Consider the following 72,089-nt stretch of genomic DNA (forward strand, 5'->3'; position numbering starts at 1 on the left):
TTCTGGCCAGGTCTCCAGCAACAATGGTTCCAGTCTAGTTAAGAAGTCCACAGGATGTAGCCGGGTCTCTTGCATTAAAAATTTAATCCCAGACAAGAAGTCCACCGGATCTATCCTGGTCTCTGGCATCAGCAATTCCAGTCCAGTTAAGAAGTTCACCATATCCAGCCTGGTCTCCATGATCAATGGTTCTAGTCCAATTAAGAAGTCCATCGGATCCAGCTGGGTCTCTGGCATCAACGGTTCAAGTCCAGTTAAAAATTCTACCAGTTCCAGCCTGGTCTCCAGCATCAACGGGATCACAAACTAACCTATCTCCTTGCAAATGTCCCTGTTGGCAGGGCGATTTCACTTAAAGGAGACAAGCGGCATTATCACAAAAGCCCATTGCAACAACAAATTATGAAACACGTTACAGAGTGAGAATGACTGTCATTCATATTAGTTCCTGACCCATTGGATCTTACAGACTAAATTGCATAAATACTGTCACAGGCCAGCGAATTCCCAAACCCATATGTCACTGGTTCAAGTCCAATTAACAAGTCCATCAGTTCCAGGCAGTCAACAGCTTTAAAGGATCCAGTCCAGTTAAGAAGTCCCCCAGATAAGGCCTGGTCTCCAGCATCAACGGTTCCAGTCCAGTCTCCAGCGTCAATGGTTCCAGTCCAGTTAATAAGTCCACCGGATCCAGCCTGGTCTTTAGTATCAACGGTTCCAGTCCTATTAAGAAGTCCGCCGGATCCAGCCTATTCTCCAATGTCAACGGTTCCAGTCCAGTTGAGAAGTCAACCGGATCCTGCCTGGTCTCCAGCATCAACGGTTCCAGTCTAATTAAGAAGTCCAGTGGATCCAGCCAGGTCTGTTGCATCAACAGTTCAAGTCCAGTTAAGAAGTCCACCGGATCCAGCCTGATCTCCAGTGTAAGCAATTCCAGTCCAGTTCAAAAGTCCACCGGTTCTGGCCAGGTCTCCAGCAACAATGGTTCAAGTCTAGTTAAGAAGTCCACAGGATGTAGCCGGGTCTCTTGCATTAAAAATTTAATCCCAGACAAGAAGTCCACCGGATCTATCCTGGTCTCTGGCATCAGCAATTCCAGTCCAGTTAAGAAGTTCACCATATCCAGCCTGGTCTCCATGATCAATGGTTCTAGTCCAATTAAGAAGTCCATTGGATCCAGCCGGGTCTCTGGCATCAACGGTTCAAGTCCAGTTAAAAATTCTACCAGTTCCAGCCTGGTCTCCAGCATCAACGGGATCACAAACTAACCTATCTCCTTGCAAATGTCCCTGTTGGCAGGGCGATTTCACTTAAAGGAGACAAGCGGCATTATCACAAAAGCCCATTGCAACAACAAATTATGAAACACGTTACAGAGTGAGAATGACTGTCATTCATATTAGTTCCTGACCCATTGGATCTTACAGACTAAATTGCATAAATACTGTCACAGGCCAGCGCATTCCCGAACCCAGATGTCACTGGTTCAAGTCCAATTAACAAGTCCACCAGTTACAGCCAGTCAACAGCTTTAATGGATCCAGTCCAGTTAAGAAGTCCCCCGGATAAGGCCTGGTCTCCAGCATCAATGGTTCCAGTCCAGTTAAGAAGTTCACCGTATCCAGCCTGGTCTCCATGATCAATGGTTCTAGTCCAGTTAAGAAGTACCCCAGATAAGGTCTGGTCTCCAGCATCAACGGTTCCAGTTCAGTCTCCAGCGTCAATGGTTCCAGTCCAGTTAAGAAGTCCACCGGATCCAGCCTGGTCTTTAGCATCAACAGTTCCAGTCCTGTTAAGAAGTCCACCGAATCCAGCCTACTCTCCAATGTCAACGGTTCCAGTTCAGTTGAGAAGTCCACCGGATCCGGCCTGATCTCCAGCATCAATGGTTCCAGTCTAGTTAAGTCCACTGGATCCAGCTGGGTCTCTTGCATCAACAGTTCAAGTCCAGTTAAGAAGTCCACTGGATCCAGCCTGGTCTACAGCAACAATGGTTCCAATCTAGTTAAGAACCCACTGGATGTAGATGGGTCTCTTGCATTAACGGTTCAATCCCAGCCATGAAGTCCATCGGAACCGGCCTGGTCTCCAGCATCAACGATTTAATTCCAGTCAAGAAGTGTACTGGATCCAGCTGGGTCTCTGGCATCAACGGTTCAAGTCCAGACAAGAAGTCCGCCAGATCCATCCTGGTCTCTGGCATCAGCAGTTCCTGTCCAGTTAGGAAGTTCACCATATCCAGACTGGTCTCCATGATCAATGGTTCCAGTCCAGTTAAGAAGTCCATCGGATCCAGCCAGGTCTCTGGTATCAACAGATCATGTCCAGTTAAAAAGTCTACAAGTTCCAGCCTGGTCTCCAGCATCAACGGGAACACAAATTAACCTATCTTCTTGCAAATGTCCCTGTTGGCAGGGTGATTTCGCTTAAAGGAGACAAAAGCCCATTGTAACAACAAACTATGAAACACTTTACAGAGTGAGAATGACTGTCATTCATATTAGTTCCTGACCCATTGGATCTTACAGACTAAATTTCATAACATACAAGCACTCACACACACATACTGTGTTGCAGAAATATGGCAGAATTAATTTACACTATAAGAAAGGGGACAAACGGGGTAATCACAAGAGCCCATTCCAACAATATCTATATATATATATTGCTGTACCGAGAATATATATCATTCATATGATTCCCTGCCATATTCGAGCTTACAGTCTAACATTCATATCACATGAGCATTCACACACCATCCACAGCAATCATACATATTTAATAAATATCCATGTATACCAGGAATATATTATCACACCTCTACAGTCTAGAACTTGTGTCCAGCCTGAGAGTTATCAGTAATTAATAATAATATGAATTATCTGGCTTGGGTTTAATGTTTAGAGGCGTGATAATATGTTCCTGATATACATGCATATTTATTAATATTACTATTATTCTTTCTTTATATTGTATATCTAATAAATGCAATAAAGTACAGAGAACAGAAATCATCCATAACAGTCCCTGCCCCATAGGAGCTTACAGTCTAAAGACACTAACACCAAAAAACTCTAAGAAAGGCACAAATTCAGTGTTGCATAAATACTGTCACAGGCCAGGGCATTCCCAAACCCAGATGTCACTGGTTCAAGTCCAATTAACAAGTCCACCAGTTCCAAGCAATCAACAGCTTTAATGGATCCAGTCAAGTTAAGAAGTCCCCCATGTAAGGCCTGGTCTCCAGCATCAACAGCTCCAGTCCAGTCTCCAGCGTCAATGGTTTCAGTCCAGTTAAGAAGTTCACTGTATCCAGCCTGGTCTCCATGATCAATGGTTCCAGTCCAGTTAAGAAGTCCCCCAGATAAGGACTGGTCTCCAGCATCAATGGTTTCAGTCCAGTCTCCAGCGTCAATGGTTTCAGTCCAGTTGAGAAGTCCACTGGATCCAGCCTGGTCTCTGGCATCAGCAGTTCCAGTGCAGTTAAAAAGTTCACCGTATCCAGCCTGGTCTCCATGATCATTGGTTCCAGTCCAGTTAAGAAGTCCATCGGATCCAGCTGAGTCTCTGGCATCATCGGTTCATTTACAGTTAAAAAGTCTACAAGTTCCAGTCTGGTCTCCAGCATCAACAGGAACACAAACTAACCTATCTCCTTGCAAATATTCCTGTTGGCTGGGCGATTTCGCTTAAAGGAGACAAGTGGCATTATCACAAAAGCCCATTGTAACAACAAATTATGAAACACTTTACAGAGTGAGACTGACTGTCATTCATATTAGTTCCTGACTCATTGGATCTTACAGACTAAATTTCATAACATACATGCACTCACTCACACACATACTGTGTTTCATAAATATGGCAGAATTCATTTACACTATAACAAAGGGGACAAACAGGGTAATCACAAGAGCCCATTCCAACAATATATAATGCTGTAGTGAGAATATGTCATTCATATTATTCCCTGCCCCATTCAAGCTTACAGTCTAACATTCATATCACATGAGCATTCACACACCATCCATAGCAATCATACATATTTAATAAATATCCATGTATACCAGGAATATATTATCACACCTCTACAGTCTAGAACTTGTGTCTAGCCTGAGATGAGTTATCAGTAATTAATAATAATATGAATTATCTGGCTTGGGTCTACTACTCATGCAGTTCTATCTTCACTATATGCTTTGTAGTAAAGTTGATCTTACAAAAGTCCAGAGATGTAGTTTGCATGGCTGTTGTCCTCACATATTCAATCATGAAGAAGGTCTCCTGAAAAATGTTTAGAGGCGTGATAATATGTTCCTGATATACATGTATATTTATTAATATTACTATTATTCTCTCTTTATATTGTATATCTAATAAATACAATAAAGTACAGAGAACAGAAATCTTCCATAACAGTTCCTGCCCCATAGGAGCTTACAGTCTAAAGTCACTAACACCAAAAAACTCTAAGAAAGACACAAATTCAGTGTTGCATAACTACTGTCGCAGGCCAGCACATTCCCAAACCCAGATGTCACTGGTTCAAGTCCACAGCTTTAACAGATCCAGTCCAGTTAAAAGTCCCCCAGATAAGGCCTGGTATCCAGCGTCAACGGTTCCAGTCCATTCTCCAGCGTCAAGGGTTTCAGTCCAGTTGAGAAGTCCACCGGATCCAGACTGGTCTCCAGCATCAATGATTTCAGTCCACATAAGAAGTCTACTGGATCCAGTCTGGTCTCTGGCATCAACGGTTCAAGTCCAGACAAGAAGTCCACCTGATCCATCCTGGTCTCTGGCATCAGCAGTTCCAGTCCAGTTAGGAAGTTCACCGTATCCAGCCTGGTCTCCATGATCAATGGTTCCAATCCAGTTGAGAAGTCCATCGGATCCAGCCGGGTCTCTGGCATCAACAGTTCAAGTCCAGTTAAAAAGTCTACCAGTTCCAGCCTGGTCTCCAGCATCAACGGGAACGCAAACTAACCTATCTCCTTGCAAATGTCCCTGTTGGCAGGTTGAGTTTGCTTAAAGGAGACAAGTGGCATTATCTCAAAAGCCCATTGCAACAACAAATTATGACACACTTTACAGAGTGAGAATGACTGTCATTCATATTAGTTCCTGACCCATTGGATCGTACAGACTAAATTCATAACATACAAGCACTCACACACACACATACTGTGTTGCATAAATATGGCAGAATGAATTTACTTTATAACAAAGGGAACAAACAGGGTAATCACAAGAGCCCATTCCAACAATATATATAATGTTGTACTGAGAATATATGTCATTCATATTATTCCCTGCCCCATTCGAGCTTACAGTCTAACATTCATATCACATGAGCATTCACACACCGGGCCTGATTCAGAGTTGGGAATAGAGAGAGAGATAGCACTTAACTGTGTACCTGGACAAACCATGTTGCAATGCAAGGGGTGTAAATACGTTTTTTTTTTTTGCATGTAGGGTTAATACTGGCTGCTTTTACATGTAGCCCACAAATACTGCACAACTTTATTATTACTCTACACTTTAGATGTCAGTTTGGACACCTCCCTCCCAAATCTAAATCTCTGCACATTTTAAATCTGCCCCACCTGCAGTGCAGCATGGTTTCACCAAGATGATCAGTTGAGAGAGAGATCTCTCTCTATTCCCAACTCTGAATCAGGCCCACCATCCATAGCAATCATATATATTTAATAAATATCCATGTATACCAGGAATATATTATCATACCTCTACAGTCTAGAACTTGTGTCTAGCCTGAGAGTTATCTGTAATTAATAATAATATTAATTACCTGTCTTGGGTCTACTACTCCTGCAGTTCTATCTTCACTATATGCTTTGTAGTAAAGTTGATCTTACAAAAGTCCAGAGATGTAGTTTGCATGGTTGTTGTCCTCACATATTCAATCATGAAGAAGGTCTCCTGAAAAATGTTTAGAGGCGTGATAATATGTTCCTGATATACATGCATATTTATTAATATTACTATTATTCTTTCTTTATATTGTATATCTAATAAATGCAATAAAGTACAGAGAACACAAATATTCCATAACAGTTCCTGAACCATAGGAGCTTACAGTCTAAAGTCACTAACACTAAAAAACTCTAAGAAAGTCACAAATTCAGTGTTGAATAAGTACTATCACTGGCCAGCGCATTCCCCAACCCATATGTCACTGGTTCAAGTCCAATTAACAAGTACACAGCTTTAATGGATCCAGTCCAGTTAAGAAGTACCCCAGATAAGGCCTGGTCTCCAGCATCAGCGGTTCCAGTCCAGTCTCCAGCATCAATGGTTCCAGTCCAGTAAAGAAGTCCACCGGATCCAGCCTGGTCTTTAGCATCAACGGTTCCAGTCCTGTTAAGTAGTCCACCGGACCCAGCCTATTCTCCACCGTCAACGGTTCCAGTCCAGTTGAGTAGTCCACCAGATCCGGCCTGGTCTCCAGCATCAACGATTCCAGTCCAGTAAGGAAGTCCACTGGATCCAGCCAGGTATCTTGCATCAACATTTCAAGTCCAGTTAAGAAGTCCACCAGATCCAGCCTGGTCTCCAGCGTAAGCTGTTCCAGTGCAGTTAAAAAGTCCACCGGATCTGGTCAGGTATCCAGCAACAGCGGTTCCAGTCTAGTTAAGAAGTCCACTGGATGTAGCCGGGTCTCTTGCATTAACGGTTCAATTCCAGTCAAGAAGTCCACTGGAACCAGCCTGGTATCCAGAATCAACGATTTCAGTTCAGATAAGAAGTCTCCTGGATCCAGCCAGGTCTCTGGCATCAACAGTTCAAGCCCAGACAGGAAGTAGTTTGCATGGCTGTTGTCCTCACATATTCAATCATGAAGAAGGTCTCCTGAAAAATGTTTAGATGCATGATAATATGTTCCTGATATACATGCATATTTATTAATATTACTATTATTCTTTCTTTATACTGTATATCTAATAAATGTAATAAAGTACAGAGAACAGAAATCGTCCATAACAGTCCGTGCCCCATAGGAGTTTACAGTCTAAAGTCACTAACAACTAAAAACTCTAAGAAAGACACAAATTCAGTGTTGGATAAATACTGTCACAGGCCAGCACATTCCCAAACCCAGATGTCACTGGTTCAAGTCCAATTAACAACTCCACCAGTTCCAGGCTGTCAACAGCTTTATCGGGTCCGGTCCAGTTAAGAAGTCCCTCGGATAAGGACTGGTCTCCAGCATCAATGGTCCCAGTCCAGTCTCGAACATCAATGGTTTTAGTCAAATTAAGAAGTCCACTGGATACAGCCTGTTCTCCAGCATCAATGGTTCCCGTCATGTTAAGAAGTCCGCCAGCTCCAGCTTGGTCTCAAATGTCAATGGTTACATTGCAGTTAAGAAGTCCACCGGATCTGGCCTTGTCTCCAGCATCAACGGTTCCAGTGTAGTCAAGAAGTCCACCAGATCCAGGTGGGTCTCTGGCATCAACAGTGAAAGTCCAGTTAAGAAGTTCACTGGATCCAGCCTCATCCCCAGTGTCAATGGTTCCAGTCCAGTTAAGAGGTCCACGGTATCCAGCCAGGTCTCTGCCATTAACGGTTCAAGTCCTGTCAAGAAGTCCACTTGATACAGCTTGGTCTCCAGAAATAACAGATTAAATCCAATTAAGAAGTACACTGGATCCTGCCAGGTCTCTGGCATCAACGGTTCAAGTCCAGTCAAGATGTCTACTTGATCCAGTCTGGTCTCCAAAATCAATGGTTCCAGTCCAGTTAAGAAGTCCACCGGATCCAGCTTGGTCGACAGCACCAATGCTTCCAGTCCAGTTAAGAAGTCCACCGGATCCAGCCTGGTCTCCAGCATCAACAGTTCCAGTCTATTGAAGAAGTCCATGGGATCCAGCCGGGTTTCTGGCATCAACAGCGCAAGTCCATTAAGAAGCCCACTAGAGATAACCTGGTCTCCAGCATTAACGGTTCAAGTCCAGTCAAGATGTCCACCAGATATAGCTTGGTCTCCAGCACCAATGGCTTCAGTCCAGTTAAGAAGTCCACCAGAATCAGCCTGGTCTCCAGCATCAACGGTACCAGTCCAGTTAAGAAGTCTGTCCGATCCATCCGGGTCTCTGGCAGCAGCGGTTCAAGTCCGCATAAAGAGTTTACCAGTTCCAGTCTGGTCTCCAGCATCAATGGGAACACAAACTAACCTATCTCCTTCCAAATGAGGCTTGATAATATGTTCCTGATATACATGCATATTTATTATTATTACTATTATTATTTCTTTATATTGTAAATCTAATAAATGCAATAAAGTACAGAGAACAGAAATAATCCATAACACTCCCTGCCCCATTGGAGCTTACAGTCTAAAGTCACTAACACCAAAAAACTATAAGACACAAATTCAGTGTTGCATAAATACTGTCACATGCCAGTGCATTCCCAGACTCAGTTGTCACTGGTTCAGATCCAATTAACAAGTCCACTAGTTCCAGGCAGTCAACAGGGTCAACAGATCCAGTCCAGTTAAGACTTCCCCCGGATAAGTCCTGGTCTCCAGAGTCAACGGTTCCAGTCCAGTTAAGAAGTCCGCCGGATCCAGGCTATTCTCCAACGTCATTGGCTCCATTCCAGTTGAGAAGTCCACCGGATACGGCCTGGTCTCCAGCATCAACGGTTCCAGTCTAGTTAAGAAGTCCACTGAATCCAGCCGGATCTCTTGCATCAACGGTTCAAGTCCAGTTAAGAAGTCTGGCGTGTCCAGCCTGGTCTCCAGGGTCAGTGGTTCGAGTACAGTTAAAAATTCCACCGGATCCAGCCTGGTCTCCAGCAACAATGGTTCCAGTCTAGCTAAAAAGTCCACCGGATCTAGCTGGGTCTCTTGCATTAATGGTTCAATCCCAGCCATGAAGTCCACCGGAACCAGCCTGGTCTCCAACATCAACTTTTTCGGTCCAGATAAGAAGTCTACTGGATCCAGCCGGGTCTCTGGCATCAATGGTTCAAGTCCAGACAAGAAGTCCACGGATCCATCTAACCATTGACTAACCATTGATCATGGAGACCAGGCTGGATACAGTAGACTTCTTAAATGGACTGGAACAGTTGATGTCAGAGACCAGGCTTGATCCGGTTGACTTCTTTTCTGGAATTAAACCGTTGATGCCAGAGACCCAGCTGGATCCAGTGGACTTCTTATCTGGACTGAAATCATTGATGCTAGAGAGCAGGGTGGTTACATTGGACTTCTTGACTGGGATTTAACTGTTAATGCAAGAGACCCGGCTGGATCCGGTGGACTTCTCAACTAGACCGGAACAGGTGATGCTGGACACCAGGCTGGATCTGGTGGACTATTTAACTGGACTGGAACCACTGACACTGGAGACCAGGCTGGATCCGATGGACTTCTTAACTGGACTTAACTCATTGATGCCAGGGACCTGGCTGGATACGGTGGAGTTCATAACTAGACTGCAACTGTTGATGCTGGAGACCAGGCCTTATCCGGTGGACTTCTTAACTGGATTGGAACTGTTGAAGCTGTTGACTGCCTGGAACTGGTGGACTTGTTAATTGGACTTGAACCTGTGACATCTGGGTCTGGGACTGCGCAGGCCTGTTACAATGAATGTGTGTCTTTATTTGAGTTTTTTGTTGTTAGTGACTTGAGACTGTAAGCTCCTATGGGGCAGGGACTGTTCTGGATGATTTCTGTTCTCTGGGCCTGATTCAGAGCCGGACGCTATTTGGTTGGTTTTTGCTACCACAATTTTGCCAGCAGTTCTGGCTATAAAATAACCCAGTGACGTGGTCAATGACGCTGCTGTATTAATTATGCACACCCTTAAAACGCCTGTTTTGACCTTTAAGCACGCCTGCGTTCGGATCTCCACTCCCCTTTTTCAAGCACCTTCCCCTGTTACCACCCACATATGCCTTATTCTGTCACTCAAAATAGCAGGCATTCGCTATTTTGCGAGCACACGATTTTCGGCCGCACTGACTGGTTCGCGCATGCGTATTGCGATCCGTACGCATGCGCAGTTGGGCAAACATCGCTCGGAGCGAACGAGCAGCCACTTACGAGCAGCTCTGAATCAGGCCCTCTGTACTTTATTGCATATATTAGTTATACAATATAAAGAAAGAATAATAGTAATAATAATAGTAATAATAATAAATATGCATCTCACATTGTCCCATTATTGGAAAACAATTTCTCTTCATCAGCCGGTGTAAAGAGACTTTTTCCTCATAATTAAGTACTCAGAGCTTAACACCAGTAGTTGGACACATATACTGGTAGTAGTATTCAAACCACTGGGACTTTTTCTTTGATTCAACATAAGAGGATTATCTTGATCATATTTGATTAATAGCTAAAGTGGAGATTATCTTACAACCGAGATATGTTTTATACATTTTTTATGTATTCATTTCAATTATTCAGCTTAATTATATGGCTTTTTTATAGTGTTATTTGTTTATATATGTATGTCTAATTATTAAATGAATATACTAATGATTCTCACTAGCGTTCCCTAAGTGCTTTATTTGTGCTTATACTGTATGTAGTGCCTTAGGAATAGGGCTGGTAAAAGCAAGCACTGATAATTATGATGGCTGTGACTGCAAATGTGCATATAGTGGTTGTACTGCACATATATGGCTACATCTCTGCATATGTATACCTCCCTCTGTGCAGCACCCGTTCACCACTGCTATTCTCTGTGTAGAGCGGCAGTGAATGGCCTTACCTCCCAGCTACACTTTCATCGGGACAATTTAGTCTGGATTGCGACAGCAAGACAGCACCATGACACAGAGGCATCAGCACGGTTGAGAGGTATGTATATGGGTGTATATACTCATTTTGTTTCATGCACGCAATGCAGGAGCAATTTAGGCCAAAAAGTTTTCAACTGTGTTTCAACCTCTTTAAGTTTAACATGATTTAGTGTATTTGTATTAGTTTAACCTATCATAATATGTTGTATAAATAGTGATTTTTTTTCTATTTGTATCTGCTTTGTGATAAAAGTATAATGATTCAGCTTTCTCATTAATTAGCACTCTGAGTCAGTCTTTCTAATCTATGGGGGTGATGCAGTAGTGGACGGAATTGCAAAGCTGCAGGCAAGAAGCTCTGCAATTCCATCCTTGCAAATATGCAAATGTAGCAAGAGGTATCTGACACCCTCTGCTGCATATGTAACCCCAGCACTGCGACCAAGGTCCCATGCTGTCCTCCTTATCTATATCACTTATCACTTCAAAAACCAAGTAAATAATGTATGTACTAATTTGAAAAGTTGGACAGTAAGGTATATTTTGCAATATCTCAGGTACTACATCATTTATGAGTAGCAAATAGTAACCATAATACTTTCATGGTGGAGCACAACTGTTCCTATTTGCACAACATCACCAATGTTTACGGATTTGCACCCTCACACAAAGCAGACAATAAAAACGTACAAATATGATAGAATTCTTTCTCCAATCACTGACCTGTCCCCTTTATCAATATATTTTTCTCATCATAAAAATACTATTGTTATTTACCATAAGTGTTATTGTAAATTTCTAAATCATATGTATCAAATATATGAACTTTGTGTATTGGAAACCATAGGTATAAGTAGGTGCCAAAATATTCTGTGGGTAAAAGGTGCATGGCCACGTGGCACAGGGGCATGACCAGTGCTTCCGATATGCTTGACCACCTCCTTTCATTGCCGCCTGCACCCGATGAATGGAATTTGCCTGCTCATCAGCCCAGAAGATTGCTTCAAGGTAGTCCAGATTGGTTTGATCGGACAGAGCCTTTAATCAGCCGTGTTCTGTCTTTTTCAGTACAGTTGGGAGGTCTGACAATTTCATATGAAGCCTTGATATAGGGGAGGAACATGGCAAAGCTGTTACACCTTCGCGAGACCCCCATACTTCTCTTTGGATGCTTTACTGTGCATCAGTGTCCCAACTGCCCATGATCTTCTATGTGTGTGTGGGGTCCACTCATTTACAGTAACGTCCATTATTTGCAATGCTGCAATTTTCGTTTTCGGTATTGCCATCTCCAGATGGTGACAGCACCATATATTAAAAGAAAACAATACTCTATTGTAATTAAGCATTTTTTTCATACCAAAATACTTGCAATATATCCGTATTTTTTTGTTGCACAGATCCACCAATAATTTGTCAGTGAAGACTACTTTTATTTCTGCTAGACAGTGTCACTCAGCTGCTCCAGCAATACTTCTTGCTAAATTGCTGTGATAACGTTTTTTTTATAACTGTGGTAAAAATTGACATAGAAAGCTTTGCTATTGCTATAAAAATAATAAGTTGGGGCCTTAATCCAACTGGTTCAGTAGCTTTAAAATAGGACTTATTACTTATTGCTAATTAAACTACTACAACGTCCTGCTGTGGGTGACTTTAACTTTCCAAATATTATTTTATACAACTATGCTAGAACAGCATCTTACATATTATATGTGCCAGGCTCCATGTTTCTAAAATTGAATAAACCGAGAAAAAAGCTAGATAAAACCAATCTTCTATTTATTCATAAAAAGTTTATTCCCCTGCAGCAGTTCTCATGAGAAGGGGAAACATTTTCAAACTCCACAAGGAACTAGAAAATACATAGGGTAAGTACATGGTGGTGAATAAAAGTGCAATTAGACCGTAATCAACCTGATAATAATTGACATTGTATTTAGATATACATATGTAAAAAATAATATAAATAATATAAAAATAAGAATCACACATAATTAAACCCATGTACATGTGTCAATCTAACCATGCTGTATTAAATTAACCAAATAAACAAGTTTTTAATAAAAAGCTCCAGTAGCAATAAAAGATGACTGGAATTAGTCCAAAATGTCTCTTATTTGAACTGCAGAACTATCTAATTGGACTTATCCCTGCTGGTGGGGTGATTTCTCACTAAGGGGCCTATTTATTATCTCTAAGTTTCTACAAAGGTAGATTAAAATAACTTTTTTCACCTACTTTTGTAGTAACTAAGTATTGTGGCCACTCATTAAAAATGTAATGCAGGAGGGAATCGGTATGTTATCCACCTGATGTCCCTAACCCTCTCCCCCCCTGGGATGGGTATGAAAGTGGCGTAACTATAAATTTTGCTCCCCCATGCCAAAAAAGTTCAAGGCGCCCCCGCCCAAAAAACAAACACACCCAAAGACGACGTTTAAGGTGTGCGGTTTCATGTTCACAATACAGTTATGTGCCTTACACATTATGACACACTAAGTAATACCACTTATAACACATTATGCCCACCGGAATGCCCCAATAACACATTATGCCACACCATAATACCCCTTACAACACATTATGCCACACAGCAATGCACTGTACACATGCCACACAGTGATACCCTTATAACAAATTATGCCATGCCGTAATGCCTCTATTTCACATTATGCCACATAACACATTATGCCACACAGTAATGCCCCTTATACATTATTCCCCTTATAACACATAATGCCACACAGTAATGCCCCTAATAGCACATTGTGCACACAGTAATGCCCATTACAGTTTATGCCACACAATAATGCCCATTACATCCCACCCTGACAGATCTACTTCATCAACCCTCCTCTCCGCTCCTGCCAGACTGTCACCTCAGCTCAATACAGCTTGCACAGCTTTTATGTCCATGTAGAACCAGATTATTGGGAACATAGTTTATAACCTATTAAATTAGTGCCCCTTATATAGTGCCCCCTGTAGTTGTGCCCCATATGCAATGCCCCCTGTAATAGTGCCCCTTATGCAATACCCCCTGTAGTAGTACCCATTATCCAGGGCCCCCCTGTAGTTGTGCCCATAGGCAGTGCCCCCTGTAGCTGTGCCCCTGTAGTTGTGCCCCTTAAAGTATTGCCCCTGTAGATGTGCTCCTCTAAGTAGTGCTCCTTGTAATTCTGCTCCTTCAAGTAGTGCCCCCTGTAATTGTGCCCCTTCAAGTAGTGCCCCTGTAATTGCTCCCCTTCAAGTAGTGCCCCTGTAGCTGTGCCCCTTCAAGTAGTGTTCCTGTAGTTGTGCCCCTCAAGTAGTGCCCCCTGTAGCTGTGTCCCTTAAAGTATTGCCCCTTGTAGTTATGCCCCTTAGAATAGTGCCCCTTCAAGAAGTGCCTCGGTAGTTGTGCCCCTTCAAGTAGTGCCCACTGTCCCCTGAAGTTGTGCCCCATCAAGTAGTGCCCCATCAAGTAGTGCCCACTGCCTCCTGTAGTTGTGCCCCTTCAATTAGCCGCAGCTGTCATCCGGCTTTCTCTCCCAAATACCGCGCTGCAGACGCGGACGCTCAGGTTCCTCACTGCACGGGTGACGTCATGACGTCACCCGCGCAATGCATTACTGGAAACGCTGGCCTCTGAAGTGATCAGAGGCTTCCTTAGCCACCAATCACTTCAGAGGCCAGCACTCACAGTTGCAGTGGTGTAACCACTGCCCCCGGCGCCTCCAAGCTACCCGGCGCCTCCAAGCCACCGCGGGGGTTGCAGGGGCAGTAGTTACGCCACTGGCCGGCGGTTCGATTCCCGTCAGCGGCAGCCCGACAAGAGCAGAGTTAGAAGCAGCAGAAGCACGATAGCACTGGAAATCCCGATCGTGGATAGGTAAGTATGTACTAACCTAACCTCCCTAACCCTCCTTAGGGGTGCCTAACCCTAACTTCCCCCCTCTAAGTGCCTAACCCTAACCACCCCCTTCTCCGCTGCCTAAACCTAAGTTCCCCCCGGGGGTGCCTAACCCTAACCCTCCCTCCCCCTAGCCTAACCCTAACCCTCCCGGGGGAGTGCCTAACCCTAAGTCCCCCCCAGGAGCCCTAAACCTAACCCTCCCCCCCCCGCGGCTTTCCGCTCACGGCACCCGGCATCACTACGATCGAGACGCCCGGCATTTCACCCTTGCCGGGATATGACAGTCAAGAAGCCAGCTGCCGGTATTTAGGCAGTCGGCTTCCCGATTGCTTCACCCCCCAAATCTCCCTTAGGGGTGCCTAACCCTAACCTCCCCTCCTAGTGGATGACCCTAACCTCCCCCAGGGGTGCCTAAACCTAACCCCCCCTCCCTGCACCCTAGACCTATCCCTCCCGGGGGGTGCCTAACCCTAAACTTCCCCTAGGGTTGCCTAAACCTAAACCCCCCTCCCTGCACCCTAAACCTATCCCTCTCGGGGGGAGTGCCTAACCCTAACCTTCCCCGGGGGGTGCCTGACTCTAACACCTCCTTCCCCTAGCCTAACACTAAAGGTGCGTACACACTAGGCGATCAGGAAAGACAGTACGATTATGACATCGGAATCATACCGTCGTTCCTGATCCCCTGTAGTGTCTGCACTGAACGATCAGTCGTTCAGTGCAGGCACTGTCCATCATTCCTGAACATGTCAATCTGTCGTTATCGTCAGATGGTGCTGCATGTTCAGGCGATGGACAATGTCGGAAACGACCAGCGGGAGTGCGCATCGCTGGTCGTTTCCGACATACAAGTGCACGATTACTGAGCGATTGCACGATTACGATGTCGTAATCGTGCAGTTGCTCAGTAATATCGCCCAATGTGTACCCACCATAACTCCCCACGGGAGATCCTAAACCTAACCCTCCCCTCAGCGGCTATCCGAAATCCCGACACCCGGCATACTGATCGTAGGTAAGCCGGGCATCGGGATTTCGGCGTGGGGCTAATGATAGGCTTCGGTATTTAGACGCCTATCATTAGTCCCATGCTGGGATTTCACTGACGGGAAGCTGGCGGTCGGCATTTCGACCACCGACTTCCTGTCTACATACCTGCAGGAGATATCACAGATATCTCCTGCTTACCTTTTAGTCCCGATCTGTCCCCCTGCCCCTATACAACAGAATGGGAAACTAAACTCATCAATCTCTGAAAATACTACATTATCTGAACTTGACAGCAGAAAACTACGTGAAAACAGCGTTGGTTTTCGGGCCTCATCTCCTTCCTATGGGAAGGAAAACCAGTGCACAAAATTGGATCCTTTTGCATGCTAACCCCCTCCTTCTGATCCCTCCGCAGAATGGCAGCTATTTTCATACGTATGTGTGAACTTAGGGCCTGATTCAGACCCGGTTGCAAGAGCTGAGCGCTCGCAACCGTGTCGATGGGGGCCCTGAGCACATGCGCACAATGGAGCCGGCTCCGTCGTGCGCATGCGCGAGACCCGGATAGCGACAGGCAATCCGTCGCTCCGGGTCTTGCACCAAGGGGGGCTTTCGGCTCTGTTTGAGCCGAAAGCTCTCTGGGGCTTGCGGCCACGAGACCCTACCACAAGGATCTCGTCGCAAGCCAGATGGTCGCGATGGTCTTGACCATCACGACCATCATCCTGGCCGCTCGCATTAGCTGTGGGTGGCAAACCACAGCAATGCGAGCGGCCAGGAGGCCGCTCCATAAAAAAAAAAAAAGACGCCCTGATTCAGAGCGAGCGCTCTGTCAGAGCGTAGGGCTCTGAATCGGCCTTAGATCATGCATGCGCAGTGCTCAGAACAGCAATGCAAAGCTTCACTGCTACTAAAGCAGAAGTGTTAGAGATCGTGGGGACAGCTGATTTTCTCTGTAAAGCGCTGCGAAATATGTGTGCGCTATATAAATAACTGGTAGTAATAATAATAATAATAATAATAATTTTCACTTCAGCTGTCTCCACACTAGAACAATGTAGAAATGCTCCAGTAATTTAGTATCCACTGCTGCAACTCGCAGCGAGTTAGATATTTAATTACCATTGCCGTTCTACTTGCAGTAATGAATAGACCTCTAAGACAGCTGGATTTGGCACGGTGAACTTGCACTATAGCAAATGAGTCAAATGGCATAATCACAAAAGTCACATTTCCCTTCCACAACCCCCAGGAGTTTTGAAAAATTGGCAGGATTCTTGGTAGAGATGTGCGCCGACCCTCGTGTTTTGGTTTTGGATCTCCCCTGGTTTTGGATCTGAATCTGGTTTTAGATTTTTTTCCTTGGTGTTTTGGTTTTGGATCTGGATATTTTCTTAAAAAATCATAAAAATAGCTAAAATCACATAAAATGGGCCTGTTTTTGTTCCTACAGTATAAGTAACCTCAATAACATTTATTTCCAATCAATTTTGACCACATCACAATATTACTTGCTTAATCTAGTTAAGGCCAAATGGTTGCATCCAGCTAGCTGGCTGACTAAGCTAAGTGACAGAGTGGACGGCACTAACATGCGGCAGTTCAGTTTCTAATTTCCAACACGGATACAGTGTGTTATACAGTGTGGATTGGATACACCAATAGTGTACTTACTGTGACAGCAGTGTCGGCAGAGCGGGGTTGCTGAAGGTGTCCTCAGTACATGGAATGGCAGTGCTGCGGTACTGGCAGTGTCATCAGTGAAGGGTACCGGTGATGTAGGAGTGCGGGGGTGCAGCGATGTCTTTAGTGCAGGTTTGCTGGCTGTGTCGGCAGTGCGAGGGTGCAGCGGCGTGTTAGTGCAGGTTTGCTGGCTCTGTCGGCTGTGCAGGGGTGCCAGCGGCGTGTTAGTGCAGGTTTGCTGGCTCTGTCGGCTGTGCAGGGGTGCCAGCGGTGTCTTTAGTGCAGGTTTGCTGGCTGTGTCGGCAGTGCGGGGGTGCAGCGGCGTGTTAGTGCAGGTTTGCTGGCTGTGTCGGCAGTGCAGGGGTGCCAGCGGTGTCTTTAGTGCAGGTTTGCTGGCTGTGTCGGCAGTGCAGGGGTGCCAGCGGTGTCTTTAGAGCAGGTTTGCTGGCTGTGTCGGCAGTGCAGGGGTGCCAGCGGTGTCTTTAGTGCTGGTTTGCTGGCTGTGTCGGCAGTGCAGGGTTGCCTGCGGTGTCCACAATGCAGGTTTGCTGACTGTGTCGGCAGTGCTGGAGTGTTCTCAATGCAGGGTGCAGGCGGTGTCGGCAGAGCGGGGGTGCCAGCGATGTTCTCAGTGCAGGTTTGCTGTGTCGGCAGTGCAGGGATGCTGGTGGTGTCCTCACTGTGGGAGTGTCGGCTGTGGTGGGGTCGCTGACGGTGTCCTCAGTACGTTGGGCAGCAGTGCAGGAGTGTCGGCAGCGGTGGTGTCGGCAGTGAGGGATGCTGCCAGTGGGGGTGCCGGCGGTGTCCGCAGCAGGGGGTGCCGGCGGTGTCAGGCAGCGGGGGATGGCGGGCGCCATCTCTTTTCCCTCCCTTGTAGTGTTTTCAATGGGCTTAACGCTGATTGGCTGAGAGCCGTGACAAACAAAACAAAAGAGGGTCACGAGGTTTTGCCTCGCGTCAGGGATCCGGGGCAGGCAGGGAGATCCGAGCTCACAAAAGTAACTGAAGATGACATCACAATAGTCCAGAGATTTAGTTTGCTTGGCTGTTGACTGCAATTATGTACAGTAGAAGGCCTACCTGAAAACCGTTAAATAAAGGTGTGAAGCATGTTCCTGCTATACATGCATATTTATTATTATTGTTATAAATCCGTTATTTCACCAATTTGTTTGAAATACAGTTTTTGTCTATTTTCCGGTGTTTGGGCGTAAATGGACAATTGTCATTTGCTCCCATACATTACCAGATATTCATTCCAACCAGCCTGATTGCCAGTGCCGGAACTTGTGAGTGGTGGGCTCAGGTGCAGAAATTTGCTTTGGGCCCCCCTCCTCTGCCATAATCCAAGTATAAAGTGCAGTGGGTGACAGGGAGCGGTAGAGGGTGACAGGGAGAGGCAAGAGATAGATAAGAGAGGCAAGAAGGTGACAAGGAGAGGGTGACAGGGAGAGATAACAGACAGTGGGTGACAGGGAGAGGGAAGAGGCAGTGGATGACAGGGAAGGGGGTGAGAGGTGACAGGGAGAAGCAGTGGGTGACAGAGAGGGTGACAGGGACAGTTGACAAGCAATGGGTGACAGCCAGAGGGAAGAGGCAGTGGGTGATAGGGAGAAGCAATGGGTGACAGAGGGAGAGGGGGTGACAGGGACAGCTGACAAGCAATGGGTGAAAGGGAGAGGGGATAGGCAGTGGGTGAGAAGGAGTGTGTGATAGGGAGAGGTGACAGGCAGTAGTGACAGGGAAAAGCAGTGGGTGATAGGGAGAGGTGACAGGCAGCAGTGGAGAGGGAGGAACAGTGGGTGACAGAGAGAGGGTGATAGGGAGAGGTGACAGGCAGTGGGTGACAGGGAGAGGGGAAAGGAAGTGGGTGACAGGGAGAGGGTGATTAGCAGTGGGTGACATGGAGATGCAGTGGGTGCCCGACACATTACACTACACTGTAGTGTCCCACACATTATGCCACACTATAGTGCCAACATATTATGCCACCTCTAGTGCCCACACATTATGCTACACTTTATTCCTCACACATTATGTCACCTGTAGTCCCCACACATTATGCCACATTATGCCACATTGTAGTGCCCACACATTATGCCACACTGTAGTGCCAACATATTATGCCACATATAGTGCCCACACATTATGCTACACCTTAGTGTGTCCCCAGACACTATATGCCTCACTGTAGTGCCCACACATTTTGCCACACTGTAGTCCCCACACATTATACCACTGCAGTGCCCACACATTATGCCACCTGTAGTGCCCACACATTATGCCACCTGTAGTGCCCACACATTATGCCACCTCTAGTGGCAACACATATTCTTATAGTGTGTACTTAGCTTTAGATATTAGGAAGAGTAATCTTGAACTATAACAAAGGAGACAAACAGCCTAATGACAAATGCCCATTCCAATACTAATATATGCAATGCTGTCCAGAGAATATAGGTCACTCATATTAACACATGCCCAAGTTTCTAACATACAGACGCTCACCTATAGCATGTGCATGAATATCTCATTGTACCTATTCATGTTGGCAGGTTGATTTCACACTATAACAAAGGATACAAACGGAGTAATCATAAAATCCATTCCAACACCAACTTACATAGAGCTATACAGACAATATTTGCACTATTGGACATTACAGTCTAAATTTCCTAACAAACAAGCATTCGCTTACACACTTGGGGGTAAATTTACTAGACCGCAGTTTATCAAGGCAGAATAAGCAGTTTTGATAAACCGTGGCTTAAGATGACCACACACTAGACCAACTTTCATCCAACCATCCAACTAGTTGATTGGTTGGAATGAAAATCTGGTAAGGTATGAAGCAAATGACAATCAGCAATTTACTCCAAAATGCCAGAAAATGGACAAAAACTGTTGTTTGAACAAATTGTTTTGATCAAACATTAACAAACTTGTCTGAACGACCATTTTCGCTTTAGGAGCAAATTGCTGATCATCAGTTACTCCCATACATTATCAGATTTTCACTCCAACCAATCAACTAGTTCACTGGTTGGACAGATAATCTTTAGATGTGTGGCCAGCTTTAGAAAACCTACCCCACAGTATTGCATAAATATCTCTTTGCATGTGTCTATGACGCCAGGGTGATTTTGCACTAAGACAGCTGATTTGTTGCCTAAAATTATCTAAAAGACAAGCGCTCACACAAACACTGAAAGGTACAGGGTCGGTGCTTCCATTAGGCAACTTTAGGCAGTTGCCTAAGGGCGCCAGGACCTGAGGAGCGGTCCGCTGAGGCTGCATTGGAGAGCGGGCACTGTCTTGCTTCTCCCGAGCGCCTCTCCTGCCAGCTGAGAGACCCCATGAAACCTGCCTACCCCAGCGGCAGGCATCCATCTACACCCGAAGGCAAACCCCCCTCTGACACACCAAGTGCAGAGTGAGACACTGCTGCTGCTGGGTCCAGTGCCGGTAACGTCAGTGCGTCATCGGCCGGCCCACTCTGCCACTCCAATTCCAGTCTGCTCGGGATCGGGACCAGTCACAGTGTCTCCCCACTGGCTGCTTCCTCCCGCCCTCCGAGTATAACTTTTGTTGCAGAGATCTGGTGGACCAAGTCCCTACTGCGGGCGACTGAGCCTCCTCTCCCCCAAGGTAATTTGCTGCTGTTCTGCTTCCGCACTCTGCCAGGGATTCCAGGCTAACAGGTCTGCGAGCCAATTAGAGTTTGCTGCCCTGTCAGCCTGGGAGCCCTGGCAGAGTGCCAGGGCTCACTTTCCTACTACCTAGTGTTCCCGCGAGGCTGTTTTAGCGGGGCGCTGCACCCCCTGCCCTCCTTCTGGAGGGCAAAAAGAACCCTGCCCTCACCACACAGCACACCGCTAAGACAGCCTACGGATGCCGTCTTCACCCGTGGGTCGCAGTGTCCCGTGGGTGGGGAAATGTGCGGTGACCCGGTCACCGCCGGTGAATAGCCGCTGGGCGCATGCGCCCGGCATCTATTGTACCTGTCAACAGAACTTGGGGGCTGCCGGGCACGCCCCCAAGAGTGACAGAAAGGTGAGGCGTCTTATAGACATGCCCCCTTTTCAATGGCCATGCCCCCTTTTCGGGTGCTCTCTAGCTCTGGCACCTTGCCTGCCGCCGGTGCTAGAGTGAACACTAACTACCTACCTTATTATTTACATGTATACTCTCTACTTACCTATGACCTGCCTATATATTACCAACCTGCTATTAACCTTACTACCAATTGTATTGCCCACCTTCCGACTACTTACCTTACTACTTACTGCTCTACTGCCCACTTACCTACTATCAACTACACAGGAGAGACTGGATTGCTGCGCATGTAGCGGTCTGTGAGCTACAATTGGCTAGTGGACAGTGCCAGATTCAAAATGACTGTGGCACTGTGCCGCTGCCTCTCCATGGATGCCTGCTGGGTCTGGCACCAAATACACACCTTCTGTTGCTTAGACATGAGAGGGAGGTCAGCGGCCATTGCTTGATGTGGAGGTGAGAGGATGCTAGTGGAAAATGGGGAAGTAAGAGGCTGCAGGTAAGTGGAGCTTTACTGTGGGGCATAATGTTATAAGGGGCAATACTGTGTGGCATAATGTGTAAGGGGCACTAATTCTGCGTGGCATAATTTGTAGAGGGCATTATTGTGTGGCATCACTTGTAAAGAGCATTACTGTTTGGCATAAAGTGTTAAAAGGGGCATTACTGTGGCATAATGTGTTATAAGGGGCACTACTACTACATTTCATAATGTGTTATAAGGGGCACTACTATTGTGTGGCATAATGTGCATTAGGGGTATTACGGTGTGGTACACTACACTGATGAAAAGGGGGCGCATCTTAAGGACACACCCCTTCGGAGTGACCACGTCCCCTTTTCCGGCGCATAAGTACGACCTTATATATTCCAAGCCCCCATTTCAAAATTCTCACTACGACCACTGTATGTATATATGTATGTATGTGGGAGGGCAGCAGGCAGAAATTTTGCCTAGGGTGTCTAGAAGCCTTGCACAAGCCCTGGAAAGGTATGTTTACTAAGTTGCGGTTAATTAAGGCCTTGATCATTGGCAGCATTGATAAACCAGGGTTCATAAAATCTACTACATAGTGGGCATGACACATAGTTGTACGCTATAAGCATCGCTGCCTTTGCGAACTCAAAATGACCGCAGAAACTGTTTAGCCAGGGCCAAACTTGGCCTCGGCTTACGTACAGCAGGAAAATCCACCACCCTTTTTGTAAAACGGTCAGCGTCACCGCCCCGCCCCCAAAAGACCACAGCATATCAATGATGCTGTAGCTTAGGGGGCACTGAGAGCGATTTTGCAAGACCTGTTCTACAAATGCACAGTCTCACCACCAACAGACCAACAGACTTGTACACAAATCATTTGGTTTGCATACAAGTCTGTATCACACCCTGTGTTGCATAATTATCTCATTGCACCTGTACCTGTTATCAGGATGATTTGTCACTATGACAGCAGGATTTTGACAGGGTGTTTTTGCACTACTGCAAAGGAGACAAATGGCGTATTCAGAAAAGCCACATCTTACCTCCTCAATCCCCTGGAGTTTGGGAAAAGACCCAGGATTCTTGGTTGATAAAGTCATGTAGATGGAATTGCAGACAAACATGAATTGTGCATACGATTATTACACTTCTTTTCAGACACATCTGTTGCTTCAGGGATAGGGCTCTACACTGATAATAATGTTTGCTGTGCCTCCAAGTGTGCATATAGTGGTTGTACTGCACATATATGGCTACATCTCTGCAGTGGTGGAACTCCCGGAGACAATGGAGTCATTTGCCGCCGGGCGTCAGCCCTGAAGGTGGCACCTGGCTCCATTGTCCCCGGGAGCTGCATGGAGAAGGAGCGCCGCTGATCGGCGCTCCACCTCCATTGGCGTAACTTCGGAGGGTGCAAGGGGTGCGGTCGCACCCCCTGCACCCTCCATTTCCCAGGCGCCCGCTGAGTGTGTTACCAGCGGGCGCCCGGCTCCTATTCAAACCCCCGGCGGCAGCCGGAGGACGGAGCTCCCTCCGTCTTCCGGGTCCCGCAGTGTACTATGGGAGTGACGTCATAACGTCACTCCCATAGTGCCGAGGAGCGGACGCCGGGGACGGAGCTCAGGAGTGAGCTCCGTCTTCCGGGTCCCGCAGTGCACTATGGGAGTGACGTAATAACGTCACTCCCATAGTGCCGAGGAGCGGACGCCGCGGATGGACGGCAGCAGCACTGGAGCGGGGATATAGGTAAGTGTTTTTTTTTTGTGTGTGTGTGTGTGCGCGGTGGGGGCCATCACTACTGGGGGCAACTACAGGGGCTCACTACTGGGGGCAACTACAGGGTGCTCACTACTGGGGGTAACTACAGGGGCCTCACTACTGGGGGTAACTACAGGGGCCTACTATTGGGGCAACTACAGGGGCTCACTACTGGGGGCAATTACAGGGTGCTCACTACTGGGGGCAACTACAGGGGCCTCACTACTGGGGGTAACTACAGGGGCCTCACTACTGGGGGCAACTACAGGGTGCTCACTAGTGGGGCAACTACAGGGGGCTCACTACTGGGGGCAACTACAGGGGTCTCACTACTGGGGGCAACTACTTCGGGCTCACTACTGGGGGCAACTACAGGGGGCTCACTACTGGGGGCAACTACAAGGGGCTCACTACTGGGGGAAATTACCGGGGGCTCACTACTGGATGTACTGCATAGGGGGACCATTACTGGAGAGCACTACATAGGCGGACCACTACTGGGGGCATTATATAAAAGGAACTGCATAAGGGGGACGGCGGCAGCTGGGGCTGGCATAGGTGCTGGGGGGTGGTACATTTTAGTTTTGGGGGAGGGCACCAACATTTATCTTGCCTCCGGGCACCTGGGATGAAGTTACGCCACTGCATCTCTGCATATGTATACCTCTCTCTGTGCAGCACCCGTTCACCACTGTTATTCTCTGTGTAGAGGGGAAGCAATCGGGAAGCCGACTGCCTATATACCGGCAGCCGGCTTCCCGACTGTCTTATCCCAGCATGGGTGAAATGCCGGGCGTCTAGATGTAGACGCCCACATTTCCCCGACGCCGGGTGACCGGCGCCCGGCATCACGATCGTAGTGATGCCGGGCACCGCGAGCGGACAGCCGCGGGGGGAGGGTTAGGTTTAGGGCTCCCGGGTGGGACTTAGGGTTAGGCACCCCCCCGGGAGGGTTAGGGTTAGGCTAGGGGGAGGGAGGGTTAGGCACCCCCGGGGGGACTTAGGGTTAGGCACCCCCCCGGGGGACTTAGGTTTAGGTAGCGGGGAAGGGGGTGGTTAGGGTTAGGCACTTAGAGGGGGATTAGGGTTAGGCACTTGGGGGGGAAGTTAGGGTTAGGCACCCCTAAGGAGGGTTAGGGTTAGGGGGGTTAGGTTAGTGGATACTTACCTATCCACGATCGGGATTTCCAGCGCTGTCGGGCTTATGATGCATCGCACTCTGCTCCTGTCGGGCTGCCGCTGACGGGAATCGAACCGCCGGCCATTCCGTGTAGAGCGGCAGTGAATGGACTTACCTCCCAGCTGCACTTTGATTGGGACAGTTCAGTCCAGATTGTGACAGCAAGACAGCACCCTGACATAGAGCAGGGGTGGCCAGCTCGTGGCTCTTTTGTTTCCAAGATGCATCTCCCCCCACTGGAACTGGGAACGCTGGATCTAGTTAGATCCAGTCAGAGGCAGCGGGAGACAGAGCAGTCAGGTAAGTACTGGGCTGGGGGCACTGCTTAAGGGACACTACTTTAGGGGGTGCTGCTTAAGGGGCACAAATACAAGGGGCACTGCATAAGGGCCAAAATTTAAAGGGGCACAAATACAGGGGGCACTGCATAAGGGACACAAATAGGTCATGCTCCTGCAAATGTCATACCAAAGGCGTGCGCACAAAAATGGGGCACTTCCTGTTGTCTCTTTAGCTAAGCTACAGGTATTTTTGGGGTCTTTGCCTCTGACTGGTTGGTCACCCCTGACATAGAGGATGTCTGGTTGAAATCGGTACGGTTTGGAGGTATGTATATGAGTGAATATATGCATTTTGTTTCTTGCATGCAATGCAGGAACAATTTAGGCTGAAATGTGTTCAACTCTGCTTCAACCAATTTACGTTTAACATGTTTTGGTGTTTTTGCATTAAATCAATCTATCCTAATATGCTGTATTAATAGTCATTTTGCCTCTATTTGTATCTGCTTTGTGATAAAAGTATAATTATTGTGTTTTCACATTAATTAGCAAGCATGCAGAGTCAGTCTTCCTTATCTATATCACTTTCCACTTCAACAACCAAGTATTTGATGCATGAACTGCTAAAAAATTGGACAGTAATGTATATTATTAGCAATCTCAGGTACTACATTATTTATGAGGGACATATAATAACCATAATACTTTCATGGTGGAGCACAACTGTTCCTATTTGCACCACATCACCTATTTTTAGGGATTTGCACCCTCACGCAAAGCAGACAGTAAAAACTTACAAACATTATAGAATTCTTCCTCCAATCACTGACCTGTCCTCTTTATCAATATCTTTTTCTCATCATGAAAATATTGTTGCCGTTTACAGTAAGTGTTATTGTAAATTCCTAATTCCTGTATTAAATATATGAACTTTGTGTATTGTAAACCATAGGTATACGTAGGTCCCACATTAATCTGTGGGTAAAGGGGGCATGGCCAGGAGGCACAGGGGCATGACCAGTGCTTCCACCATGCTTGACCACCCCTATCCCCCGCCCTTTCACTGTCACCTGCCTTCGGTGAATGGAACTTGCCTCTCCAATGCCCAGACAGTTGGGAGGTCTGAAAATTCCATATCAAGCCTTGATTTAGGGGAGGAACATGGCAAAACTGTTACACCTTCCCGTTACCCCCGTACTTCTCTTTTGGGTGTTTTGCTGCGAATCACCGTCCCCCTGCCTATGATCTTCTGTGTGGCAAAACTGTTACACCTTCTAGTTCTTCTACTTCTGAATCATCCATGGTCATCCCTAACTTGAAACGTGTTCTGCGCTGTATGCACTGTTCATGTAGAACACACAAGAGCCAAAGGTTTCAAGAGTACTTAGGAGCACTGGAGGTGCGGGGCACTGTATACCATACAGGGGGCACTGTGCAGCATATAGGGTATGTTGGAGGGTCGGTGGACGGTACAGTCTGGTGTCATGGTGGGTGGAGGGGAGCAGTCTGGTGTAATGATGTGGTGGGGGTGCAGTCTGGCGTGATAGGTGGGGGAGGGTAGTCTGGTGTAATGATTGTGGTGGGGGGAGCAATCTGGAGTAATAATGGGGTAGTGTGATGCCCAGTCTGGTGTAACAATGGGGGGAACAATCTGGTGCCCTGACCACAAGTTTCTTGCACATTTTTGCTTGCTCCTGAGCAGTGGCGGGCTGGGCCGGGGGGCAGGGTGCCATGTGCCCCCCGGGCCGCAGCATCATGCAGGCCGCGGGCTGGTGCAGTCTGTGTCACTGTGACACAGACTGCACCGCGTGTGTAGCGCTGACCGGACCGGACAAGGGGGGACTACTACTACTACTGGGGGCACTACAAGTGGAGGGGACTACTACTAGGGGCACTGCATAGGGGGGAGGGGACTACTGCTAGGGGCACTACATAGGGGGAGGGGAATACCACTGGGGGCACTTCGAGGGACCACTGCTGGGGGCTCTATATAAAGGGCAATACTGGGGGTACTGCATAGGGGGGAGACTGCAACTGGGGCCACTATTTAATGGACATTGCATAAGGGTTACCACTATTGGGGGCACTGCATGGGGAGTGGACTGCTACTGAGGGCACTGCATAGGGGGTACCACTATTGGGGGCACTATATAAGGGGCTTACTACTGGGGGCACAAAGGGCACTGAACAGGGGGGACCACTACTGGGGGCACAAGGGGCACTGCATAGGGGGGGATCACTACTGGGGGCACTACTGGAGGCCTGCATAAGGGTGTTATCTCCTGTGGCACACGGGGGCACTGCATATGGGCACTACGACAGGGGGCTGCCCCTAATCTTTATTTTTACCTTACATTAATCCCATATGGACCCGCCTCCTCCCTGAAACACTTGAGGGGGGGCGGCGCCGTAGCACGCACGTTCTTCGGGCACCCTGGCTACACGCTACTCCTCTGCCAGGGCCACCTGCATGCATTTGCCCCCCAGGCTAAAAGTTGCCAGCCAGCCCCTGCTCCTGAGGGTGCGAGCCAGGGGTGGATTGGGACGGAAGACCAGCCCGGGAAATTTATGGAAGCAGCCCTAATAAGGGTGGGGTCTGTCTAGGGGGGCGGGATCCCTTCTCATAGGGCCTGATTCTGAGATGGTCACAATTGCAGTTGTCCTTGTGTCTTTTTCTGCAGTTGCATATGTGACTTTAAGCTAATTACACTACAATGTCTAGTGTAAACTACCGTGGCTAAACTCCAAAAATATTTGCTTTTTGGAGTTTAGTACTGTACATAGGGGTCAGATCGTATTCCCAATTGATAATGATGGGGATTGCGATCTGCTGCGCTACTTAGCACTTTGCTGGAGATTTCTGTGAAATATCCTGCATTGTGCTTTTAGTACATAGGAGCAATACATACAATTATACAGAAACTGATGTTTCTGTATAATTATATATATCAAACAGCTAGATATATAGGGCCTTAAGTCTTTAGACGCCACCATCAGTCGCACCAGTGGAACTTTCACCAGCCCTGTGCTAGATGCAGATCATCCATCTAGGTATGGCCTCCAATGTGAGCAATTCAGCGTCTCTATAGCCAACCACCTAGGAACACCCAACACATTTCTAATACACTTCTTGGGGCATGATTCTAAATCTGTACTGCAACTCAGACACATGCGCAGATGTAAAACAATGCACAGAAAAATAAAATAAAACACTTTGGCCCTCACAGGAAACAAAATACACACATTGAGACCTGACAGAAATTAATAAAACACAATGGCCCCTACAGGGGAAAAAAACACACTGACCCCAGACAGGTTTAAAAATAAATAAATAAATTGTCCCCCACAGGAAAAAAATACATTGGTCCTTCCAGGAAAAAAAATAAAAACACACATCAGGTGCAAGCTTGGAGTAGTAGTAGTGTGGGGTAGTAGTAGCAGTAGTAGTTCAGAACAGGGGACAGGGTGGAAGTAATAAAGGAAAGCAGGGGTCAGGATGGGAGTAGTAGTGTGGTGTAAGGGGTAGGATGGGAGTAGTAGTGTGGTGTAAGGTGCAGGATGGGAGTAGTAATGTGGTGTAGGGGGTAGGATGGGAGTAGTAGTGTGGGGTAGGATGGGAGTTGTAGTGCAGTGTAGGGGATAGGATGGGAGTAAGGTGTGGTGTAAGGTGCAGGATGGGAGTAGTAATGTGGTGTAGGGGGTAGGATGGGAGTAGTAGTGTGGTGTAGGATGGGAGTTGTAGTGCAGTGTAGGGGATAGGATGGGAGTAAGGTGTGGTGTAAGGTGCAGGATGGGAGTAGTAATGTGGTGTAGGGGGTAGGATGGGAGTAGTAGTGTGGTGTAAGGGGTAGGATGGGAGTAGTAGTGTGGTGTAAGGGGCAGGATGGGAGTAGTAGTGTGGTGTAAGAGGCAGGATGGGAGTAGTAGTGTGGTGTAGGATGGGAGTTGTAGTGCAGTGTAGGGGATAGGATGGGAGTAAGGTGTGGTGTAAGGTGCAGGATGGGAGTAGTAATGTGGTGTAGGGGGTAGGATGGGAGTAGTAGTGTGGTGTAAGAGGCAGGATGGGAGTAGTAGTGTGGTGTAGGATGGGAGTTGTAGTGCAGTGTAGGGGATAGGATGGGAGTAAGGTGTGGTTTAAGGTGCAGGATGGGAGTAGTAATGTGGTGTAGGGGGTAGGATGGGAGTAGTAGTGTGGTGTAAGGGGTAGGATGGGAGTAGTAGTGTGGTGTAAGGGGCAGGATGGGAGTAGTAGTGTGGTGTAAGAGGCAGGATGGGAGTAGTAGTGTGGTGTAGGATGGGAGTTGTAGTGCAGTGTAGGGGATAGGATGGGAGTAAGGTGTGGTGTAAGGTGCAGGATGGGAGTAGTAATGTGGTGTAGGGGGTAGGATGGGAGTAGTAGTGTGGTGTAGGATGGGAGTTGTAGTGCAGTGTAGGGGATAGGATGGGAGTAAGGTGTGGTGTAAGGTGCAGGATGGGAGTAGTAATGTGGTGTAGGGGGTAGGATGGGAGTAGTAGTGTGGTGTAGGATGGGAGTTGTAGTGCAGTGTAGGGGATAGGATGGGAGTAAGGTGTGGTGTAAGGTGCAGGATGGGAGTAGTAATGTGGTGTAGGGGGTAGGATGGGAGTAGTAGTGTGGTGTAAGGGGTAGGATGGGAGTAGTAGTGTGGTGTAAGGGGCAGGATGGGAGTAGTAGTGTGGTGTAAGAGGCAGGATGGGAGTAGTAGTGTGGTGTAGGATGGGAGTTGTAGTGCAGTGTAGGGGATAGGATGGGAGTAAGGTGTGGTGTAAGGTGCAGGATGGGAGTAGTAATGTGGTGTAGGGGGTAGGATGGGAGTAGTAGTGTGGTGTAAGAGGCAGGATGGGAGTAGTAGTGTGGTGTAGGATGGGAGTTGTAGTGCAGTGTAGGGGATAGGATGGGAGTAAGGTGTGGTTTAAGGTGCAGGATGGGAGTAGTAATGTGGTGTAGGGGGTAGGATGGGAGTAGTAGTGTGGTGTAAGGGGTAGGATGGGAGTAGTAGTGTGGTGTAAGGGGCAGGATGGGAGTAGTAGTGTGGTGTAAGAGGCAGGATGGGAGTAGTAGTGTGGTGTAGGATGGGAGTTGTAGTGCAGTGTAGGGGATAGGATGGGAGTAAGGTGTGGTGTAAGGTGCAGGATGGGAGTAGTAATGTGGTGTAGGGGGTAGGATGGGAGTAGTAGTGTGGTGTAGGATGGGAGTTGTAGTGCAGTGTAGGGGATAGGATGGGAGTAAGGTGCAGGATGGGAGTAGTAATGTGGTGTAGGGGGTAGGATGGGAGTAGTAGTGTGGTGTAGGATGGGAGTTGTAGTGCAGTGTAGGGGGCAGGATGGGAGTAGTGGTGTGGTGGGAATAAGCGGGCAGGATAGGAGTGGATCACCTCAGCTCACCACATCTCATGGGTCCCGGCCACTGTCCATTTCTCTGCACTCCACTGAAAGCAGCCTCACATCCAGAGTAAGCCCCTGCCATCTGTGTCCCAGCTGCACAGCTTCACACAGCCCGCCTCACTGGCTCATTACCCGCAGCAGCCAGGCCTGGCTCCAACCATCCCACAGAGAAAAGGGAGCTGACGGCGGGCGGTGCAGGCTAAGGGAGGGACGGAACACCGCACATTCATCTTGGAGCCCGGAGCTTCCAGTTTGTGTTCCATAGCGGAACACAAATCATGAAGCGCGGGACCAATCAGGCAGTGTCAGCCCTGCCAGGCTGTTGGCCAGCCCACCAAAGGGGTTTATGGGGCCGGCCCAGCGGGAACTCTCCCGCTGTCCCGACAGCCCAGGCCGCCCCTGGTGCGAGCAGAAATGGCAGCGGCTATCACACTCAGACAGAGCAACAGTTGAATTGCTCTGTTTGGTGCCTTAAAAAAATAGCTGCCGGCTGAACAACTGAATCGCGCCCAGAGAGTGGATTTCAGTAGGCATTCCTTGGAGGTAAGGGGGGGAGGGCTAGCCAGACCTGGGGCATGTCGTTGACGGCAGCTGCGTCTAAGGATGCAGTAGCGCTGACGCAAGATACCATGTACAGCCGGAGATATTGCACCTATCTTAGGGCTGGCACAAGCTTTGATGTTACGTCTGAATATACATCGGGAAGGATTAGCAGAAGTAGCTGTCACTTTCTAGTTGAAGACGTGGATGAAAGTCTATTAGTGAGGGGAGTTTCCATTCATTCAAAGCATTTTTACATTCTGTGTATTATACCATTGTCCTGCTTATGTTGTCACTGCTATGAGTGCTGTCATGTGAGTAATAAATAGTATTTGCAGTATGTAATGGCCAGTGATATGCTGAAGGTGGCTGTAACCTATGCCGTCACTTGGTATAGAAGCCATAAAGCATCCTTACTTTGTTTATATTAAATTAGATTGTATCTCCTTTGGGACAGGGGACTATTTTTATTGTTGTATATTTATGTGAGGTAGTTGTTCTTCTGTTTATAGTGTAAACCGCTGCTTACATGCGTAATATATGTTAAATATTTATACCTAATTTATTAATTCCTTTTTGTCTTTAGCCTCCAGTTAAATATATACTTGCACCTATTTTAATGTCCTCTGAATTAGCTTTCTATCACTTAAAATATTTTTCATATATGCAAATTGCCGCCAACCGACGCAATTTAAGTAGCCTAAATACTTTTATTACGGCCATTAATACACGGCCAATTATACACTTCTAAATTATTTTGGGGTACAGACGCAATTTCCTGCTTGTCCTGACTTTTTCGCTTGTTTTTTTTTTGGAGAAATTGTCTGTTTTCACACCTAATTGAATTCGAACGCAAGTGTACATCCGACAGCATTGTTGTTCATGCTCATGTGTTCCACCACTAGTATATGGTGGTGCAGGATGTTACAGCAGGGGTTGGCAAGCCTGTTTTGGTTAGCAGTGCACCCTGAGGTACCTCCCCCTGGGACCAGCCACATGTGTTTGTGGCTGTCACAGGTGTTGGCAGAAACGGATCTCTTAGATCTGTTTCTCCATTAACTACTGGACTCTGAAAGGGCACTTGTAACGCTACTCCAATTGGCCAGTTGTCTCCTGTGGGAAGCCGGACCCAACTGACCTATGTACAATGTCCCGGCGTACATTGCTGCGGGGACTCCTGGGAGGAAGAGAGGCAGATAGAATAGTCTGCCTCCAACACAGAACACCAAGGAAAGAAGGTAAGTATGGGAGGGAGGTCTCATGCAATTACTGGAGGGAAGGGGGGGTATTCTAGTTTAATGGTGAGGGGGTGCCAATTTTTGTTTAATTGGTCGGCATATCTTATTGGTGGGTGTCATTTATTTAATAGTGGGTATAAGTCTTAAAATAGTTTGGCAATGGTGTTGGCTGTTAATTTAAGGTAGGGTGAATGGGACATTGTATTTATTTCTGGATGCATTGAGGCCAATTAAGAGGGTCTGAATATGGGGAGGAGGAGTACTTAAATCCCTAATGCCTCTATTTATTAAGTAGGTTTCTGTATTAACTTTGATTACACATTATTTAATGTCAGGGCTTTTTAGGGGGGGGATAGGTCTGTTTTTTTTTTAAATGTGAACCCTACGACTTGCTGCAGGTAGAGAGACCTAATTCTTAAATGTCAGTGCTATTGAATGTCAGTGGAGGTAGAGCTGGAGTAGTGTGTGTGTGTACGTACGTACATACATGCGTGTATATACATATACACAGGGCCGGCCCTAGCCCAAATTTTTTGGTAAGCGAGTAGGTTTTTTGGCGCCCCCCTATGCAGGGCCCGCAGTAGTGGTCCCCCCTGTGCAGTGCGCCTTGTGCCCCCATTAGTAAGCTTATGTAGTGCCCCCAGTAGTAGTCCCCCTATGCAGTGCCCCCACTAGTAGTCCCCCCCATGCAGTGCCCCCAGTAGTGGTCCCCCCTTGTAGTGCCCCTAGTAGTAACCCCCCCTCTTGTAGTGCCCCTAGTAGTCCCCCCTTGTAGTAGTCCCCCCATTGTTGTTGCCCCAGTGGAGGTTCCCCCCATGTAGTGCCCCCAGTAGTAGTCCCCCCAGTAGTAATATTCCCTTCAAGTGCCCCCAGTAGTAGCCCCCCTTCAAGTGCCCCCAGTAGTAGCCACCCTTCTAGTGCCCCCAGTAGTAGCCCCACTTCTAGTGCCCCCAGTATTAGCCCCCCTTCAAGTGCCCCCAGTAGTAGTCCCCCTTCTAGTGCCCCCAATAGTAATCCCCCCTTCAAGTGCCCCTAGTAGTAATCCTCCCTTCAAGTGCCCCTAGTAGTAATCCTCCCTTCTAGTGCCACCAGTAGTAATCCCCCCTTCAAGTGCCCCCAGTAGTAATCCTCCCTTCTAGTCCCCCCATTAGTAATCCCCCCTTCAAGTGCCCCCAGTAGTAATCCCCCCTTCAAATGCCCCAGTAGTAATCCCCCCTTGTAGCCCCCCCAGTAGAGACACACGTAATAAAAAATAAGTAAACCACTTACCTGCTCCTGCTCCCGCCGCCGCTATCAGCTACTCATGACCATTCTCCAGGGCCACTTTGCATCATGGGAGAGACTTCATGACATCATAAAGTCTCTCCCATTACCCACTGCGGGAGCCGGAAGATGGCTCCCGCAGTGGGAGCAGCAGCAGCTGATGAGAGTCTGACAGACTCTCATCAGCTGCTGAAACAAACACACAGCTCCCGGCACTGGCAGCTGTGTGTTTGGCACTGTGTAGCGCTGACCGAACTCCGCGCGGTGGATGTTTGTTTAACGTTAAAACAAAATTTAATGCACACAAATAATAAACACAAAGTGAATTGTCACAATCAATTCACACATTGAAAACACACACAAAAATCCAAACAACACCAAAAAGCCCAAAATAACAACAACAATCAAGAACTGTTTGAAGAAGTAGCATGCCAACATGAATCCACAAATGAAGCGAAGAAATCATTGTTCCAGAAGTTATATCCAATGTGTCCACATGATGTCATTTTTTGGGATTAGATAGTATGCATCGTTTTTGAAGGCGATTTTTTTGGAATAAAAGAAAAAACAAACAAAAAAAAAATTAAAATTGGACATTAAAATATTACATGTCTACATTGTGTCAATTAAATTAAATTTTGGAAATAATTACCTAAAAAATCTGGCCACAATGTCATCGCGTATGGCCCCCCCACATACTGAACTCTGACCAACCTCGGGGGGGCCGTCCTCAGGCAAGGCATCCTCTGGCTGCATTGGGACACCACTCTTTATGGCGATGTTGTGAAATATCCCACACAGGACCACAATTTTCGAAACCATATCCGGCAAATACATGAGGACGCCACCAGAGCAGTGGAGGCATCTGAATCGGCCTTTTAAAAGGCCAATACAGCACTCCACCACCTGCCTGGTGGCTGTAAGTGCGGAATTATACTGACTTTGTGGCCCTGGTGTGGGAACCAAATAAGGAGTGAGCAGCCAGGGCGTGCAAGGGTATCCACTGTCTCCTGTGAAAATATAAAATATTACATCAGGACCATTGGGTACCAAGCTTTGCATTGTTTTCAACAGAAGGTGTCAACTTACCCAGAAGCCACGCATCACCAGCTTGTAGGTTGTTTAATTTGTGCCAAAGCCCTGATTGCCGGATGATGAAGGAATCATGTGCACTGCCTGGGAATTTGGCATTCAGGGACAGGATCTGGAGTGAGGCATCACATACCACCATTACATTCAGTGAATGAAAGTGCTTTCGGATCCGACATATTGCCTCCAGACTTGCTGGAGGCTGAAGTGGTATGTGAGTACCACCCACAACCCCTATGATGTGTGGGAAGGCAGCAATTTGATAAAAATTAGCCTTCACCACACTAACAGAACCCATATCCAATGGCATTTTAATAAAATGATGGAGGTGTTAAAAAAGTGCATCCATCACTGCCCTCAGGATCCTTGAAAAGGAGGATTGGGAAATTCCTGCCACTATTCCCACGGTGGTTTGAAAGGATCCTGAGGCACAAAAATGTAACACCGACATTAATTGCGTAATTGGTGGTATTGCTGTAGGACTGTCAATTTGACGTTCAAGATCACTCTCTATTAATGAGAGAGTGTCTATGATGATTTGTGGAGGAAGACGGTATCGCCTTAACACCTCATCATCTGGCATTCCAAAAAGGGTGACACGTGTTCTATATATCTGGGGCCTTGCACGCCTACGAGGCCTACGCCTGGGACGAAGTTGAGGTTGGTCGGGTTCTGGAACCATGGCCAATATAATACGACCAACATCAACCTGAAATGGTAAGCCAGGTAGTTATTGTTTTAGACAAATATGTAAAGAAAAATATACTTTTTTCAAAGAAATCCAAAGATGCTTACAGGCCTGGGACGTGTCATGTGCTGAACAACCTACATTTCAAAAGTAGAAAATATATTTAAGATTAATTTATTAAACTATGATTGTAAACAAATTTCTTGGGGGACAAATAGAGAATGGAGGACACATTAGTTCTGATAATATTACGCAACATTTAGTGGTAAGACATGATTTTACACTGAACAATTCAAAACACATTAGTTGGCTAAATAGTATGCTACTGTTACCGTTAAATCAAGACACATTAGTTCGGAAAATAGTACGCTACTTTTACAGTTAAATCAAGACACATTAGTTCGAAAAATAGTACGCTACTTTTACAGTTAAATCAAGACACATTAGTTCGAAAAATAGTACGCTACTTTTACAGTTAAATCAAGACACATTAGTTCGCAAAATAGTACGCTACTTTTACAGTTAAATCAAAACACATTAGTTCGCAAAATAGTACGCTACTTTTACCGTTAAATCAAGACACATTAGTTCGCAAAATAGTACGCTACTTTTACCGTTAAATCAAGACACATTAGTTCGCAAAATAGTACGCTACTTTTACCGTTAAATAAGGACACATTAGTTCGCACAATAGTACGCTGCTTTTAGAGTTAAAACCACTCAAACATTAGTTCGCAAAATATTACGCGACATTTAGTGGGAAGACATGATTGTTCCACGAAAATAAACAACAGTACTTTGCGCAACATATGCTAAGACCAACACATCGAATTTGTAAATTCATGAAACCAAAAACACTTACCAAAAACAGACAAATATCCCAACGTTCAAAAACGTCACTGGGGCAATGCCTAAATAACTGTAAAAAAACCAAAAAACACTATTTACTATTATTTTTTACGGTGGTTTTTTAAAATACTTCCTCAAAAAAAGCCAAAAACAAAGCCAAACAATAAAAAAAAAGCGAACGGAAAAGAAAGAAGTAAGAGAAAAAACAAAAAGATCACACCAAAAAAGTCCTCCTTCTAATCCACAATCAGCCAACAATCCACTCCAACGCAAAACCTCCAACAATCATAACATGCCACCTTGACTCGAGCCACACCAAGCCATAAATAGTCTTTATTTTCCCGCTCAAATTAAGGACGGAGAATAGGAGCGCACAATCAATGATGCGGCCGAATAATGCTGACGCAGGTATAAAAACGTCACAGGAATCCCAAATCGGTCTGCTGTAGTTGAGTCAAAAATGACTACAGAGCAGCAAGGTACTGGCCAAGAGGCGCAAGGTAAGTATTTTTTTTTGTGTTGGAAAATGATTGATTAACAATATTTTTGAATACATTTTACATTATAATTTTTTATTTCATTTTAAAAAAAGGTGTTGAGGATGACCTGGAAGAGGCTGCTGGGCCTAGTAGGCAAAGTAAACAAGCCCCCCAAAAAAGGAAGCCACAATTCACAAGGAAGGAGATGGAGGTTTTGGTCCAAATGTGCAATGACACCCTGCCCCAGGCAGCAAGGAATATGGGTGCAAGCCAGAAGTGGAAAATGTGGGATGACATAGCCAGTGCTGTCAATGGGGTGAGTGAGTTGGAACGTTCAACCCGGGAGGTCAAACGCCGGTACGTACAAACTACATTTGACTAAAAAGTGTTTACAGGTCAAAATACTGGAGTAATAATGCCAAATTTTTATACAACAGATGGAGCGACTTCAAATATCGCCTGAAACAAAAACTTGCAGATAGGGCTAGGCATGCAAGGGGGACAGGTGGGGGGTCCCACCCCTGTGTCACTTGAGCTCACTGATTAGGAGGAGCTGGCACAGGGGTGTGTGCAGGATGAGGAGGTGTTTGGCGTGTCGAACATGGATACCGACATGCCAGACTTTGTGGCTCCTCATGTTGACCCAGGTAAATGTTGTATTGTTAACAACTCTGAAATGTTTTTGGGAAAATATCTAGATTCTAATTTGACTCTTTTCTCTTTTTTATCACAGAGACACAGGCGGATGAGTCTGCTCCAGAGGTGAGCGTTGGCCGCAGAATTTCTTCTGGATCTGCAGGGGAGGAAGCAGTAGATCCGGCTGGGGACCCTGTGGAAGACAGTCCAGGGCCTTCCCCCTCGCAGGCAGTGGCCCTCCTCAGTGATCTCAATATTAAAACGGATCAACAGACCGAGATTCTGCTGAGGCTGGACGCCAGTCTGCTACGGGTGGCGGACGCCCTGGAGGCAAATTCTGTGGCCAACGTGTGAATTGCTAATGCCCTGGAGCAGCTTGTTCGCCACCACATGTTGGAGCCGGCCTCCCTTCCTGCCGGAACACCAGGACCCTCCACCTCCGGCACAACAACAACCATCCCTCCAAATGTGCCTAGCCCTATGCCTAGTCCAGAGGCCCCAACATCTGCCTCTGGACAGGCCAGGCGAAAGACCTCCCGGACCCGTTCCGGCTCACTCCCAACCCCGCCCAAACGCCCTAAAAGGCGATGACAGCACTGGCTAATTTCCCCACAATCCATTTCTGTGTTCGCCCCATATTTCTTAATGGCCAAAACCTCCCTCTCCTTTCTTGTGAATTGTTTTTAAAATTTTAATTTGTTTGTGTCTGAAATGCCACGTATTTTATGTGTGTGGCCAAACAAGCAATTTATGTTTATTTACGTGTTTTTCATTTTTTGTCTGAAAAAAAGTTAGAATAAAAATCAGTTTAAAATCTGCTCAATTCTATTGTTTATTTCTTAAAAAACTGGTTAAAAGGTAATCCATCCAACAAAATGACAAACAATACAACGGAAAGAGAAACATTTTTGAATTTGCAACAAATCAAGGGTTAAAAAAATAAAAAAAAATTTAAAAACTGATTAAAAAAAATGGTTTCTTTGGCCATAAAATATTCACACAAAAATAAAACATGCGTACAATATTGTTTAACTACAAAAAAAACACTTACAAATATTTCAAAATACACCCAAAAAAAACCAACATGTCTGCTAATTGATTGTATTAGGCCGAAATTAGCAGCTGAGTAGTTCACCTGCGTTCGGATTTTAGCTACTAAAAAAAGGCTATTAGCGAAACACCTTACAAGCAGATTAACAATTAAAAGATGATTGTTTCTGTGGCCTCAATTGATAAATCGACAATCCATCGATGAGCCCAGGGAAGGACGAAGAGACCATCGTCATTGCGGTAGACTATACCAGACCACAAGCTGAGCGAGCAGTCTAACTGAAAATTGGATCAGACAGTGACGTATGACTTTTTCCGTTCACATTGGCCGCTCGCATCAGATAATTTATGTACGCCCAAAAAACGCCTCGACACGCCAGCGTTTTTCCATCTCCACCCCCGTCACCGCCCCAAAACGGACAGTTCTGTCAATCACATTTGACATGTCACTTCCTGTTCGCTGTTTGACGACCGACTGAAAAAATTATCGCAATCAGCCGTACGCACATGCGCACTGTTACACCGACGCATGCGTGGTTGTACAACATCGGATGACTACGAGCGACCGTCCGCTTACGAGCGGCTCTGAATGAGGGCCTGTATTCATACAAAATGGATGCCGCTCTTTACATTGACAAACTGTTTCTCCCGTATAGGCCTGGCCAACCTCTGGCTTCTCCAGCTGTTGTGAAACTACAAGTCCCAGCATACCCTCCCACCGGTTAGCAGGTAAAGTAACTTTCACAATAGCTAGAGAGCCACAGGATGGCCAGATAGACGCCCAGCGCTCGTATAGTGTCACAGGACCTGGCATGACTCACGGGGCTTTTTGGCATGACTGCAGCAATGATATGTAAGGACACATCTGTCTTTAGGCAAGTTATGTGGTAACTAGGTTACTATGGGTTTGTGAAATGATTTCAATGCACTCCTTTCTATGCATTATGCCCAGCATCAGTGGCGTCACTATGGGGGTGCGGGCCGCACCCGGGTATCATCCGCCGAGGAGTGACACCAAGGTGCAGACTGCCCCCTTAGTGACAGGAGCCGGGTGCTGCACTGTAGAATTATGTGCAGCACTCGGCTCCTGACACAGTGGGGGAGCCTGCACTTCAGCCCGCACCTCTGGCACCCCCGGTGTGTCAAAAACAGGTCTCGGACTGTGATGCCACGCCCCTCCCATGAGGCCACACCCCCTTCTCCCCGCGTGCGGCGGAGAACTACTAATCCAGCCATCACTACTCCCCGCACCGGGTGTCAGATGAGGTAGGGACGCCACTGCCCAGCATCAATATTCTATTTTAGTAACACTTTTTCACACCATGCTAATATTTCTCTTTTACTGATGCAAAATAACAACCAAAATATTCCATGTGAAATGTGTGACCAGGAAAGAGGTAGTGCTGCAAAATGGGAAGACAGAATTGACCTGAGCAATATAAGAGGCCACCGGTATATGGCACCAGCACAGTGATTCTCAGATGTACAGAGTATCCCAGAAAGGAGTTACTAACTTAGCCACATACAGGTAATGGACAAAATAATGGTAAAGCTTGCAGGGATGTATCTATAATGGGTGCAGTGTACACAGTGCACACAGGCCTCTGGGACAAGGGGGGCCCACACCACACATCCTGTACACCAGAACAAGGTCCAAAAGGGCAGAGGCTATATTTCTGAAGAAGTCACTGAAATAAGTCTCATGCGCAGGAGATAGTAAGAGTTATTGCTATTTTCTGTGCATATGTCCGCACCATTTTTACGAGAGTAGGGGTCCCAAACAAAACCTTGCACCGTCAGTTGTCAATATGCCACTTAACACTTGAGTAAAATTAGTACACCAAGCATAAGTGAAGCATAGGCTTTCACACAGGTGAGTGTCATGCATTAAGCAAATAACATCCTGCCAGGGTCATATAAAAAATGTTGGACTGCCAGACGTACTTATAAATGAGGCTAACATACAGTATGGTAATATCTACCACCTTCCAGGATAAACTTATAGAACTATCTATGATCTTCACCTATAGGATCCCCTTCTCAGAAAGTGCTATATGCCCAAATGTATTCAGTTTCCCCCAGGAATGTTGTGCAGTAGTATAGGTTTATATAAAAGACTAATATATCAGATTAGAGACTAGATTACTAGAAGATTGCCTTCTAAGCAATCAAGCAATACAAAAAGAGATACACTCAAAAATCAATGCAGATGGCTAACGAAATCAATGGGATCACATAGTCAGAGCGAGATGCTAGAATGGGATAACCAAAGCAAGCAAGTGTCACTACAGTAGCTACACAAGGAACAAACAGAAGTCAGGGCTGGCAGCAGGCAAGAAAAGCCAAAACCAGCAATGCTAAACTACAAGCAGACTGCAAGCGAGCTTTCGTTATAGAGGCAATGCTGCACACAGACTTTTTTAAAAAACAGTGACCAATCCCAGGAGCAGATGAATCAGTATTTACAGAAATGTATCTAAATATCAGAGAGGATAATGTCAAGGCAACCAGTGTAAACAGTAGAAATGGAATTAGAAGCATTAGAACACCTTAATCTACCAGTGTTTCAATCCTGACCATAAGTATTTGGAAAGAAGAGTGATCATTGGGGCACGTTTGATGGGAGCTTCAGTAACCAAGAAAGCTGAACTTCTATTATTTCATGAGCTTTGTCAGAACTATAGCCATCACAAGGATGCAATGGCTATAGGGTACGGAGATGCCGGATGGCCAGCAATGCCCCTTCAGCTCTACTGAGAATGTGTAAAGAAGCTCTATTTGGGCTTCCAGATTCAGAACTGAAAGCCTAAATCCAGCTTCACTGGGCATGCCCAGGCCCCCACAACGGATCTGAAGAGCAGAGCTGGGGTCTATGGAGGAGATGCATAACCATCACTGAGCCCCATCCACAATTTCCTATTATACCCATGTTTATAAACAGCGGTGTCTAAGGTGCAACTGCAGAGCAATTGATTATAATTTTCATATTGTGGCACAAGCAGATCAAAAAAGATATACAAAAACTCCAGCACTGTGATCATAGTTGTGTAACAGCATACACTATTTATCGTACCTAGCAATGATGTTTGCAGTTCAGATGAGTCCTCCAATAGTAAAAGTTTTTTAATGTATTGTGAATTAATACTTAATGGTATTTGAGTGATCACCTTTATTCCATGTTCCAGCATTTGCTGTCCAGATGGGAGGTGTGTTTTTCAGGACAACAACCAACAGCATGTAAGGTTTCACAATGGTGATGACACTAATGTTACTCATATGTCATGGCCTTCTCAGTCATCAGGTCTGAACCAAATCCTGCATTTATGGGACACTATTTTCCTCCCACATCATCTATCACACGTCAGTTGAGTGACTTTCTTGCTGAAGAATAATGCTGTATCAACCCACTCTGGTAAACTCAATGCCATAGTACATACAGACTAGGGGTGAGCGGGTTCAGATTTCTGAAATCCGAACCCCCCCGAGCCCCCCCGATCCGAGGCCGATCCGAGTCAGGCTCGACTTTTCCCGCCTGACTCGGATCTGAAATCGAGGCAAAACGTCATCATCCCGCCTTCCGGATCTCGCGGGTTTTGGATCCTATATAAGGTACCCGCGTCGGTGCCATTTTCACACTCGGCTGTGGACAGTGAAGAGGGAGGGTGGGAGTTAGGGCTGGCTGGGCTGTGTAGTGTAGTGTAGTGCAGAGTAGTGTTGTGCTGCGCTGTGCTGCTGTTGTCCATAGGGGCTGTGTCCACTACTTCAAAGTCCATAGGGGCTGGCTGGACTGTGTTGTGCAGTCAGTTGTCCATAGGGGCTGTGTCCACTCCAAAGTCCTCTGCAGTGTCCCAGTCCTAAAGGGGTGCTGTAGTGTTGTCCAGGGGGTGCTCTGTCCGTCAGGGGTGCTCCTCCCAAGTGCTAAAAAAAAATAATAAAAAAAAATATGTTTGTGAATTGTGTGCGCAGTAGCCGCACGAGCATCAACAAAGTAGTGCCAAGCGTGCGCCTGTGTCATAAGTAAAGGGCCAGTTGCCTTGACCGTTAAAGGGTGCTGTAACCCCCAAAGTATACTCCAAACCAAATAAAACTATTTTTTTTCTGTGTTTGTGAATTGTGTGCGCAGTAGCCGCAAGTGCATCAACAAAGTAGTGCCAAGCATGCGCCTGTGTCATAAGTAAAGGGCCGGCTGGCTTGACCGTTAAAGGGTGCTGTAACCCCCAAAGTACACTCCAAACCAAATAAAAAAATATTTTCTGTGTTTGTGAATTGTGTGCGCAGTAGCCGCACGTGCATCAACAAAGTAGTGCCAAGCGTGCGCCTGTGTCATAAGTAAAGGGCCAGCTGGCTTGACCGTTAAAGGGTGCTGTAACCCCCAAAGTACACTCCAAACCAAATAAAAAAATATTTTCTGTGTTTGTGAATTGTGTGCGCAGTAGCCGCACGTGCATCAACAAAGTAGTGCCAAGCGTGCGCCTGTGTCATAAGTAAAGGGCCGGCTGGCTTGACCGTTAAAGGGTGCTGTAACCCCCAAAGTACACTCCAAACCAAATAAAAAAATATTTTCTGTGTTTGTGAATTCTGTGCGCAGTAGCCGCACGTGCATCAACAAAGTAGTGCCAAGCGTGCGCCTGTGTCATAAGTAAAGGGCCGGCTGGCTTGACCGTTAAAGGGTGCTGTACCCCCCAAAGTACACTCCAAACCAAATAAAAAAATATTTTCTGTGTTTGTGAATTGTGTGCGCAGTAGCCGCACGTGCATCAACAAAGTAGTGCCAAGCGTGCGCCTGTGTCATAAGTAAAGGGCCGGCTGGCTTGACCGTTAAAGGGTGCTGTAACCCCCAAAGTACACTCCAAACCAAATAAAAAAATATTTTCTGTGTTTGTGAATTGTGTGCGCAGTAGTCACACGTGCATCAACAAAGGAGCAGCGCCAAGCGTGCGCCTGTGTCCCATAAGTAAAGAGCCGACTGGCTCATTTCTTAAGGGTGGTGTAACCTACAAAGTGCACTACTCTCCAGCAAAAATAAAAAAATATTTTCTGTGTTTGTGTGCGCCTTAGCCGCACGTATATATCAAATCGATATAACATAAATGGAGGACCAAACTTTCTCCGATAAAAATAAAATAGAGAAAGATCAAGAACCACTTCCTCCTAGTGCTGAAGCTGCTGCCACTAGTCATGACATAGACGATAACATGCCATCAACTTCGTCTGCCAAGGCCGATGCCCAATGTCATAGTAGAGGGCACATACAATCCCAAATGGCAAAGTTCAGGAAAATGACCTTGAAAAAAACATTTAAATCAGCTGAAGAGAAACGTAAACTTGCCAATATGCCATTTACGACACGGAGTGGCAAGGAATGGCTAAGGTCTTTCCTATGTTCATGACTAGTGGTTCAGCTTCACATGACGATGTAAGCCCTCCTCCCACTAAAAAAATCAAAAGAGTTAAGCTGGCAAAAGCACAGCGAAGAACTGTGCGTTCTAAGAAGATATCACAAATCCCCAAGGAGAGTCCAAGTGTGGTGGTGGTTGCGATGCCTGACCTTCCCAGCACTGGACGGGAAGAGGTGGCTCTTTCCACCATTTGCACGCCCCCTGCTAGTGCTGAAAGGAGCACCCACAGTCCACTTGCTGATATGCAAATTGAAGATGTCACTGTTGAAGTGCAACAGAATGAGGATACTGGTGTAGCTGTCGCTGAGGAGGAAGTTGGCGAGGAGGATTCTGATGGTGATGTGGTTTGTTTAAATCAGGCTCCGGGGGAGACAGTTGTTGTCCGTGGGATGAAAAAGCCCATCACGGTCATGCCTGGGCAGAAGACCAAACATTCCACCTCTTTGGTCTGGCAATATTTCTATCCAAATCCGGACAACAACTGTCTTGCCATATGTACCATATGTAAAGGTGAAATAAGTAGGGGTAGGGACGTTAACCACCTAGGAACATCCTCCCTTATACGGCACCTGCAGCGCGTTCATAAAAAGTTACTGTCAAGTTCAGAAACTTTGACTAAGTCCGTAAGCAGGCCAGGGACACCTAAATCCCATTGTCCTGTTGTACCCAAGCGCCTGCAAACCACACCGTCAACTCCCTCCTCCTCAATTTCCTCCTTAGTCAGGATCGGAAGTAGTCCTGCAGGCCATGTCACTGGCATGACTGACTCTCCTATCCTGGATTCCTCCGGAGGATCCTGCATTGCTACGCCTCCTGCTGCCGCTGCTGCTGTTGCTGCTACTGGGAGTCGTTCATCATCCCAGAGAGGAAGTAGGAACACCACTACTTTTACTAAACAATTGACCCTCCAACAGTCCTTAGCAAGGAGGATGAAGTACGACAGCAGTCATCCTGAAGCAAAACGTATAACTGAGGTCTTGACTGCTATGTTGGTGTTAGACGTGCGTCCGGTATCCGCCATTAGTGCAGTGGGATTTAGACAATTGATGGAGGTAGTGTGTCCCCGGTTCCAAATCCCGTCTAGATTCCACTTCACTAGGCAGGCGATACCGAGACTGTACAGAAACGTCAGAAAAAGTGTCCTCAGTGTCCTGAAAAATGCAGTTGTACCCAATGTCCACTTAACCACGGACATGTGGACAAGTGGAACAGGGCAGACTAAGGACTATATGACTGTGACAGCCCACTGGGTAGATGTATCACCTTATGCAGCAACAGCAGCAGCGTCACCAGTAGCAGCATCTCAGAAACGCCAGCTCGTTCCAAGGCAGGCTACGCTGTGTATCACCGGTTTCAGTAAGAGGCACACAGCCGACAACCTCTTAGAGAAACTGAGGGAAATCATCAACCAGTGGTTTACCCCACTTAGACTCTCCTGGGGATTTGTGATATCTGACAACGCCACCAATATTGTGCGGGCATTACATCTGGGCAAATTCCAGCACGTCCCATGTTTTGCTCACACAATAAACTTGGTGGTGCAGAATTTTCTGAAAAGCGACAGGAGCGTGCAGGAGACGCTTTGGGTGGCCCGAAAAATTTCTGGCCACTTTCGCCATTCAGCGACTGCGTGCCGAAGACTGGAGCACCAGCAAACACTCTTGAACCTGCCCCGCCATCACCTGAAGCAAGAGGTTGTGACGCGGTGGAACTCAACCCTCTACATGCTTCAGAGGATGGAGGAGCAGCAAAAGGCCATACAAGCCTATACATACACCTATGACATAGGCAAAGGAGGGGGAATGCACCTGACTCAAGCGCAGTGGAGAATGATTTCCGTGTTGTGCAAGGTTCTACAGCCCTTCGAACTTGCCACACGTGAAGTCAGTTCAGACACTGCCAGCTTGAGTCAGGTCATTCCCCTCATCAGGCTTTTGCAGAAGCAGCTGGAGAAAGTGAAGGAGGAGCTAAGACGGAGCGATTCCGCTCGGCATGTGGGACTTGTGGATGAAGCCCTTCATTCGCTTTGCCAGTATTCCAGGGTGGTCAATCTGTTGAAATCAGACCACTACATTTTGGCCACCGTGCTCGATCCTAGGTTTAAAGCCTATGTGGTGTCTCTTTTTCCGGCCGACACAAGCCTGCAGAGGTGCAAAGACCTGCTGGTGAACACACTGTCAGCTGAAGCGGAACGTGATACGTCAACAGCTCCTTCTTCATTTTCTCCCGCAACTGGGGCTGCCAGGAAAAAACTTAGCTATCCTAAGCAACCCGCTGGCGGTGATGCAGGGCAGGCAGGACCAAGTTTGGACATCTGGTCCGGACTGAAGGACCTGGCAACAATTTCTGACATGTCAACTGTCACTACATATGATACTGTCACCATTGACAGAATGGTGGAGGATTACATCGGTGACAGCATCCAAGTAGGCATGTCAGACAGTCCATACCTGTACTGGCAGGAAAAAGAGGCAATTTGGAGGCCCCTGTACAAACTGGCTCTATTTTACCTGAGTTGCCCCCCCTCCAGTGTGTACTCCGAAAGAGTGTTTAGTGCAGCCGGGAACCTTGTCAGCGAAAGGCGTAGGAGGTTGCTTCCACAAAATGTGGAGAAGATGATGTTCATCAAAATGAATTATCAACTCTTCCAGGGAGACCAGCCTCCAGAACGTACAGAGGGACCTGTGGTGGTGGATTCCAGTGGGGACGAGTTAATACTCTGTGAGGATGAGGATGTACACAACACTGAAGATGGTGAGGAATCGGTGGATGAGGAGGATGAGGACGACATCTTGCCTCCGTAGAGCCAGTTTGTGCAGGGACAAATTAATTGCCAGCATGTTTTGTGGGGGCCCAAACGAACCAATCATTTCAGCCACAGTCATGTGGCAGACCCTGGCGCTGAAATGATTGCTTTGTTAAAGTGTGCATGTCCTGTTTATACAACATAAGGGTGGGTGGGAGGGCCCAAGGACAATTCCATCTTGCACCTCTTTTTTTTCTTTGCATTATGTACAGTTTGGGGCCTAGTTTTTCTAACTGCCATCCTGTCTGCCACTGCAGTGTCACTCCTAGATGGGTCACGTGTTTGTGGCGCCCACTCGTGTCGCTTAGCATAGTCATCCAGCTACCTCGGTGCAACCTTTTGGACATAAAAACACTATTGTGAGGTGTGAGGTGTTCAGAATAGACTGGAAATGAGTGGAAATTAAGGTTATTGAGGTTAATAATAGCATAGGAGCAGAAAAACCAACACATTCTGTGATTTTAGCTGTTTTTATGCTTTTTAAAAAAAAAATACAGATCCAAAACACAAAACCCAGAACCCAAAACACGGAAGGGTGGTTTTGGCAAAACCAATCCAGTTCCAAAACACGAAGAAAGATCCAGATCCAAAACCAAAACACAAAACACGAAAAGTGGCCGGTGCACACCCCTAATACCGACCATACTGGGCACACAATATTGGCAAACACCATATTAAGGGACTTTATGTTGTAGTGATCACTTTAGGTAGAAAGGACTCAGACTGGATATTTTAAAGTGAGTGTCAGAAAAATGGGTGTGGTAATAAGAAAAGGGGGCGTGTCTTTAAGACTCACCCCTTTTCATTACCCTTGGGTGCATGCCCGCCACTTCCTGACATGTCAGGCTGTCCCGAAGCTCTTCCCTTTCTGTGAATAGATGCATGCATCTATTGTGGGGATGGCACCCGGCATGTTTTAGCAGGGCACCACCAAAAGGGCAGGGCGCATTCTGCTCTTTTGAAATTGGGCAGGACCTGGCGCCCTGCTAAAACAGCCTAGCGGGAATGATACATGTTGGGTTTTCCCTTGCTCACTACCTGTATATTATTGTACCGTCATTGAGCTATACTTGTCAATGACCACTAGAGGTCACTCAAAGATAGCAATAATTTTTCTGTATTGAATCCAAAATCTTCAGAACTGCTACGATTAGCGAGTACATCACAAGATTATAACATTTCAACGTCTATTGGTAATTTTGTGGTATTTAAACAAACAGTTTACATTGCATTTTCCTTATGTAATTTAAAATTAAGGAAGTTATAACAGCTATGTTTATTAGAAATAATCATGTGGATATAAGCAGCCCATAGAAACTAATGTTATACACATCAATAAACTTTTACCTGCCACAGAATATGACTCACATAAGTATAATGCTTTCACTGCTGAGGGTTTTCTTACTACTGTTCTGAACCCATTTTTAAGTTCAGCACATTCCAATATTAATATAACTAATATTTATTATGTTATCCACACACTTTATATCTGAGGGTTTTTTTTTTTTTCAAAAGACTTTTTACATTTTCAGAAAACACCATTAGGCTCTTTGCTTCAATTAAGGAGAAATGTACTAAGCTCTGGAAAGTGATAAATTGGAGAGTGATAAACTACCAACCAATCAACTCCTAACATAACCTGTAACATGACAGTTAGGAGCTGAGTGGCTGGTAGTTTATCACTTTCCAGAGCTTTGTGTTTCCTGCCTCAGCATTAATCTACCTTTGTAAAACAACAAAATGCTGTATTCTATATAGATTTTCTTAATAAAATCTGTGCCTTAAAATTATTATTTTTTTTTCACTGTTATAAACTAAATGCTTTTCCAATGTGTAGGAGAAATATGGTAGTCAAACAAGGCATTTTTTTTTTCAAACTTATATCATTAAATGCACCAGAGAAATAACAGGAAAACATGAAATCAATAGGGCAGACAGGTCACAGCCCCATAACAAGACAAGTGAGAGCAGAGCCGTAAGTAGATGTTTTGGTGCCCTGTGCCAGAAAGAGCATTGCCCCCCCCCCCCCATACTTTATAAAGGAACAGCGCGTGGGGGCGTAGTCACACAATGGTACCAAATCAAATTACACTACACAGCAGTGCAACCTTATTCACATTACACTGCAGGGTAGAGCCCCTAATTCACATTATGCCACACAGTAGTAATGTCATAATGACACATTGTAGTAGTACCTCTTACTGTATATACATAATGCCACACATTAGTAATGCACTTATACACATAATGACACATTGTAGTAGTACCTCTTACTGTATATACATAATGCCACACATTAGTAGTGCCCTTATACACATAATGACACATTGTAGTAGTACCTCTTACTGTATATACATAATGCCACACATTAGTAGTGCCCTTATACACATAATGACACATTGTAGTAGTACATCTTACTGTATATACATAATGCCACACATTAGTAGTGCCCTTATACACATAATGACACATTGTAGTAGTACCTCTTACTGTATATACATAATGCCACACATTAGTAGTGCACTTATACACATAATGACACATTGTAGTAGTACCTCTTACTGTATATACATAATGCCACACATTAGTAGTGCCCTTATACACATAATGACACATTGTAGTAGTACCCCTTGTATACATAATGCCACACATTAGTAGTGCCCTTATACACATAATGACACATTGTAGTAGTACCCCTTATATACATAATGCCACACATTAGTAGTGCCCTTATACACATAATGACACATTGTAGTAGTACCCCTTATATACATAATGCCACACATTAGTAGTGCCCATATACACATAATGACACATTGTAGTAGTACCCCTTATATACATAATGCCATACATTAGTAGTGCCCGTATACACATTATACCACAAATTAGTAGTTCCGTTATACGCATTATGCCACACATTAGTAGTGCCCATATACACATAATGACACATTGTAGTAGTACCCTTTATATACATAATGCCATACATTAGTAGTTCCTGTATACACATTATACCACAAATTAGTAGTTCCGTTATACGCATTATGCCACACATTAGTAGTGCCCTTATACACATAATGACACATTGTAGTAGTACCTCTTACTGTATATACATAATGCCACACATTAGTAGTGCCCATATACACATAATGACACATTGTAGTAGTACCCCTTATATACATAATGCCACACATTAGTAGTGCCCATATACACATAATGACACATTGTAGTAGTACCCCTTATATACATAATGCCATACATTAGTAGTGCCCATATACACATAATGACACATTGTAGTAGTACCCCTTATATACATAATGCCACACATTAGTAGTGCCCATATACACATAATGACACATTGTAGTAGTACCCCTTATATACATAATGCCATACATTAGTAGTGCCCGTATACACATTATACCACAAATTAGTAGTTCCGTTATACGCATTATGCCACACATTAGTAGTGCCCATATACACATAATGACACATTGCAGTAGTACCTCTTACTGTATATACATAATGCCACACATTAGTAGTTCCCATATACACATAATGACACATTGTAGTAGTACCTCTTACTGTATATACATAATGCCACACATTAGTAGTGCCCATATACACATAATGACACATTGTAGTAGTACCCCTTATATACATAATGCCACACATTAGTAGTGCCCTTATACACATAATGACACATTGTAGTAGTACCCCTTATGTACATAATGCCACACATTAGTAGTGCCCTTATACACATAATGACACATTGTAGTAGTACCCCTTATATACATAATACCACACATTAGTAGTGCCCATATACACATAATGACACATTGTAGTAGTACCCCTTATATACATAATGCCATACATTAGTAGTGCCCGTATACACATTATACCACAAATTAGTAGTTCCGTTATACGCATTATGCCACACATTAGTAGTGCCCATATACACATAATGACACATTGTAGTAATACCTCTTACTGTATATACATAATGCCACACATTAGTAGTGCCCATATACACATAATGACACATTGTAGTAGTACCCCTTATATACATAATGCCATACATTAGTAGTGCCCTTATGCACATAATGACACATTGTAGTAGTACCCCTTATATACATAATGCCACACATTAGTAGTGCCCATATACACATAATGACACATTGTAGTAGTACCCCTTATATACATAATGCCATACATTAGTAGTGCCCGTATACACATATTGACACATTGTAGTAGTACCCCTTATATACATAATGCCACACATTAGTAGTGCCCGTTTACACATTATACCACAAATTAGTAGTTCCGTTATACGCATTATGCCACACAATGGTGTCATATTAATAAAAGATAATAACATTGGACTTTAGTGCAACCAGGACAGTAATTATAGGGTTATAGCGCAGCAAAGACAGTGTATACTGTTAATTTGGGAAATGTATAAATGGGAATAACACCACATGGAGATACTGATACTGAGGGGGTGATAGGGCAGGAAGATACTGAAAGGGCTGCTGTTCAGGGGGGGATTAGGTGCGGGGGTAGGGGACACTGAAGGTTTTGCTAGTCAGTGTGTGGTTGGTGGGTGCTACTGAAGGTGCTGCTGTTCGAGAGCGGACGGGGTGCAGGCATGCAGAGATGGTACCTGAGCTGCTGACGCCGCTAGTGTCATCCTCCTCTGTTCTGCTTACAGCCTCACACTCCTCCAACCGCTATTGGCCTCTGCCCCACTGCTCCAATTGGCCCAGGGAGTCTGGGTGGCGGAACCCCGGATTGCATGGAAGAAGCCGGGCACACCGCAAGTGACATGTGGGCACCCGGCAAATAGAGATTGTGATGGCGGCCAGGGTCCGCCCAAGGGTATCCTGCGCCCTGTTTGGCAGCACAGACCACACCACCCTAGTTACGGCCCTAAGTGAGAGGTAACATTAATGCAGAAAAACAAATATGAGTAAATACTACAGTGCAAATTGTATCTGTAAACAGGAGGAGGAAGGGGAAGCAGAGTGGTGATGAAGTGAGAGGGTGTTCCACACAAAGAGGAGCCAGCTTCTGTAGCTTAGTGGGAAGGACCAAAATGGGGGATACCCTAAATTAGCCAGTAGCTAGGCAAGAGTTAAAAGTGAGGCTGGTTATGCCATGACATCTGAAGAGACTGTACTTTGTGGAAGGATGCAGAGAAGTTCATCAGGATGGTCGGAATATGCTGCATTTGATACTGTATGTGCACCACACTCTGGCCCTGATTCAGAGCCGGACGCTCTGACAGAGCGCTCGCTCTGAATCAGGGCCGGCCCTCTTACTTTTTTGTGCGGCCTCCTGGCCGCTCGCATAGCTGTGGGTGACCACCCACAGCTATAGCGAGCGGCCAAAATTATGGTCGTGATGGTCAAGACCATCGCGACCATTGGGCTTGCGATGAGACCCTTGCAGTAGGGTCTCACTGCCTCAAGCCCTGGAGTGCTTTTGGCTCTATCAGAGCCAAAAGCACTCCCACTGACATCACTAGTGATGTCAGTGGGGCCGGCCCCAGACGGTAGGCGTTCCCATGGGAGCGCCTCTGTCTGGGCAGCCACGCCCCCAGCACGCCCACCAAAGGGGGCATGCTGTCAATCACCATCGACAGCACGCCCTCTTTGGTGCGAGACCCATACCGACGGCTTGGCTGTCGTTATTCTGGTCTCGCGCATGCGCACGACGGAGCCACCTGCGGCGTGCATATGCGCACTTGGGCAACACGACCCGCTTGCGAGCGCCCAGCGCTCGCGAGCGGGTCTGAATCAGGCCCTCTGTTGCATACTAAGGTGATGGTAGAATGAAGTGGGTTCATTCCAAGAGGTGGCTGTTTGACAGGGGATGGTGGGTACGAGATACTAGCGCTTGTGATCCCGGTGGTTAGAACCCCGATGCCAGCATACCCTACCCCTCTCTCTCTGGTGCCTGATCCTGACCTCCTCCCCCATTGGTGCCTAACCCTCCCCCTAGTACCTAACGCTAACCCACCACCTAACCCCGCTACTTACCCTCTGACTGCCTAAATCCCCGCTGTCGGGATATTGTACGCATCCCATTTGACAGGTTGCTGCATTCACAATGTGTCAGAAAAGTTTATAAGCATGCTTGGTGCATTCTGGGAGAGGGAGAAGAATACAGTATATGTTGGGACATGTGGAACCTACAGGCATACCGTTTTACAATCTAGAAAATCTACCCTGTTACATGAGGGAATTATTGTTTTTATTTGACAGAAGATTTTATCAGATCCTCCATTTGTCAAACAATTTATTTTTTGTATAATGTTGAAGTTATTGTATGGTGATCACCAGAACATAGCAACTAGGAGGGCATATTGTTTAAAAGAGGGGACTCCAGTTGTGTGCAGGCCAGTATAGGGAAGACCATTGATTAAATCAAAATAATACAGGTTGAGTCTCCCATATCCAAATATTCCGAATTACGGAATATTACGAAATACGGAATATTTTTAGCATGACTGAGAAAGTGAAACCTTTGCTTTCTGATGGTTCAATGTTCACAAACTTTGTTTAAAGCACAAATTATTAAAAAATATGGTATAAAATAACCTTCAGGCTGTGTGTATAAGGTATATATGAAACAAATGAATTTCATGTATGTACACAAACTTTTTTTGATGCACAAAATTATGAAAAATATAGTATAAAATGACCTTCAGGCTATGTGTATAAGGTGTATATAATACATAAATGCTTACTGTGTTTAGATTTGGGTCCCATTCCCAAGATATTTAATTATTTTATGCAAATATTCAAAAATACGGAATATTCCGATATCCAAAATACCCCTGGTCCCAAGCATTTTGGATATGGGAGACTCAACCTGTAATGTCAAATATGTACATTTTAATATAGTCATGGGAAACTGTTGCTTCAATATTTCACATTAGCAAAGGTAATTAACCGCACAGAAAATGCAGGCCCTGAGAAGTTAGTACCCGCTCCCTACCACTCTCAGTGCCCACCTGAGCATTGCAACCCTGAACTTTTAATTTGCATACTCATACTGTCCAGTTCCTTGTTGCTATGGGATATAACTTTTAGTGGCCTATTCATTCTGAAAAACAAAGATAATTCAGTTCAGGATACATATTCATTAGGGATCGGTATGGAACAATCCCGACAGCAGAAGACCGGCAGTGAAGATCTCGACACGTGAGTATTTTAACTATTTACTAACCTAACCCATCTCCCCTAACCCTCTTTTAGGAGTGCCTAACCCTAATCTCCCCCCCAAGTGCCTAACCCCAAATGTAAGTGCCTAAACCTAACCCGGCCTTCCCCGCAGCCTAAACCTAAGTCTCCCGGGGGGAGTACCTAACCCTAAGCTCCCTCCGGAGGTGCCTAACCCTAACCCCCCTTTCCCCTAGCCGAACCCTCCCAGGGGGGTGACTGACCCTAGGTCCCCACCCGGGAGCCCCTAACCTAACCCTCCTCCCCCCGCGGCTGTCCGCGCCCGCCGCCAGGGTTACCTTCGTTCGGTATGCTGGGCGTCGGGCTCCCGGATTAGATAAAATGACAGGCGTCGGGATTTCGATGCCAGGATTAGACATTCGGGATACCGATGGCCAGCATTTGGACTGCCACCCATTCATTATAGGGGGGAGGGGGAATGCAGCAGAAGGGGCCATGTTTAAGGGGTGTGACTAGTCACCACAAAGGCTTGGCCAACCATTAAAGTAGACCACATAGAGCATTATGAAGTGTTTGGCCATGTTACGATATAAACTAATAGATCACGTCCCACCGGAATGGGATTGAAATACCAGCGGCTGCACAAACCCGACAGTAGGATATCCCAACTGGGGTTGGTAAGTATTCTAACCCTCCCCTCTCCCCCACCTAACCCGGCGGACTGAATGCCGCTGGTCTAATAACTTCCTCCCTGTCCCACCTATGGTAAGGGGTGGTGGCAGGAACAAACTGTTGTTGCAGTTGGAAGCGAGATGAATAATTGATTGCAATACAGTTGCACCCATCAGGTTTAAATGAGAATATTCCATTGGGCTTTTTTTTATGATACATAATATCTGTGATGTATAGTATTCTATGGTTGAGCTTTTTTTTTGCTTTAATGCATAAGTATATATATATATTTGTGGTGTGCTTCCTTACACCTTTCTGATTGTTTAAGTATTATATACATGCTTAGATTGATATTTTAATATAATTAGTACAATGTTGTTGTAATTTATCCAGTGTGTTCTGTCTTGATGTATACTGGAGACCAGTGATAATTGTAATCATAGGCCGGTATATTTAGACCCATTTATACAGATATCGGTAAGGTGCAGCGCTATGACATAGTCACATTATCATATGATGTGGTGCTGTGAGATTTTGATTACTATACAGTCATGTTATGTTTTGTGGTGTACATTTACACTTGTAACAATGGCAATTGGACCTGCCCCCCTGCGGCCGACATGACGCTTGACATCTCTGTGTCTGCATCTGGAAGCATGCCGGGGGTAGCTGGAGTCCAAGGTGTAATAAAAGGCATCTGAAATGTTGAAATATAACTTATCACTTGCAATTGTTAATTTTTTACTTTTCCCGGGAGGACACCCAGGTAATTAACAAACATTAAGTGGAGTGCCAATCATTTTATATTATATATATATATATTATATATATAATTTTTTTATATATTATTAGATAGTAGTTCTTATTTTGCGGTCCCCTTCTACTGCCTATACTTCACCCCAGCGCTTGGTCCCCTGCTCTCTCATTCACTGTAAAATGTATAGCACAACAGTAACGTCACACGCAGAGAGAGAGGAGCAAAGCCTAGAAGAGGCTGAGGTGCCCTCCATGCTGACATTTGGAGAGAGTATAATAGAAGAGCTGCTGTCCCAGCCTATTATGATGTGGAACTAATTTCACGCTCCATATTTCCTGGGACATGTTTTTCCGTAACCCTCGATGACGTCACTTCCGGTTTGACGACTCGAACTTCCGGTTTGACGCTATAAACAAGCGCTCATAGAAAATAAAGAAAGGAAATCTTCGGAATAAACAAGAACATCTCTACATGCTGCTTTCAAGCTGGGAGGATATACAGAATGTTTTAGAGGGACTGCAATTAGAAATGGGCTCACCACTCCAGTCCGCGATAACCGGAACCGGAAGTCATAATCAAAAGGGGTATTTAAGAGAGCCCAATCATCTATACCTCCAGGCCTTGATAAAGGTACACGGAGTACCGAAACGCATTGGCAGGAGGGAGTTAGAACTACTGCAGCACCAGGATTGTGGAGAATCAATGGACCTGTGGATTTGAGGGACCTGGACTACCTCTCCGCAATTTTTTACACCTATGCCCATGACCTGCATAATTCTAGTAAAGCAGCCACCTTATATTATAAACACCGGGATTGGACTAAATTGTATTATATATGTCATGCATCTGTGATTTCTTGGTGACATAGTTATTTACATCAGAGTTACCAAGCTGAAGTTTTTATGTGTCATATGTATTGTGTTTTATACTTATATGTTCCATGTCAATAAATAGTGTACACCTTATGATTGTTTTCAATGTACCAGACATAGTTACATAAGTAATTCTACCATCTTTATCATCATCTATCATGAACTTTTTTGGTTAAAGAGGTAGCGCTTGTGTCAGTTTTTCAATTTTTTAGTTCATGTATAATATATTGTAGTGTTCACTTAGAGAAAGGGCATTCTGGCGAGAGGGAGCGTTGCCATGGGAAAAGGGGGCGTGTTTTTAAAACTTAACCCTTTTCACCACTCTTTGGGACGTGGGCGGCAGTTACAGACATGCCGGGCTGCCCCAAGTGCTCATGTCTCTGTGAATAGATGCTGGGCGCATGCACCCAACATCCATTCACCGGCAGTAATTGCTATGCTGCAATTTTATCCACCTGCAGGCCACAGGCTGTTTTAGTGGGGCGCCGACAACAGGGGCAGGGCGCATTCTACCCTTTTGAAATCGGGCAGGTCGAGACACTCCACTAAAACAGCCTAGCGGGAACGTTATATTGCATATATCAAGTGATGGCAGCATATATTGTATCTGTGGGCCTGATTCAGAGTTGTAGCAGTAGCTACAGCTGCTGCATCTTTGTACGCAGTTGCTGTGCTACAATATGCAAAAGCCGCAGGAGGCTGCAGCTGAGTACACAGTATCAGATCACTTGCGCGATCATGGGACATCTGAGTAACCCTCTGGCCTCGGCACACCTTGAAAACGGTACCAAAATGCTCCTGTTTTATTAAAGAATGCAGCCCGTTGCCACCCCCAAACGGCGGCAGCATATCAATTAACATAGGGGTTACTGTGACTGTCATCGCACACATGGATCTGCACAAGCAAGCCAGTGATACCCACCACCCCTAGATAAAGATGATTATGACAGGTGTACAGCTTGGCTTTATCATAGTCTGTATGGCTTATTCATACTGTAGCCACACCCAGAGCATGCTAGACACGTGGTATGCTGCTAACCTTGCCACAGTGGATATGAAAATAAATAAGCTGGGAAGAAATAGGCCAGTTGCTTGTGTCTGCCCTCCCTACACAGTTAGAGATGCCGCAGCCCACAGGTGGGACAGCGGGACAGTACTTGAATACTGGGACTGTCCCACCAGAAGTGGCACAGAGCACTGTGGTGGGGGCGGAGCTACCTAATGACTGCTTCTATCTATCACCACAGTGCTGAGCTTCACCAAGCTGGGCCCCGGCAGCAGCAACTGCCAGTAGTAAGTAAGTAGCCGGCCCTGTTAGTTTATGCAGCATGCGGCAGCAGGTAATGTCTCCTGGCCAGGTGGCAGATGGCACCCTGCTCCCTCCCTCCCCGGCCCCCACTGGACTTGCTGCTGCAGTGATCAGCAGGGGCACACTTTGGGGCCCCCTAAGACCTCGGGACCTGGTACAGTTGGACCCCACTGTTGCCGGGCCTGGTGGGGAGCATCGGGTACTATTTACCAGATTAGCTGGAGTGCCTGGGGTTGTGGGGGGCCAGGTCAGTAGCACATTGTGCAGGGTGAGAGAGGAGACACACTGCTGTGTGCTAGGCTGCGGAGGGTCCAGGGAGTCTCCTCTCTCTCACTGCAAGTGTTACGGAGGGGGTGGCCGATCGCTTACCCACTCCCCTGGTTCTGCACCGTCACCGAGGGGGACAAATCTGCCCCTCTTCCTGCACATCTTTTTTTTTAAATTTGGAGAGGGGGTGTGTCCACACCTCCTGAGATTTGACCACGCCACTTCCCTTTACTCGGTCCTGTCAATGCTCTTGACGGCCCTGGAAATATGTGAGATACTACATATAGATTGTGCAGTTACGTAAACTGGAGTTTTGTAGTTGATTATAATGTTTGTTTTCAGTTATTTATATTCTCCACAAATTCCATAGCACCAGACAATCAGATAAGACATACATGCATGTAAGCCGTGCTATTTTAGTAGAAAAATAAGTTTAGGAACCATTGAGAGGTGGGCGGAGCTGTGGACAATGTGGGCGGAGCTACTTTGGGGTTGGGACATCAAAACGTGTGTAACCAATTTAAAAAAATAAATTGTCAATAGTTTGGGCTGTGGGGGTTTGTGTTATATGATAGATTGACATGTTATAATTAGTATATATAACTTTACAGATAAAGAAAAATAGGAAAGAAAACTGCTGTAAATTCACCCACCCACAGAAAACCAGAATCCATACAAAATATTTAGGGAGAGCCACATCAAGCCATAATACATTTAGAAAAAAACAGGATCCATATTAATATTAATATTGAAATAGCCAGATCCAGATCAAATACTATGAAAAAGCCAGAGCCACATAAAATAGGTATGATGGCGACTCCAGCACCACCATAACACTTGTGCAGTATATATGAGGAAGCCTTCACTGGTGAAAACTGACACATTTTCCTGCCGTCAGGGTTTTCACCAGCGATAGCAGTGATAAAGTGAAAAAATATAAAATCAGAAGATTGTGCTTACCTGCCATGCTCAGGTTTCTCCACGTCGTATCTGATCGTCGTCCAGCAGGACTCCATCGCCTTCAGCAGAAGAGGAGGGGGATGGTTTACGGATGAGTAAGGGAGAAGTGGAAGAGGAAAGGGGGTGGCGGGAAGAGGAAAAGTGGTTTGTGAAGGGCACAGGGGAAAGGTGAGTGGTGGGGGCAATATATAGGAGACCAGTGATGGCTGAATATGAGAGGGCTGCAACTGTTGGGTCACAAGACAGGGAAGACTGGACCTTGGGGATGCAGGACAGGGAAGACTGGACCATGGGGATGCAGGGCAGGGAAGACTGGACCAAGGGGATGCAGGGAAGGGAAGACTGGATCAAGGGAGTATGCAGAGCAGGGAGGGCTAGACTAAAAGGAAGTGCAGGACAGGGTGGGCTGGATCTATTGGGGGCACAGGGATGACTAGACATGGTGGGATGGTTGCACAGGACAGGGAAGGATGTATCTTAATTGGGGGCACAGGGCAGGGAAGGCTGGACTAGGGAGGGGGTACACAGGGCAGGGAATGCTGGACTGGGGGAGCACAGGAAAGTGCATAATAAATAAAAGGAACCTGGGTGCAATTCAGAGTATCACTGTAGAATCTGCTGCTATAGAGATAGTCAGTCTCTTACTAGATAATCAAAAGAAGAATAGCAAACACAGCGCTGAGACACGGTGGTTGTAAATAACTTCTACATATCCTTTAAAATCACTTTAGCTTATCACCATGAATCTAATATTTAAAGGTATTTATTTACATATATAACATACTCGTAACAAATCTAAGGGCCGTATTCAATTAGAGGCGAAAAGCCGTAATAGGTTAAAAAGTTTCGCATATTGACGCTTTTCGCCTGGTTAGAACTTATCTCCAAACTCAATTCCAGCCAGAATTCGCCTAAGCGGAAACTCAATGCAGTGTAATAGGCAAAAACGCTTCTCCTAAGAATAGCAGGTGAAAAGAAGGGCAAAATCTTTATTTTGGGGAGCAAACGTGGGGAAACGACCCAGAACCCTTGGCACAGTCCCCCAAAAGCTAAGGGGCCCATTTATCAAAGTGCATTTGAGGTAAATTCCACCTGTTTTCGGGGGTTTACCTCAAATACTAAGTATCCCCCGAATGTATGAAGGAGGGACCGCAGCAGGTATCTCCGATACCTGCAGCGATCCCTCCATTGCCGCCGCCAGCCGCCTCCCCCATAGGTTTCTATGGGGGATGCGATGCTGCCAAATGTATCAATATCGGGAATGTGAAGCATTCCCGATATTGACCCCAGCAGCTAACGCTATCTGAAGATAGCGTTAGCCGCTGTGTCCTATGGGCACTCACCGCATTTCAGCCGGCAATGGGCGCCGCTCATGTGCAGTCCCTGGGACTGCGCATGCGCAGCAGCCCGGAATGCGCTCCGGCCACATTGCAGGGACGGGCTCTTTTTCGGAGCCCGTCTCCCTGCATATGCCGGGTCATACATTCGACAGGTATGATCGCATTTTGCAATGCAATCATGGGCGGTACTGCATGCCCTGATCGCATTGCAAAATGCGATCCTTAATAAATGGGCCCCTAAATCTTGCAAAAAAAAACTAAGAGCACCCCAAAAAAGTACTTTCATTTTTGGGGCAAAAAAGTTAAAAGTGGGGGGACAAGCATAAAAACTAGCAAAATAGACTTCTTGGGGGTCTGCAAGGATGGCTCAGGTATTTTTGGGATTGCAGGTGCATGAAGCAGGTGGGTTTTTCACGTTTTTAAAAGTTCACTTTAGAGACATAAAAATATGCCAGCACCCATTTTCAAGTACCCCAAATTTGCCTGGACTACTAATTTTCACCTAAAAATACTGCTTTATGCCATTCTTCACCAGTTTTACAAAGACACTAATAAGAAGCAATTTAAACAACTTAAGTCCCCCAAACACTTTTATTAGGGCAATTAATACTCATCTATATTGATCCCCAATGTTAGTGCATCTTTTTCTGGGGTGCAGACTGATTTCCCCAATACTGTCAGTACTTTCCGCCTGTTCCGCATTTGCCGCTTTCCGTTTTCACGTGTTTAGGGGTTGAATAGGGCGAAAAGCGGGGACGAGTTTGAAGAGTTTTCGCCTCTGAAACAGGCGAAGGAGGCGGAAAGTCGGGCCTAAGTCTGCAACAGTATGAAACAATTCTATACATGTTTTAATACAAAAACAGCCACAATTAGTATAAAATATTCACACACGCCAGGATAATTGTCCTGTATTAGAGAATGCAGACTACCTCTTTGATGTTTTGATCATCAGAGACTAATGCTGTTCACCAGTTATTATTATTGGAGCTCACAGGGAAGGTAAATTCAGATGTCACATAAATTTAGATTTTCCTTTCCCCCTTCTCTACCAGTTGTGACAAGGAGCGCAGTGCGAGCTGCAGGGAGTAATGGTGTATTGTCCAGGGCCAGGGGGGATTTGAACCCAAAAGTCCGAAGATGTTGACAAAATGCTGGAAGTAATGTTCCCGTGATCTGCTTCTGATATAAGGCAGACTAAACAAACTCAACCTGACCAATAATCCAGGCTCATCCAGCCACCAGGACTGGGAGCATAGCACAGGCTGCAGGGAATCCTGTCCTACTGTCCAGGCACAGACTGGCCGAGCCCTCTAGTCTGATAGTGTGGGAGAGGGCTAAATATAATATACCCGTAGGCAGCCCCCAATGTGCGGCAGTTTGGTGGGGTAGGTCAGGTCCGAATTGGGGTAAGCAGACCGCTGGTATCTTGCAGAGCCGATAGCAAAAGCTGGAAAGTCCAGCGACCATCCAGCAGTGATAGTCGAATCATGAACATGAAAAGACAGCTAAGGCGCAGTGGCCGTGGCATTTCAAAAATAGTGCTGAGTGCGAGCCAATCACAGCTCGCGGACCAGCAGCAGTCCATGAGTTCTGATTGGCTCGTGGCAGCCGCGGCTCCGCTGTCTCTTCATAACTAACTTCTGGATGGCTTCCGGTGACAGGCGGGTACCGAAACGATGTTCCTGATTACGTAATATTTCAAAGAGCTTCAGGAACTACGTTCCAGTCTATTTCGCCTGAAAAATAGCCCTTCATGTAAGAATACGATTAAGCAACATAGCACATACACAACTACGATCATTCATGATAGCAATGTAGAGTAAATTGGGCCTATTTTTTGGCTTGTTCAGTTCATCTGCCAAAAATCTATTCAGAGTTGAGCGTATGCAGAAAATAAGCAGAGACCTGTCTGATTTCAGACAGATCTGTTGCACCAAGGATAGTGTGGACATGTGCCCTGTTAGTGATGACGGCTGCTTTCACTAGCAGATAGATAGTGGCAGTACATTTTTATTGATGCCGTCAACTCTGGCTGTGTGTACGGGCGACCCGTCGACCGCCCATACACATGCTTCAGGAACCACCGACACTGACATCTCACCAGGGCGGGCATATTTATATGTGTGCCCAGTTATGATATCAGCCCAGACATATCGAGCTGCCGATTGGTAAGTGTATTTAGCTTGGCAATCGGACGCTGTGACGGCGGATCAGTCTGCTGACCGATCAGTAGTCTAAATGTGTACCCAGCACAAGGATCAGCAGAATGGGTAGATGTAGGTCAAGGTTCAGAGACTGAGCATCAGTAATGTAATCAATATCAATTTCTATTTCAGATTGATTATAAGATACCCCATGTGGCACATTCAAAATATTTTTTTTTATGCAAGACGATACCCCATGTATCCTGAATGCACTTAGGATGTGTCTGTGCCCAGAACTGTAATGAGTGCTGTGTTCTGTAGTCTGCTCTATTCATACCCCAGCCGTGTAATATACTTTAGAAATATGGTAATTGACAATATGGAGAACTTTGTTATTCCACTGCCAGCATGCCAACCAATCCCTCCCATTCTTCAATTGGTGGCACCATTTATTATTGATGGGCATCCACAGCATGTTATCTTATCATCTATCCTGTACTTCCTGTCCAAAAAGGGTCAGCGGGACACATACTGTACAGAGAGCTGGCGTTCCTGGTGAAATTTTGTCATCAATTCTAGAACATGTGGAAATAAGAGCTTCAGATGGCAAAACAATAGATACTACCATCTATTTGGATCCTAAGGGGTATATTTACTAAAGGTTGATTTTTTTTTTTTTTTATGAAAAATCGATCAACATTGATGTTGTGTTTCTGGGGCAAAAACACACATTTACTTACACTTAAAAAAAACAAAACAATTGTCTGTAAAAATGTGATTTATCCCCAGAAATACAACATCGATGTTGATCAATTTTTCTTTTTTTTTATATATTTGTTTAAAATCGACCTTTGGCAGAAATATACCTCATAGTTTTAATTGGAGAAGGTTTAGGTACAGTAGTACAGTAGTTAGCTCCAGAGACCAACAAAGTGGATCACAAGTGCTCTTCTTATATTCTACAGATTGTCAGGCCAGTATAGATGTTCTGGCAATGAAGGCGCTTCAGGCACCATAGGCAAATTGCAGGGGAATGTTAGAGGTAATCCTAGAGAAACTGCCCACCAAAGTGTCTTGGAGGCATGAATGGGTTTTTGCTTGATTATTCCTCCTTGGGAAAAAAAAAGTGGGGTTGATTGGTTAGTGGTCCTAAGAGGGTTTTTTGTATTAACCTTTTACCTTCACCTAAGCTCCCCCCCCACCCCAACCCCTTTTTACTGCATTTGCTGGGAAGATGGAGTCTTATGCGGCCAATACACGGTGCAATTTTTTGCACGTTATGGACGATTTAGATCAATCGTAATGTCCAATCGTGTACATTGTGTGTGTTATTCGTACCATTACAATGACTATGCGCGTCCCTGTCGTCGTAAAAATCTGCATGGTACATCTTTTGGGAAAATGGGAAGATTACGACCTAACGTGTTTTTGATGTGACACACATCGTAGCAGTTTTGCTTGATTTACGATCCGATGTACGAGGCATTGCAAAATCCCTGGCCACTCCCCTACATTTTGTGAGAGACGACGCAATGGAGAAGAGACAGCAGCATCGTGTCCATCGTCTGCAAACATTGCCAAGTGAGTATATATGTATTATATAACCTCATTCTACACCCTGTTACCACTGTGCCACCAATGCTTTTTCCCCCTGGCACACCATTGTTTATACCATTGTGCCTCCAATGATTATTCCCCTGGCACACCAGTTTTAAACCACTGTGCCACCAATGATTATTCCCCTGGCACACCATTGTTTATACCACTGTATAAACAATGCCGCTGGTTGCTTCTTTAGCTCCCCAGGACCTTGAAAAAGTCACGTTGATGATGAAATGTGTTGGTGTTTACCCCTGATTGACGTCACTACAGCAGTGACCACTCTACATTTTGGACCACGGACCCCGGCGCATAAAGTGTGGTGATCACGGCAACTTCACCGGGAGCTAAAGAAGCAACCCCAACACAAGGAAGATCAATTGGCAGACACATAGATCAGCTCACAGTTGACCAATTTCGTGTAACCGCTGAAAGGCATAAAGATCATCCACGAAGTCACCGACACTAGGGAAAGGTAGGGGGAGCATTCACTTATTATCTACCTGGCACCTGTCAGTCACGGGGATTTTGTTTTGTACTGACACACTGTTTCAATATTCACATTATTGTTATGGTTTACGTATTGAGTACTTTGTGTTTACAAATGTTGCAGGTCTGAGTGTTTCATTTATTTATTTATATTTCTACAAGCACTTTGTATACAGTATATCTGAAGTATTTTAAGTTGGGTGTAATACCTAACAATTCTAAAGCAGCTTACACATTTTTATGGGAGCACCGGATTAATCATTCTGCACAGATCTAGAATGGATGCTGCCTTTTATACCCCCTAGATAAGCCCTCCCCTATTCAGATTCCAGCAGATCCATCATGAGGTTTTGGGCAGAAAACTATGTATCGTTAACGATTTGCAATCGGAAACAACACATCGGTATCGTATGATCTTATGTACAATCGTACACCATTTGACCAAATCGTAGAGAGAGTTTCAAGGGAAGAATCTTAAGGGAAATCGTACAACACATCTTAACTTCAGAAAATCGCACCGTGTATGGCCGGCTTAATAGCTCTAGAAATGGTATAGTCTGTTTCTGCAGTGTTTTTTATTTAATACATGGTGGTTTATGTACTGCTTTAATAAAACAAATGTACAAATTAGGTTCTATAAAATAAAGGTTATATTATGCCAATAATTAGCTGTCACACTTGATATCTCTTTTACAGACAATCGACGAAAACTAGGCTTAATAATGTTCCCCTTTTGATATTCAACCCCCAACAACAGCAGCAATAGCAACCAGGGATTTTTCTTTGGAATGATGGCTTACATTAGCAAATGATAGGTTGCATCCACTGTCTTCCCTCCTCATTTTTTCCAGGTTCATCTCCAAGTTAACCACCAATAGACAAAGCTCTCACAAGCAGGGCCCTTCAGTCTCTTGAGTCTCACCACACATTTTCCAGATCCCCTGGCTACCCCTGCTTTCAGATATAGTTAGCTGCCTGGCATGTGATCACAAATTGCTTCTCCTATGAATTGTATTACATTTAGTTCTACATTTTTCTCAATTTGGTTTTTGCCCATTTGTCTTTTTTTTTAACCCTTTTACATTTTATATGGTTATTTATACTATTGTAATTCTTGTACTTTACTGCATACACTTGTGGCAGCATATCAATAAATTATAATTGGAGAGTCAGTTTGCATTTGAAAAAATTAGGCAAGTCTACATTCTAGTCCTGAGGCCAATTATGAAGATGATGGTATTGAAGATTTCATGAGGTATGTACTGTATCCATGCTGCTGCTAGCTGATACTGAACTGCTTGTTGCACACTATTTGCCTTTTTTGAATAAAGCACTTGCATGATTACATTGCAAATGACATATTAGTGAGGTGGTGCCTGTATGGTTGATGTCCCTTCAGTACCTCAAGTTTGGTGTCACAAACCTAGAGATGACTTGACAAGCATTGTCTGGGTTGGGGTAGAAATAGTTCCACACAGAAGAGGTGGCTTTTATTTTGTCTTTTACCAAGGCATGACAATTCGCTTATCATCGGCATGATGTGGTACTGTTCCACTGGTGAGAGCCTTATTTGCACACAATCATCAACATCATTCTCATAATCTTGTTGAAATACAACTTATTCATCATTGTTGTCCTCATTATTGTTAGATGCGCACATTAATGAAAGCAGCATCTTCTTTCTAAATTTCATCAATAATTTTCATCCAAACATTTTCAAATGTTAGAAATTGTGGAAGAGGCTGCTCTGAAGTTATTACAGATTCATGTAAGCTCTTATGAGCAGGGCCCTCTACCCTCTTGTGCTTCTCCTTACTCTATTTTCATTTACTTCTTACTCGCCACTAGGGCACCTAACACTTTGTTGCTTGCTATGTTGCTTATGTGGGTGTATATTATACAGGTCCTTATGTTGTACACTCGCTTTTGCACTGGGTATTCTAGTATGTGTAAAATAAGTAATAGGGCCAGCAAAGAGCGGCCAAGCCTCTCCTTACCACTACGCATGCTATATGGGACATTAGCTATTTTTTCTTCTTTTGACTAAATACTCACATTCATTAGTAAATTGTCACCTTATTCTTGAATCAAGAGCTGATATTTTCTTTGACATTGCTCAACATTGTCTGATCCATGAGTATTCAAAATAAAATTATTCTGCGTGACGAGCCCAAACCCAGAATAAAATTGATAGCATTAGCTATTTATTTGCTTCTAATCATCAGGAAGCTCTGTCACAACACCCACTGACTGGAGTATTTTTCTTTCTCTCACTGTCTCTTTCCTGGCTGTCAGTGCAGCAATACACCTAACCACCTCTCCATACTTGCTGGTGTAAAATGGCAGTTGAGAGCAAGTGTTTTATGTGATCCAAAACACACCAGACTCGAGATTTCAGGGAAAAATTACATTTTGGTTTGTCGGGTGGACTTGTTATCTCTAATTTCCCTTCTGTTGAATATCTCCAAATATGTATCGATCATCCCTACATCAGGCATTGAGAACTTTCTCTTAGGGGAGCCACTGAGCGAATGACTGAAAAGACACGTCCACAAATACCAAGAGAAATTCTGTCTGATTGTCTATTCACATATAGACTAATCACCCATAAAGTTATTTACTTTGTGAAGTATATCTTAATGTAGCTGCATACTATTCTAAATTCATGTATTTTAAGATACGAACAACTTAAAATACTCACTTTAGGCTTCAATTTTGTGGCCATATATATTTATACACACAAACTGCAAACCTAGGCTATTTCACTCCTTACTATAAGTGTATACGTCACTAAAGCACCAGATTTGTTTCCTTTTTTAACTCTTTATTTTTTAGTTTTAGAACATCAATACAAGATATACGAAGTATATGTGCAGTGATGGCTAAATCAGTATTTTACATCAAACATCTATATCAACTATAACAGAACTGATGGCTTCATTTAGGTACAGTATATCTGGCCATTACACAGGATAAACTCAGTAACAGACTATGGGATACGTATGTAACACCCCGACGAGGGTAAGTATGTGGTGTAGCAGATATCTTCTTACCAGTTCCCCAGCTCTGGATGGTAAGTATTCGATACAGGCAATAGGAAACACTTAAAAGAAGTATTTATTTGCAGGTAAATAACTGGTAAAGGCAATTCTTCACAGTAACATTGCATTAACACATTTACAATACATTAGGATTGACACTCTTTTAAACAAATTAAAGTACACTCTGGTCCGTTTCTTTATTATGCAGGAACTCAGGATACGCAAACCAACTGTGGAATCAATAGGTGATTGACATAACATATGAACATAAAACATTTCCCTTTTAGACAGTAGTTTAACTCAGAACAAATGCCTCACTAATACCAGGTGCACCTGAATATGAAGTACCCTAGTCTCTAGTCTATCTCTGCATGCTAGAGATAATTGGCTATTAAAATTGATACAACGTTGCCCGGGTTGACGAGTAGATTAACAGAGGGAAAGTATATAGATCCTTTATAAAGATCCGGCAGTTGTCACTTGTTGGATATGTCTGTTATCTGTCCTGCATTCGAAAGTTGAGGTAACTCCTCTAAAGGTTAATGATTTTTATCCAATTAAGTCCATTTATGAATTAACTGTCTTAGTTTCTTCTGACTATCCTCCTGGATAACTTGGAATAGTCCCTTCTGACTATGCTCTCTGAATTAAGTCTGAGAGATTTGATAACTCCACTCGCTGTCCTTACTGAGTTCTATTCTGAGGTAAAAGGGGTGTCCGTTCAGGGAGCACTGCCTTCCGCTGAACTTAGTTTTATTCTGAGGAAAAAGGGGTGTCAGTATGCTTAATTATTCTTGCTTGTGTGAGGGCTACACAGTCTTGGTAAGGTCTATGCTGAGCACTGACACTAACAGCTGACAAGTTGAGGGAAGAAGGGTTACTGTCACTGCCTCTGCTTTATAGATTTGTGCTATCACTGCCGGACTTAGGGCTGGTTGGGGTTTGTTACACTGGAGCAGGCACAGTCTCAGTCTTTTATTTAAATAAGTGTTAAGTGGTGTCCTGAAAGTAAGGCAGTGTCACTATAATGTGAGGTGATTTCTGATATTTTGCTACAGACCTCTCTGGCAGCTGTACATCCGATGGGAGGTCCCCTTTTTCAGTCACCACCTCTGACACCCTCCTCCAGTCTCTGGGTCAGCCTCCGGCACTTGCCGACGCCCACAGCCCGCCTCAGCCTCCCAGCTGTCTGTCACCAGGCAGGGGGTGGAATCTGGGCGGTCCCGCTGTGATGCTGCTTCCTCCGGCAGTGTCTTCACAGCTCTCTGGCTGCTCCGCATCTGTCTCTCCTTCCAGTGGCAGTCACCTAACCGGCTCTCCTTACAACCCCCACAGTGTTCTCCGATCAGAGCGGCACCCGTTCCGCCACTAGCCTGCCCAGCGGCCCCTGCGGGAGTCCTTATATAGTCAACGGTCACGTGCGGGTCCTCTTCCCGCCGCCCGCACATGCTGCTCTAGCCCACTGACCTACTGGGCTTATCTTATGGGGACAGTTTCCCATATACCATGGATGGTAGTGTCCTGTGCCTGGCCGCGTGTCTCCCAGAATCCATTGTCCAAAGGGGGCAAACCACTACAAATTCCCTGCTTTGAGGGGTTAACATAAATAAATATACTGGAGATATATATATATATACTGGCAGTTTTACTGCCCTACTGTACATGGAATACATATAAAAATATGACTGGCACTTGTCTCAGTCCAAAGGGGTACACTTTATACACTTTGGGGGTATCACATTCCTCCCCGCTAGAATGATGCATGTGCCATGCATCTGCTTTCCTTAACAAGTTTGCACAAACTGGTTTCACAATTATAAACTTTTAGTTACTTTTGTAGCAAAAACACCAGTTAGTCACAAAAGTTATCAACAAAACTATACAAGTAACAATTTAGTTTGCAACAGTTACTAGACATACTATTGCCTGTATCTAATGTGTAGAATTTCCTTTGCGTCTTTTTCCTGATTTGGTACAGGCTTGTTTCAGGATTGCGGCTACCTCTTTAGAGCATATCGTGGTGTATTCGACGTCTGGACGATGCCACTCTGGGAAGAGATACGTCACTTCTTTCTTAGCTACACTTGGAGTGTTGGTAGTGTTACTAGATTCGGATTTCAATGTAGCTACATCTGAACAATTGGTTTCAAGAGGTTCCGATTCTTTTGCCGTGGTCATGCGGTTCACCCCTTCAGTGTCTGTCTCTTGTTCAGTGGCCTTGGAATTTGCCTGATTGTAGTAATTTATTTGGGGAGGGATGTCTTCTACTCTAGCTTCGCTCTCAGGTCCTGGAGGAGATGGTGACCAGATTACATTCTGCCAACTCTGCCATGCTGTTCCACTCTCCACTTCTTCAGGCTCTTCACCATATTCATGATATTGCTCATGTTGCTGGTAATTACGGGGAGAACATCTTAGATGTGAACGATGCCAATAATGCTTGCGATCTGCTGCATATCTACTGCCTTGAACTGGGACACCACCAGGGCCGGTCACATTGGCTGCTTGCAGACCTTTCGCTCCTTGGACCACATCAAACTCTACATTCTCTCCATCTCCCAAACTGCGGAGGTACTTCCTGGGATTATTCTTTTTGATGGAGGTGTAGTGGACGAACACGTCTTCCTGGGTATCATCCCGGTTGATGAATCCATACCCGCGCTTCACATGAAACCAGACGACTTTTCTGGAAATTCTCCCTGCAGGTGGAGTGCTCACAAATTGTATTTGGTTCTGCGAATTTGGGCCTTGATTCACATCTCCGGGTTGCCTGTCTTCCAACAATGGATCTATTTGGTCTGTCTCTCCTGAGGGCTGGTCCTCAACCCCAGGACCTCCGAGTTTAACGGTTCCCTCTGGTTGCAATACCGTTCGATGTGGCCACACTGGTTACATCCTTGACAAATGGGTCTTCCCTGAGAGTCGAATCTATTGATGGGCCTTCTCCCACTTTCTCGAGAGGTTTCCCCCCATTCATTCCTGTTCGACCTCCAATCCGAGTTTCGTCGTACTTGAGGGGGAGAGGTATTTCTTGGCTTTTTTAACTGTTTACATTTCTGTAATTTCTGCTGTTAAGTCAGCTATTTGTCCCTTCAAGGCTTGAATTGGGTCTCTCATAGGTACTTGGACCCTCTGTCCGACTGACTCCTTCTCCTTGATAGTTTCGTTTTCTGATAGATGGGGTATCTCCCGATATCCCGGCATTGCTGGGAATACGACTTCTTGGCTTGCATTATGGCCAATCACCTTAATGGCTGCCTCCTTTAAGTCAAGGAATGTATGCTCTTCTAGTTGCATCCTTAGCATTCTCAGTTGACTTTGAACACCTTCCTTATTGGCCCCTTCAATAAACTGGGAAATAAGAGTTTCGTCCGTATTCCTAATTTCCTGGTTATCTACAGCTTGTATAGCTTTTAGCGCCTCTTGGAGGCTCAGAGCGAAGTCTCTAAGTGTCTCTCCGGTCCGTTGTTGTCGATCATAAAACTTAATTTTTAGTTGTGAGACTGTTCTGGTTTCAAAGGTAGTGGTCAAGCGTTGTAGTATCTGTTCTACTTTTTGTCGTTCTTCCCGCGGCCATGATGAGACTTCTCTAAGAGCATCTCCCTTGAGTTGGCCAATTAGTATCTCAACCTGTTGCTGCTCACTCAGAGGATACAGGTGGAACAGTGATTTTATCTTCTTCTTAAATTCAGTGAGCATATTTCCCTCTTCACCCTGACATCTCCACTGTAGGTTGGGAGCCATGGGGCCCCGAAGTAGTACGGCATCGTGATTGGGTTAATGCCAGTCATGGTTGGACGAATGTTGGCCGAGTCTCCCGTAGCTTATTAATCGTCGGATGACATACGTTGTTCGTCCTGTTCGTGTGACGCCAAATGTAACACCCCGACGAGGGAGTACTGTTCTAAGTATGTGGTGTAGCAGATATCTTCTTACCAGTTCCCCAGCTCTGGATGGTAAGTATTCGATACAGGCAATAGGAAACACTTAAAAGAAGTATTTATTTTCAGGTAAATAACTGGTAAAGGCAATTCTTCACAATAACATTGCATTAACACATTTACAATACATTAGGATGGACACTCTTTTAAACAAATTAAAGTACACTCTGGTCCGTTTCTTTATTATGCAGGAACTCAGGATACGCAAACCAATTGTGGAATCAATAGGTGATTGACATAACATATGAACATAAAACATTTCCCTTTTAGACAGTAGTTTAACTCAGAACAAATGCCTCACTAATACCAGGTGCACCTGAATATGAATTACCCTAGTCTCTAGTCTATCTCTGCATGCTAGAGATAATTGACTATTAAAATTGATACAACGTTGCCCGGGTTGACGAGTAGATTAACAGAGGGAAAGTATATAGATCCTTTATAAAGATCCGGTAGTTGTCACTTGTTTGATATGTCTGTTATCTGTCCTGCATTCGAAAGTTGAGGTAACTCCTCTAAAGGTTAATGATTTTTATCCAATTAAGTCCGTTTATGAATTAATTGTCTTAGTTTCTTCTGACTATCCTCCTGGATAACTTGGAATAGTCCCTTCTGGCTATGCTCTCTGAATTAAGTCTGAGAGATTTGATAACTCCACTCGCTGTCCTTACTGAGTTCTATTCTGAGGTAAAAGGGGTGTCCGTTCGGGGAGCACTGCCTTCCACTGAACTTAATTTTATTCTGAGGAAAAAGGGGTGTCAGTATGCTTAATTATTCTTGCTTGTGTGAGGGCTACACAGTCTTGGTAAGGTCTATGCTGAGCACTGACACTGACAAGTTGAGGGAAAAAGGGTTACTGTCACTGCCTCTGCTTTATAGAATTTGTGCTATCACTGCCAGACTTAGGGCTGGTTGGGGTTTGTTACACTGGAGCAGGCACAGTCTCAGTCTTTTATTTAAATAAG

Source organism: Taudactylus pleione, unplaced genomic scaffold (genome assembly GCF_031769625.1).
Source record: "Taudactylus pleione unplaced genomic scaffold, aTauple2 ptg000099l, whole genome shotgun sequence".
NCBI lineage: Eukaryota > Metazoa > Chordata > Amphibia > Anura > Myobatrachidae > Taudactylus > Taudactylus pleione.